Consider the following 60,948-nt stretch of genomic DNA (forward strand, 5'->3'; position numbering starts at 1 on the left):
CCAACCCTTACCATTCCGTGATTCTGTCATTCTGTGATTGTTGCACATAATCTCTAAGGGGGACAGAGCTAAAAAGACACTGAACAGAAGCAAACAGCATACCTGTTCCTTCATGCAGTGGTTGTAGGAGTTAATAAAATGATGTTTGCAGCTACAGTGGCTGGCTGTCCTCACGTTGCCTCAATTCTTAGGACGTTTTTCTTCCCATTTCTCATCTTAGTCAGCAACATCTGCATTGTTTTATTTCTCCATTATGCTCAGTAATGTAATTTTTGTACATCTGCTCTCATATTCTGGGTTTTAATAAACTGGTCTTCTCCTTGATCCTCTCATCATCTGTTTCTTCGTTCCCTGAACCTACCCTAAATCCTGCAATACCAAGCAATTTGCTTCTACAATCCTTCTCAGGCAGGTTTCATTAAAATCTCCGTCTGTGGAACTAATGTTACTAATGTAGAACTAAAACCCAAAATCTCCACACCTGGAGATCTTGCACTGGCCCTACTGGGAATCCCACCAAACTCAAGCCACTTAAGGAATTTGTACACAACCATAATTTTGACTTCAAACAACATCTTTGAAAGTCTCCATGACTGTATATTATCTTCTAGATTGATGCCAAAAATCACTGTTCATGCCTGGCTCCTTCACAACATAGTTCTACGAATGTCTAAGCACAGACTGTAGAAATGCCTTAATACAATTTTTAAAAACAAAATTCCACACTATCAATTTATGCATTTCTTCCTATAATTAACGGCCAGAGTTACTGGCACAATAAATCAGAAATGCTGTAAAAAGAGGTCTACTAAAATGCCGTAAGCATGGGCAACAGCCTAGCTCTTAAAAATCAGGCAGCCAGAACCTTTTTTTTCCCCTGGAGCCATTGCTCGTGTTAGTTAGGCTAAGATAAAAACTCCACGCAATACCCCTAAAACCTATTTGCACAGAACATTAGAAGAGAAGGCCATGACAAGAGCAGAATATGGAAACATCTGATTACTTTAAGTCTGAATTTTCCGTGAGATCTCACAAGAGCGTACACTACAGCCACCTTCAGCTTTCCTTCTGCATGGAGTTGAGTCAGCTACCTACGCAGCAGAGGTAGAGGAGAGCTAAGGGCACATTTGTGAGGTCTGAACAGTTCCAAGAACTAGATGTCCTACTGCTGCCAGAATATTTGACATTAAGTTCATGGTTTAAAAGAGCAAACATTGCTCATTCTCTGCTTTTAGAAAGCCCTATTTTCTCTGCACCCAGAATTGACCACCCAAAACCTCTGCAGAGCACCTGGGAGCCCCTTGAAAATTCCCCTGTACCCACGAAGGCCACAGCCACACACAAAAACCATGCTAGTGCCAAAAAGGGCCACCAAACTGCACTCCAACCCACTAAACTCAAGCACATTCCCGCTCTCACATGTGCTGTGAGTGAAGGCTCAGATCTGTCTCCATATCTTAGTCACAGTCTGTGTGGATGTAGATTCTGGATCCTACAGGCCCACTTTTCAGGAAAGGCCCATCCCTTCCCTTCAAATTTTCCCTCCCACCCCATATGCACTAAGCACACCACAGCAGATATAAGACCACCAGAAACAAATGGAAATAAAAGGCTGGAGGTGCAGGAGTCTGGGGAGTACTCCATGCTCGCTGGGTGCTTTCCAGCACCACGTATATCTGAGGAACAGCACCCCAGATGAAATGGGCTGGGGCAATATGGAAGCAATTCACTGCCTGCTTCCACTCCTTTTTCAGTCAGAAACGCGAAGATGGCTTTAAAAAGAAATTAAGGGAAGGGGGAGCCCCCCGCGCAGCCGCCCGAGCCTCGACAGAGCCCTCACAGCTCCCCACCCCCAACAGCCTCCTGGGGCTCGAGACGCAGCCCCTTCCCGCCACAGCGCCTCAGCCAATCAGCGCAAGCATGGCCGCCGCCGGCTTTTTTTTTTTTAAGCCCGCCTCTCCTTCGCTACTCACCAATCAGAATGCTCCTCTCGTGAAGCCGTAAGGAAGGCCCCTTGGCTTTGCACGCATGCGGCGCGCGGCAGCTTCCCATTGGGCGAAGGGAGGAACGAGCTCGGCCAATGAGGTGGGCCAGGTGGGCGGGGACAGTTCAAACCGGCGGCGGCAGGGGAGCGGCGCCATGGTGAAGCCGGTGAGGGCCGGGCTCGGGGCCGGGCTCTGGATCCCGGGGCCGCCTCAGGGCCGCCTCAGCCGAGGGGGCAGGGCGGGCCCCGGCCCCCAGGTGAGTTCTTCGCTCTCCTCCCGCCGCAGCCCTGCGCGATGGAAGCGGGCGACTTTGACTCCTCTGATGAAGACGCCGCTGAGGAGGACCTGAGGCCGCTCCCGATCTCCTGGTGAGACGCGCCCCGGCGTGGGTGTCTTCTCCCTCAGAAACTACGCGGGGGGTTGCATTAAATCCCTCTCCTGCGAAACGGGAGTTTTTTCCTGAAGGAAACCCGTGCCGGGCTCTGGTGGTCTTCCAGAGCGAGGACTGAGGTGGTGGTTGGCCTGAGGGTGCCCCTGGAAAGGGATTAAGTTGGTGCTGGTGAACTGTCAGGGGATGTGGGGCCAGGCTGGCTTTTGGAAGTGTTTACTGGTCACTATTGGTCCTGCTAGCCCAAGTGTCTCAGTGCCAAGGCGGGGATTTGTCAGTGCTTTCTCTCCTCCTCTTGGGCAGGGGTATGTGGTGAAGTACACTACCAAACGTGTGATTCCCTTGCCTGATGTCGTAGAAATAACACTGGAATACTTCCATTTTATTCTTAAAATTTAATTATAGGTATGTAACTCTTCTCATGGTCCCACAGAAAAGGCATGTATAGTAGTGAGTTATCTCTATTCAAATAATCAGAATGTTCTGATCTGCTTTTTTTTTTTTTTTTTTACTTTCTGATAGGTTGTCTTTGTCTCCTGTCTACTCTTCCGAGTTCCTGGGATTATGTTCTCTTCCAGGTAAGAAACATTCGTTGAAATTTGCAGGTATGTTTGAAGCTAAAGAGAGGTAATATCTTGTACCCCAAAATTCTGTGTCCCTTTTACTTGATGGGGTGACTTGTTTTGTAATCTAGCACTGGAATAATTGTTTCATTAATACCAAGACTAATCAAGAGAACATCTTAATGCAAGATCATCTGGCAGAGTGGTAAGAGAATAGTGGCTGTCTTCTAAATATTTGGCTTTTTAGCCTGACTCACTATAACAAGCAACAACATAAGTGAAACAAGACTGCTCTGAAAAATAATTCCTTTATAAGATATAGTGGGCTCAAATTACACTCACTCACTGTGCTAATAGTTCTGTACTGCTCTCCCTTAGCGTGTGGGTTGCACTACCAAGGCCATGATATAAAAATAAACATATAAGCTTTCACTGTATTTTTAACTACCAAAACTGCAGCCATCGTGAATCTCCTGTGGTCACAAAAGAGAGAGAACTGCTGATGGTGACAGTGTGAACTTTCCCTACTTCATTTAAAGCAGTTAATTAACTTTCATTAGCCAACTCTGAGAAATACAAGCTTGGTACTAATACCACACCAAAGAACTAGAAAACAAATGTTGAATTATATTTGAATTTAAGGTATCTTGAGGTGGGTAATGGCCAGTGCTGATGAAAATCCCACTAACACTTGAATGCCAGTTAACATATATACCAAAAAATAGCTGCGTTATGTTTTTTAGCTACCTGAGCTGTTCATGTAATAGCTGTTTAACCTTCAGATGCTAACCTCTAGCCGTAGCCCTGCTGATACAGCTCTTCGTTGGTAGGATTCTGCTCTCATGCTTTCAAAAGGTGTTTCGAGATATCCATCATCCCGACTGTTGTCAGGGCAGGTGTAAAGATTGTATGCCTATGGGGCTGTGAGAGAAGGAGGGAAGACAGAGGGAGGACACAGTGCAAATATTTTGAGCAATTACATCTCACAAACCAAACACTAGCTGTGAATATCACAATGCAGTATTCTGTAGGGGTTGCAAAAATGCCTTGGTAGCATCATCTGAGGGAAAAATGGAAGTGGCGATACACTGAAGATTGACTAGTGAGGAGGATTTTTAATGTGATTTGTGCTGCGTATTATGGAACAGGGAGATTATTTCCTACCAGTCAACCAGGCGACTCTTAAGTGATCTCTACCCAGCCCTTTTATTTATTTGGGTTTTTTGTTTTGTGGGTTTTTTGTGGTTTTTATTTAAGCTGTACCCTGGTATATAATATCCAAAACTTTTCATCTGGAAAATGCATAGCAGCTTAAAACCTTGGGCAGGTTTTTTTTTTTTAAATCCTATTACATTACAGTATTAAGCAGATAATAATGTTTAAACTGCCTTCTGTGCTAGTGATCTATTTGCATAAATAAGAACTGTGGTTTATTTGGGGTGTGGCTTTGTTTGCTTTGGGTTTGGCGGGAGGTTGTCTGTGCTCTACCATTCAGGTGTAGCAGCCATTCCATAAATGTCACTTACCTGGAGTGGTAATTGTCATTCATAATTTGTTTTAGGTTGCAGGTTTAAGGATGTTAGAAGAAATCTTCAGAAAGATATAGGTGAGTCTTCTGGCCAGTGTATAAGTGCCTCTCACTTCCATGTAACCGGCAAGAACAACATGCAGGTAAACCGAAAGCACAAGTTACTGAGAAGCTATAGGCTTACTTTGTCTCAGTCTGGAGACTGCTGGAGTTGCTGTTGGGCGTAAGGATCCAGACATTGAGTAGCTAAAACGGTGGTGTTTCATTCATACTTTCATACTTTTACAGTGGATGCTATAGTCGTCCGTGTACACACCACGATGTTAGAATGCAGGGCAGTTCTTTACAAAGTAAAGACATGGGTATGTCTGGCAGCGATGCCTATCTGAGTCTTGGTAACACTGTGCTTGAAGATGCAGCAAATATCTTAGCACAGTCACTGCTATGAGTACTAGAAATCACTTTCAAGTGTGCAGTGCCACTTTCTCTGTGGCTTCTTTACCAAATATTGGATAAGTAGTCAGGGTATTTCCAGGCTGGAGCTATGCAGGCGTCTGAGTATCCTTCACAGTAACTATGGGCTCTGCTAAGTCATGTGCAGAAGGCACTTTCAAAGCAGCTAGGACCAAGAAGAATTACAAACTTGTAATCTCCTTTTCCCAGAGGAAAGTGAGATTGGGATAGAAAAGATAAAATCACGTAAAGATTTGTGCCTAGTATTCATCTGTAAACAGAGCGGAGACTAATAGCAAAAACCCACAGTGTTTGGACATAGTCACAGCTGGAGATGGGACAGAATTGTGCTTAAGCTGGCAGCAGTTAACAGACTGTTCTGAGTGCTGACATGTTTTCTAGTGAGGCTTGTCTCGAGACTCACTCTGAACTGAGAAAATTCTTCTCATGGGTTACCTGCAGGCAAATGTAGGAGAGACTCAGAAGTAAATGCTGCTCAAAGCAAAATTGCTAACTCCTGTTGTCTTAACCTCAAAGATTAAACAAGAAACTCAGTACCAAGTAGCTTATCTGTTTATCCTTAAGCTTGATAGCCTTTTGTTTACTCGTAAGTGTCTTAATCTGTTGGCAGAAGAACTAAAGAACTATGGGACCCAGGATATATTTGTGCTTTGTACCAGAGGAGAGCTCTTAAAATACCGAGTCCCAAACCTTATAGACATGTACCAACAGCATGGGATCTGTGTGCACCACTATCCTATTCCTGATGGCGACGCTCCTGACATTGCCAAGTGCTGCAAAATTCTGGAAGAGCTCCAAAGCTGCCTGGAAAGTAACCGGAAAACAATCATACAGTAGGTTCTGCTTGCCTCCCTTTCACCCCACATTCCTGGAAAAGATACCAGCTTCCCTCCAGATGCGTGACCAGCTGAAAAGAGAATCCTGTCAAATGACAGTTGCATTCCTTAGGGTTAGCTTGAGCTGTGAAAAGCTGCTTATTTCTCCTCCTGCACCCTTTCAGAGCTAACTTGTCCTTTGTAAGCCTTGAATCTCCCATTTCCCCTTGCTCTCTCCAGCAAGCGCTTCAAAGTGTGTGTTGAACGGCACCATATGACTCCTTGCTGCTAGCCTAGTTGGATATTAGGTATACAATATGAGCTGTAAGCTAAAGCAGCTGTTGTCAGAGAATAACACGCCCCAGGGCTGTTTATCAGGGGCTCAGTGGGTTCCAGCAGCTCAAAATTCACTCTCGGATTGCATGAGACTGGTTTAAAGTAATTCCTTTAGACGCTTGTAGCTGAGCTCAGGGTAGAGGGGAAGAGCTTTCCAAGTTCCATGTTCCCTGAATGATCCTGCCAACAGCTCCCTGCACAGAGATCTGCTGAGTCCTTGGGCTTCCTGCTGATGCAGAACCCTGCTGCTATCGTTAGCTCACAACTATCATCGAAGCCTTAATCTGGAGTAGGATTTAAGAAAATTGAGATTGTCCATCATCATGCCATTTTCTGTCCTCCTGTGCCTTTGGGACTATTACCATGAACGAAGGGGAACTTTAAAATTGCAGTTTCTCTGGAAAGGAAGGTCTGAAGAATAAATGGGAGACAGCCTTGTAGGTATTTCTATAGAAATGTTAACTTTCTTGTACCACTGCTCCTCTTGATTATATTAAGGCAAGAATTGTGTCTGTACACTTACATATCAGGGGGGCTCTGGGTGTTGCAGTGCATTATAGCTTCTTACGACCAAATGTTCTCTTGTCTTTCAGCTGTTACGGTGGCGTCGGACGCTCATGTCTCAGTAAGCAGTTTTCTTTTCCCCTCTCAGTGCCTGACTAACTAACCCATCTTACAAGCCCATTCTCTTGAGATGGCACTGACTAAGGGAGCCAAATTCTGCTTGAAGCTTAACTGTGGTTACAATGCAAACTGCCGCTGCAGGTAGCAGGCTGGTTAATGTTTTTTGAGCCCGTTTCTTGGGAAAGGTGTTGTCAAATGGTAGTAGGATTCGCTGCCTGTATAGAAACTGTTTGTGGTGAGTGACGTAAGTATGTCATGGTATAGCTCTTAGTATGTAGGTGAGGGGATGGAGGGTCAGGCAGGGTCAGTCTTGCAGTGGGACTGACAGAAAGTTCTCTCTTGCTTTCTGACTCTTTCTCTGTTTTCACTGCAAATTTTAGTCTCCTCTGACTGATGGGATTGCACTTTCCCCTCTTCCCTGAACGTCTCTTCGAGAAAAGGAGATGAACCTTTTCCTCTGCATTTTTATTCAGCCCAGTGTTCCACCTTAAAGCTCGCAGGGGCATTAGTTACTGTGTGTGTCCCAGAAGGAAGGGGTTGTGATGTTGCCAAAAAAGCAAATGTGGTCAGAAAGCACGAAGGGGAATTAACGGGGTGTACTGGGACTTGTCATTAAAAGATTTTAAAATGTGCCTCCTGAATGCTGCTGGAAAGGCAGGGGGGAAAAAAGTGGGAGGGTTTTTGCCTGTCTCCAAAGCCTGCAGGCTTCGGCAGGAGCAGCAGGGAGATGGGGCCAGTGCCAACAAATAGTATTCTGCAAAATATCAGAAAGATCTGTGACCCCGATATGACAAGGCTGAGTTTTGCTAGAGTGGTTTTCATGGAACAAACCTATTACTGTGCAAAAGCGGTACTGCGTACAGCAAGAGCTGCTCAGTAGCATACATGTGCCTATACCTTTCCCTTACAGTAGCTGCATGTCTCCTGCTTCAGCTTTCGGATGCGCTAGCACCTCAGCAAGCGATAGACAGCCTCAGAAACTTGAGAGGATCTGGTGCGATACAGACCATCAAGGTAATGAGGCTACAACAGGTAATACATGTGGTGAAACAGGAGGGGGGAGCTCGGACAGTCCTCTCCTTCACTTCACAGAGGGATTCTTCTGTCTTTGAGATGCTCCACAGCTGCTGCCCCTGCTCCTCTCTTGGGTTTGAGCTGCTTGTAGCTTTCTGCTTTCATGCTGATTCTGTTTTGTTCTGCCTCTACTGAATTCAACAGCTGTTCTCCCTGTCTGCTCCTCACCATCATTAGTAACTTGTTGCTTTCTCCTCCTTATCCCTGCTCCTCACTCACTAAGCTATTGTCCCTTTTTCTGTTGCTCACATTCTCCTCGCAGATTAGACATCTGCTTGATTTTTCTGCCTTGGTTTTGCTCCATCTTCCTAACCCAGCTGGCCATGTTCATCTTCTGTAGCTATCACATCGATATACCGGCAGTTGTCTTTTAAGAAGTATCCCTAGCAATAGTGTTAAAACCTCTGTGGAGGGAGCCCTAAGTTGCTGAACATAATGGGTTTTTCTTCTTTTGGTGGCATTTTTAGCTACTCTGTGTACATATTTCTGTTGATAGGAGTCCTAGAGGTTATGCTTTTAAAACAGTTCTATGTACAGGGAAGAGGAGCTGACATTCAAAAAGTTTACAAGATAGTAGTTTTTGAGGAAAAGGAGTTGCCTAAAGACTGCCTCTTTGTTAGCGCTAAGCCTTTCTGGAAGGCAAATCTTGTTTCAACTACTTGTTGAAAATCAGTTTTTCACAAACCAAGGAGGCAGCTTGCATCCCTGGTCGAAGAGGCAGGGAAGTATATGAACAAATGTTGTCGTTTAAAGCCCTCACAGCCACTTGGGGTGGATGATCTGTCCTTTAGCTTCTGCTGACCAACATTTTTTTTATCTCATTTTGAATGCTTGCATATTAATACTCCACATGATGTATGAGTTGACCTAAGAACCCTTACTACAAACTGTTGTACATAACCATACTAGCTAAAGGCTGTGTTCTGCATCATGGACTCATTATGGAGGGAGTAATACTCTTGGTGATCCATATAAAGCAGCTTTGAGTTCTGACATGAAAATCCCACCTATGAGGACTATGTTTTGTGTTACCTTGAGCTCACGTGTGCCCTTCATGAGAAACCACAGGATCCAAACCGAGATCCATGTGGTCTGTGTCTGATGGTGAAAATTTCCAGAAGATTTGGAGTAAGCAAAAGAACAAATAAACAGACTAGAGGGTGCAGTTTTCATCCTCGGGTCTCAAACAGCTTTTTAAGATGGGTGGTGCCTCTTCGGAAAGTATAGAGCACTCATTACAAATCTGGTTGTACTTTTTCAGCAATACAATTATCTCCATGACTTTCGAGAGAACCTAGCTGCACATCTGGCAACAAAGGATACAGTATTAAGATCAGTATCGCGATAACTAATACTGGCGTGGTGTATTTTTTGTGTCTACGGGGCTGCAGCAGACATCTGGACAAGACACCTGACTCCTGACCTTTGCAGTTTCTCATCGCTGCTGCCTGTGTGACGTGGCTGCTCGCTTCCAAATCTGTGTGTAAAATGTTGGGGTGGGGGAAGGAAATCCTACAGGACATGCAGCAGCCTTTAATACTCACTGCTTTAAAAATCCATGGAAGTGTATTTGTGTTCGTTGCTGTTCTGCCAGTGGCCTGCATGCCTAATGAGCTTGTTTTCAATATAATAGTGACTCTTACACAATGTCTACCTCACATTTAACATCACGCATCTGCTGCTGTTGAACTGGTACACTTATGTTTTCATGATGACATCCTGCGGGCTGCTTCAGTGTACGTACCAAGTGGAAGGGGGGCCAGGCTGTCAAAGCAGTGACTGAATTTCATTTTGACTTCGTCTCTGTTCTATGTAGCATGAGAATTGGGACAGGCAATGGGATGTGAAGGCAGGATCTGCAAGGAAACAGAATAGTCTGTAACTCCTCACAGTGAAGTTCAGACTTCCAGTGCTCCAGTGTGCAGGGTAAGGAAAAGGGGGGAAGAGGTGAAGGGTAACTCGTTCTCTACTGCCCTTGTAAGAGAGTCCTGCTGGGACGAGGTAGGTAGATCAAAATTACATCACTGGAGCTGTTTAAAAAAACCCGTCAGCTCTAGCTTTAAAGCAAAGGAAAGTCAAGCATGAAAATTTTCCTGCTGGAGCACTTGCCCCTTAGGAACTGCTAAGAACTCATTCTAAAAATGACATGCCCTCTCTTAATGTGTTCAGTGATATTTAGGAAGACCCCCCCATTCCAACAGAAGGAGGCTTTATACTGAAGATCCGTGACAAACTGAGCGGGTGGGGTTTTATGCGAGTATGGTAGGGAGAGACACTGCTGTAGCTGCGTGGGTGAGTTTCTGGCACAGCGCTTCTGCGTGCTAAGGCTAGAGAAAGTAAATAAACAATCAGCTGTGGGCTGGAGAGAGTCTCACAGCAACATCCCTCCTCTTTAACTATATCCACTCATGAAGACCAGAAAAGATGAACAGACTCCTGAAGAAAACATTTAAACCAGTTCTGTCCTATTCTGAGGAAGCAATGATCATCTGCTTCAGTGTCCAGGTATCCCCTGACGCCCTGCGAGGCGAATTTCGGCTCTGGGAAGAAAGCCTGTGTCAGCCACACTGTGCCTGTCATGGTTAGACAAGCCAATGGAGTCAAGGAGCTGTTTCCTCTGGGCTGAAATAGCTGTGCAGTTGCTGTCAGCTGAGTGTCAGCATCTCGAGTGTCAGCATCCTGGCTGTCCTCCTGCCTTGTCACTGTCTCCTGTAACCTTTTAGTTAATTCTGTAAGTAAGCGCATGCTTTTATTCCCCCACCCCAAGTGCTTCAAGAAAGCAGCTGGTTACCTGTCCGTACCAGCACCACCAAGGCAGTGCTGCCATCCTGCTCAAAGCATTACCTTCCTGCACTCCTCAGTGCTGCGGCCTGCGCTTCCCTAGTGCCTACGGAAATGTGGGTGTTTATGGTGTATTTTGATAAAGTTTCAGTAACTTTTCAGGTCAGAAGTTGTGACATGAGACTCTACCACAGCACTGGTGGTTTTGAGTTGAGGTAGAACTCTCTGCTTTGCTAACTTTAAAATTTATAGCCTTCTCATAACATGTTTGAACCCAGACACTCAAATGCATGTTGAAAGGTGATTCCTACTGATTATATCTAATTAGGTCTCACACCCCTTCCCTTCTTCCCTCTTAAGGCAGGTAACAGGATTTACTTACAGAGAATATCTTGCTCAAAATGTGTATTGTTCTGTCCCTGACACTACTCCCCAACACTCAAACAGAAATCAGAAAATGAAAAGAAGTGTCTGTCTGTCCCTTCAGTGCTCAATCCTGGCAACTGAAGCTGTTCACATATTAAATATATGTCAGATGGCTTTTTAAGATGACTTAGCAAGAAACTTGCTGACAGGAGAGAGAAACGTTCTTTATTTTCTCAATCAACTTTTGCTTCCTGCAATTCCCAAAATCAATTCACACCAGGGCCCTATTCTGAACACAAAAGGGTACTCTAGCTCGGCATCATCCACGCTTCTCCCTGTGCCTCTGTGGCTTTGGTGAGGACTACTCCGATAAAACTCGGCTGCAAGGCTCATGACACTGGGTACAAGCGACGTTCACACAACTTAGCTGGGTGGGTGCTGGTAGACACTAACCTTTTTTTAAAAATAAAAGTGCTGAAACCAGTTTCTAAACAATGTTCTCTAAAGGACTCTGCTGGGTAGTCCTCACACTTCAATGCACTGGGTTCTCATAGGACTTTTTAACTTTTAACTTGCACTTCTGACCTATTTCTGTGATGTTTTGACAGTTTAAAGACCTTTGAAATGGGATTACCTAAATTCTTCACTTCTCATGTAGTTAACCACAGTGGGCAGGATGGACTCCAAACAAGCATTTTGTTCCTGGGGTTAGTGGCAAATTCAAGTTCACCAGCAGAACTGCACTGGTGAGCTACTGCGCTGTTTTCACCTCTGAATTCCTCTATTCAGGAACATGCACGTGCGCTTTTACGCTAAGAGGTGTAAAGCTAGTTGTCAACAGGGCATCCTGCAAACAGTCTGCTAAATATACCCAGCTAAAGCTGTTCCACGGCTGGAGGGCGTTTTCAGAGGAAGAGGTGGTTTTCAGAAGGGCTTTTTTCAGTTGAACTCAGTAAATCCTGCAGCGTTTATTCTGGTGTGTAACTTGGCTTAAATCAGGCCAAGTGTCAAGGGAATGCGAGATTATTTTTCTTAAAAGGCCATGGAGAGCCGGTGCTCATTTCCATAACAGATTAATAAATATCAAACATACAAAAGGGTTAATTACTTTTGCTTACACAGGCTGAAGTCGTATCTCTGAAGGCACTAAGCAGCAGAAAAATAAAGATGATCCAACAGGAACAATATTCTGGAGTTTCCAAAAAGCCTTTCAAGAATTCTTTTGCTAAAAGCCCAAAATTATTATTGCCTAAGGAAGAAAATCTTCTTCTCAACTAACAGCTGATCGAAAGGGACTGCAGAATGGGAAGAACGAGTTTTGGGTGAGGAGGGGGTCCTGGTGGAGCTCCAGCGGTGTGCAGGTTGGAACCCCTGCCTTTGCACAGGAAACAAGGGCCACGAGGTAACGCCTGCAACTGCTGCAAACGCCTTGCAATGGGCAGGAAAAATAAATACATTTTATGTGCTAAATGCCTGAGCAGTAATGGCATAGGAAGTGGAGTGTCAATAAGTGCAAAGAAGAAACACATGTGAGAAAAACTATTTTATATACATAGTAATAAGCTGTCAGGTATCTATTACTACTTGGGAAGGAGAATTTGAAGTTATCACAGCTTGAATTCTTGTAGCCCCAGTACATTATAAAAAAGAGGAGAGGAATTCAGAAGCAGAGAGCAGGGAACTGCCACTCTGAATCCCCCGGGCACCCAAATCTTGTGTGATGGCAATAGTTCTGGGCTCCTCCAGCTTAGAAAAGGAACATTTGCAGAGGAGAAAGGATAATCACAAAGCTACGGAAGGAATTTCAATGGAGAAGAGATAAATAGACTTCTCCGCTTTGACAGATGACATGATGAAGGTCTATTCAATCATGCCCAGCATAAATAAGGTGGAAAGGAGGAAATTTTCAGTATGTCTTAAAAAATAAGAGCTTAGAGGCACCAAATGAAGTCCAGCAGAACTTTTAAACGAGTATTTTTATTTTTTTTTACATACTGAGTAATTCCAGGGTATCTTCCATACTAGGCTATAAAAGTGCTCAAAAAGCAACAGCAAGGGCTGTTTAAGATGCCAGACCTCTAGCTCAGGACATCTGTAGCAGGTTTCCAAACACATCCTCCCACTATCCAGGCAGAGATACTCAATACCTGCCGTTTCATACTCTTCTTCCTCACTGGTTGCCACCGCCCACCGCACCCGTACTGGAGTATCTGGATTTCCAGTCGAAGCCAGTGCAGCCATTTGTACGACTTTTATCGCCTCTAACACCCAAGAGACCCAAAGTGAACAAATACACAGTTTATACAAAAAAGTTTTACTAGAACTGGGAAACCATTCTTCTCCAGCACAGGTAAATGAAAAAAGATTGCTAATTATGACTCCTAAATTAAGGAGCTGTTCGCAGTCACAATTTACAATGCAGTAATATCAGTTTAGCTGAAACATCTTCCCCCACCCCATCTACTATTTATCTGCAGACCCATGAAAGAAAGAAAAAAAGCAGGAAATCAGAGCTTCCCTTTTCCAGACATAACACAATTCAGTGTTCTATTTTTAAAAGGTAATGCAATTATCCATCATAAAACAAACAGATGAAGACAGCAAGGATCTGTTCAGTTTCAAAAACAAAACAAGGCACCAGGTAAAAATAAGTGTTTCTGAATTTGAGATTTTTTTTTTATTATTATTTATTGCACTAAGGAACAGCAGGGCAGTTTCACAATCTCACTTTCTGCTTTGAAAAGGTCTGTAGTATTACTCTTAAACTCAGAGTATTTTCATCATTGGACTTGATAAAGGTTGTTGGTTTGTCCATTTGTTAATAAGACAGCACAGACATTAAAAAAAAAAATTAATCCTCATTTAAATTCATTCCTTCATGGACAATTCAACTTCTCCTACCACAATGACAGAGGCTTGAGATTAAAGCAAGGCTAACTTTTGGAGAATATACAGAAGTCTCTGACACATGCATATACAGGGAAAGATTAACCAGATACAAAAAAAAAAAAAAAGGAAACAAAATAAACCAAAAGAACTCCTATTTTTGCACTTGTGTCCATGAATCCATCTCTTAAGACCAACGCAGGGCGCCTCCGGTCCTTCCCAAGCCCTCGGCAGCTACAGCTGATGTACAGTTAGAGTGGGATACGCAAGTCCAACCGAACCACTACGAAGCCCAGCCTAAAGAAAATCCCTAGTGGACTAAGGCTAGTCAGTAACGAATACCTACTTGAAGATTATGGCTGTTCCTTATGGAGTGCAAAGTCAAAACTTTTCAAAACCCAGTAATCTTTATATTAATTTACACGTAATTCTTTAATTTCAGTGTCCCAGTAAAATATAAGAAAACAGTCTTTCCACAAGTATAAAATGTGGAAATATTTTAAAAATAGGGGAGTCATTGTTTTCTAACGCAAATGCGATCATCAGGTTCCGTATTTGATCTTGGTAAGAGGTTCTCGTTGTAAAGAATCCATGTTTTGTGGCTTTTGCATGCACTTAACTGGAACAAAGCTTGCTGAATGTCTTCTTAAGAGCTCACCAGAACATAAATCATGCTGGAAAAGAAAATAAAAATATTAAGATGCACCACTTTGATTGATGTTATACACTTAGTACTACAGCTGTATATTCTAAGGAACAAATCTGTGTAAGGTACGTGGATTGTGACCGAAGATTTTACACAGAACACATCAGAAGGGCATTACGAAGTATGACAGGAACTGATGCAACAACCAGTTGTCCCTGGAACAAGCGACGTTGTTACAGGGGACCCTGTATAAACGCGATGCCTACACGCTGAAAGCGTGAACTATTCCAGCTGTGTGGTAAGAAGCGCAGCGTGGAATGACTCCTCTACCTTTGACTTCAACAAAAATCACTTATACATCAAAATACCAACTTTAAAAATATTCCTGTACCAGCTTCTTAATGAAAATAGTGGGTGGGGGGTTATGACATTATGCTCAAAAGAAGAAAAGCTTGGCGCTTTCAAGCCTCCAGTCATGGTATACACATTCCAATTAGTAATTCTGACCAAATTAAGACTTGCGTTTTAAAACAGAGTAAACCATGATTGTGGATTCTTTTTCAGGAAAGTCGGCACTATATTTTTTTATATATATATATATATACGCCTATGTACAAAATTTCTCTTGTGCACTGAGCCCAATCAAAAAAAACCCCAAAAAAACCAGACTGAAGATTACATGGGAGACAGAGGAAAAAAAAAGCTTACCCATATAGGTAGTAAAAAAATGATAGAAGGTAGAATGCTAATTTGCACCATCCTTCTTTCTGGCAATAGGCTAAAATATCTGCATTCATGATGGTTGTAGGATCATACAGACCAGGGCCACTCATCACGGGTCTGCTCATGTACCTGAAAGCGATGCACAGTTAGTTTTGCGGTGACGGCAATGGGAAACATCGATTCCTGCCCCGCACCCACCAAGTAATACCAGAACCAAGAGAAGGAATCACACCCCTTACAGCAAAGGCCGTCAGCTCCGTGGAGGAGATGGCAAACCACAAGAGCAATATGAAGCTCCACTCAAGGTGCCTGTGGAAGAGCTTTCACAGACGGTGCGGTGACAGCTTACCAGCTTGCCTTAAACCATGCTGAACGCTGGTACGCCAAAGGGAAATAGGACAAATTTATAAATGGGATTCCTTATGAAAGGGTTGGAAAAGCTGGGGAAGAGACCAACCTGTAACCCTATGTAACCCATAGCCTCTACTCGTTCATACAACGCATGCTGGCTACCGTGCTGAAGGAATACTCATATGGGTCAATACAAAATGACCCTGAAATGGTAGTTTAACACAGGCTACTGGCAAAAGGAACAGTCCTACCTCCACCCCTCCGATTCCTTCTCACACCAGAACTAGCACAGGTACAGCCAGGCAGTGAAAGCTGCTTTGCTGGGTTACGTTTCAAGCCAGACCAGCTCCCTGCACAGGACTAATAGCAGCACCAGGAGAGGTGGTGCCCATCTCTTAGTGGTAGGAGGAAAGCAGGATTGCCACCGCTACCAGCAACCCGCACCGTGAATCTGCGGTATTAGCACAGCTTTGACACGTCAGCTACCTTCAACGCGCACAACGCAACTCGATTCTTGCATAGCACAAGAGAATAACAAATAAAAAGGACAGAGAAAGCAAAGTGATGGTTCTTGTTTTACAGCCATGACACAAACTTTCTCGATGTCGTATCAGAAAGCATCTTTATTTGCCAAAGACACAGGACACTTAACGGAAAGCCCTGCAACGGGAGAATGAGTGACAATTAACGTGACTACAGACATACCAGACTCATCAATATTACCTCCAAATATGATAAGCCAACAAAGGCATATTGAGACCCAGCGTAAGCCACTCTGCTGCACAGAGAAACATAACACAGAAGAATGCATGGATGAGGTACTCTGGAAGTACAAGCTGGAAAAGAAAAAGATGAGTTAGAAGTTTCAATTACTCAAAGCAAAATGTGTGGTGTTTAATCTATTTTGGAGGTAAGCTATTGTTGAAAAAATATTATTAAAAAACAACACTAACAAGAACAAGACTGCAGAAAGTGAAAACAGCAACCAGTAGTACGTGCCTTGCTGTTTTCACATGATATTCATGAACCAAGAAGAAGAATTTCTAAAATTAAATGCTCAGATCAGTATTTTTTTATTGCTGCTATTAAATTACGTGCACTGTTAACAGATTCCACGCTTTATACATGACCTTTGTAACAGAAGAAAGACTACTGAGATATTTCTGCTCATGCAACAGAGAAATATCAGTAGGAAACATGCTCCATAAAATGGGTTATAGGCAAAAAGATGTTTTGTGTTTTCCTGTTTCACAGCTTTGTTTTGGTATTTACCCATTCACACAAATTCAAACTATTGCCAAAACGCAATACCCTAGGCGGAGCTTTATCGAACCAAACCAGCAGCAACGTTGTTCCGCACACCGGGATGCACAGAGACGAGCGCCGTGCTGCCTGCAGCGCAGGAGGCACGACAGCAGCTACGCACGTACCGGCAGGGCCTATTAGCCAGCTTTGTTCTCCTTCACAAGTACCTACGATGCATGCTTTACAGCATCATGCTTTCCAGCAGAAGCCCACAGAGCTAATTATCAGTTTCCTATGAAACCACAGAAAGCGTGAAATGCCAGGTAATATTAGTGTTATTAATAGGAATAATATGGAGAGATACATAGATTAAATGCATGCAAAGAGCCAGCAAAATCTCACACCCAGCACAAGAGTAAGATTTTCTAAAACAAGTGACCCCAAAGTGATATCATTTACTCCCTTATCACACAATTCAGAAAGAAGCACATCTGTAAGCTTTTCACTTCTCAACTCAGGACCACTGAAACGTCTCCTCATGAAAAATACTCCATTTCTACCTAAAGATTTAAGCTGCCAATGTATATGTGCATGTTTGTGCGTGCATGCATATACACATCCACACGCCACACTCTGCCCCTCTTTTTTTGTGGTATGACTAATGTTGCATAGGATGACTGCACTGAAGTTTCAGTGTTTTATAATTTCTGTCATTCTCTGTAAGCAGACACTTCTTTTAAATCCCAAGAATATCTTCCTAGAGATCTAAAAACTACCAACAAGCAGACATTCTCACCACCTACTTTGCTATAACATTCTGCTTCTCTAAATAAAGAATACCAAACAAAGCAAACTTGCATCAACATCGACAAAAACAAGCTGTCATACATGAAATGCTTCAAGTAAATATTTTTGTCCAGATCCTTCTTTGTATACTTACCATTTACAAATTGGCAATTATTTATTGTAGAACAACAACAAAAAAACCTATCCAAAACACAACGCACTTGGCAGCCTGCTGAGACAGATTTACCAGGTCTGAAAATCTGTAGTTTATTTAACTACACATCTCAAAACACATTTTTCTTTATTCTGTTTATTATACCCTACTCCCACACCAGAATACCTGCCTCTTTCAAACTCACATTTCATCTTCCCTGACTGTCCTAGAGAAAAACTAACTACATCGTATTCTACCATGATATTTATCAGAGAGGCGAGGAAGAAATCTCGTTGCCGAGAAGAGATACGACTATAATAGGAGGAAGGAAGAGAGGGCATCAACAGTGTACTAAGCAGTTACTATTTTGGGTTAATCTTTCTACAGAGGTGTCTCAATTCCTACCAGGTTTTTTGATTCTTTGTACAGGAAAACAACACTTCAGTGCATTTCTCCAGCATCATTTACCAGATCCCCTCAAGAGTCTGGATCTTAACTTCACTTTTAGTGACTGATCTACTTTCAGAAGAACAGCAAATATTGTTATTTAGTATTTTCAATTCACAAAGCTATCACGTAAATAAACACTACATGCATGTGGGTTAACAGAAGGTTAATATTTGCGTTAAACATGCGCATTATAATACTTCAAAGGTTGCGATAAGATCATAATGCATAAATGTAATGAGAATTTGCCTTCCCCGTACCGTAGCAGAAATGACTGTAGAACAGACCAAGCAAGGGAAACTGTTAGATGCGCAGATATCTGAGCAGCAAACCTCGCTCTCGAGCTGCAATCCTCTGCCTATCACCTCTCCTTCCCACCCGTTCTCATGCTGTAATGCTCACTGTCAATGTATGTGCCGTACGTCTAACATGCATTTCCCATCCCCCCAACTACTGTAAATTAATTTTTCATTTGCTAAATGTACTTAACTCTTCAAAACACAATAAAGTTACAGTCCAGGCTGCACTGCTGTGCTGCCCCTGCATTCTACCTCAGCCTGGGCACACCAAGCCAAAGTAAAAACCATGAGAAATGCACAAAAAACCTGCTGTATCAAACTATACGCTCTTTAACAACTATCCCTTTTATTATTGGCCTGTTACAGATGCAAGCAAATAGTTTGCCTCAAATTCTTTTCACAAACCAAGGAGTGTCAGAGTTGCATCCAAGAGAGGACACCAAGATACACCCTGATCCTGGAACATAAAACAAAGAAGTGAAGATAACGCCTGTCGCATTATGCCCACCTAAATCCTGAAGCAAGATCGGAATTTACTTGTTCAGTGCTTAAACAACTACTAGTCTCCTATAATCTCGGAGTTAAACAGTACTTTTCAAGCAAGATTTATTGATTTCTATCTGAACTTATTTCAGCTAATCAAGGACATATAACAGGCATGTAACAGTTTTCCCCACTTCATTGGGTAAGCAAGCAGAATCGTTTTGCACAAAATATGGAAATCCATGAAGTTGTTATAAACCCCAACAAACAAATAACGAGCAGATGAACAGGCACACTAAACAAAACAGCTTAATAGTATTACAAATGTTCCTGACAAAATGAAAGGGAAGAGGCATTAAAAACATTAAACTGAAAAGCAGTACACACCTTTAATGCAATTTTGACTCTTTTAATCTTTTTGACCTTTTCAACTGTCTTTGTGCCGAAAACGTAGAAAGCAGATTGAAAGAATGTTAGTATGACAGCTGACAAGATCACCAGCAGATTAATAACAGTCAGAATATTCAACTTGAAAGTAAAGAATCAGACAAAGAATCTTCCCTAGAATTTCGATGAACAGCTAGGTTTTGACCACCCAGGTGCAATTCTATTGCCTAGCTTGAGTATATCAAGATAACACCAAAAATAAGCACTTTACATACATTTATTTTAAAAAAATGTTTAGCACGCAACTTACAGGATTGAGTGTATTACATTGGTCTATGGGATTCTTGTAATCTGTCTTGAGTTCATCAAATGCTATAATCTAGAAAAAAAATTGAAACAGCTGTGATTCTTCAGTCCAGGAGCAATAAAGTATTTTATCCATGAAAAGTAACATTTTGGTACAGAGCCATAAGGTTCAAGTGCTGCCACCCTATTCAGGAACGTAATTTCTCCTGAATAAGTTCTCATGTCATAAACCCACAGGTAGGAGACGTTTGAAACAGGTTACACAAACAGGAAAGCAGAAGATACTTCGGGCATTCAGAGACCTCTGCCCACACTCTGCCTTTTTACCTCCCCAGAAACAATGAATTTCCAACATCCCTTTCAGCAGTTTTTAACCCCACTCGCTGTGCGCCGACCCCAGTCATCGCAAGTGACTCTCAGTTGCCAGCGGGAACCTGACACAGGGTTTTTGTTAATGAAGAAAAAGCAACAGCAATCTTAAAAGCAGCCAAATGTTTTTGTCTCATTACTCTCAAAGTAAGTGCTGACCCTGCATATATGTCCAAAAGGTGCATCCATACAAAAAAAACAAACCATGTATACTAAACCTTTTCATGCCATAAAAATCAAAGATGCAGCATGAAATACAACAAAAGCCATGTCTTAGAACAAATGTCATACCAAACATTAAAAACATCTGAAGACAGACCAAGTTATTATCACTACGAGATTCATTTATATTCAGTATAAGCCCCAACAGGTTTACAGGACAGGGTTTATATTACAACAGAACAGTTTTTGTTAAGGATAACTACAAAGCTTGAAATAGTGCCAAGAACAACATCCTCCTCATGTCCTCTCCTAGAGCAGTACCTCACAGCTGATTGAAGGCAGGTTCCTGGCTCTCCCTGTGTCAGGTTCAAGATAGAAAACTCTCCAAAAATAACAATGATTTTAAAAAATCTCAAAAATTAAGTCTTAATATAAAGCACGAAAAGAATGCAGCACTTAACTCGTTATTTCTGTTAAATAAGCAGCCAAACTGACTTCAGACTAAACCATTTTCAACCCCTACTTTAAAAAGACTGCACTCATTTAAAATACCGTTTAATAAAATGGATGTATCTTACACCAGCGCTTGAAAATTCATTTTATCCACAGGCAAACACTGCCAGATTTCCAGACACCTCTTCCAGATACCGACGAGAGGTGTGACACCCCAGCTTCCACCCCAGCTCTGCGAGGCCGGCGTGTGCCCTGGGCAAGCGGCACAGCGCTTCACCGGGGAGCCGCTCCACAGGGCACCCCCCGGCCCCCAGGCAGAGGGGGAGGTCTCCAGGAGCCTCCGGGCCTCACGCTGCGGCTCTGCGGGAAACCCTTCGGGGGTTTCTCAGGGGAGACCCCTGCAACGCGTTTTGGCTGAGCCGGGCGGCCTGGCTGCGCTTTCCCCTTCGGTTTCAGCCCACCTCGGCACCCGCCGCTTCCGAAGGCGGCCTCGGCTGAGGCTCTTCGCCCCCCCCAAGAAAAGGGCTTCTGCTGTCGTCCCGCCAACCGCGGCCCGGCGGCGGCACGGCGTGAGGGACAGCCGCGGCCCGGCAACGGCGGTCGGTCTTCAGACTGCGCCGGCACCGGCACGAAGAGCGGGAAAACACGTCCCGCCTCAAGAGCGGACACCGGGGCCGCCCCTTCTGGCGGCGGACGGACGGACACCTCCCCGGCCCGGCCCCCGCGGCCTGCGCCGGCCTCCGCGGGAGAGCGGGCCGGGGAGCGCCCAGGGCCTCCAGCCGGGGAGCGGCGGCTCGACGGGAAAGGGCGGCACCGCCAGGAGCCGGTCCCGGCCCGGCGGCCGTCCCCTCAGCCCGGGTGGCGGGACGGGACGCGGGACACCCGCTCCTCAGGCCGCGCGGGAGGGACGGCGCTGACCCCCCCTCCTCCTCCCCTCACACTCACATGCCAGATGGCGAAGAAGATGAGGGCGGCGGTGAGCAGCAGCGCCAGCATGTAGCAGAAGGCGGCGAACGTGAAGGCCATGGCGGCGGGGCCGGGCGAGCCGCGGCGGGCCGGGAGCGGCGCGGGGGATGCCGGGTGCGATCATTCACCGCCGGGACGGGCCCGCCGCCGCGCAGCCGCAGCACCCCCCGCCCCGCCCTGCGGCGGGCGCCCCCTGCCGGGGCCCGCCGGCACCGCCGCCAGGGCGCCGGGCGCCATTTCCTCGTGAGGGAGCGGGGTTGTTTCTCCCCTCCCGCGTTGAGTCCCACAGCGAACGACGCCGCAGTCCCCGTGGGGAGAAATGGGGGCGTGCGAATAGACATCTGCAACCCCACGGAAGCAAAGAGCAAGGAAGCGGGAGTAAAAATCAAGTCGAAAGTGGAATTTGACCTAAAGCTAGATAAGAAGACGTTTTTCAGGGGAAAAGGTGTGAGACGGGCCTGCGACCACAACAGCCGGCGCCGGAGGGGATTCCCTGGCGGGTGCGAGCTGTGGCTGGAGAAAAGGGAGACGGCAAAGGTCCCTCAGGAAGAAATAGTGGAGAAGGGTGCGCTGTGGGTGCCCCGGAGGAGGCGGGCAATGAGTTTGTACAATCCCAAATCCATACAACTGGGGGCTTGCTCAAAAGAAACAGCAAGGAGACAAGTATTTTGAGGAGAACATCACATACTTCCCTTCCGCAGGGTCATATAAAAGTCGTTTCAGTTTTAAGCAACGATATCTTGTAATAAAGGAAACTCTGGGTGGTATTTCTGCAATCATTTCCTCCAGGCGAACAGCGGAAGTAATGATTTCCATAAAAATAACAACTGCCAAATAGTAAATAGTATTTTCCGGTGGTATCTGCCAGAAAACTACACACAATTAATTGAGTGTCACAATGAGAGGTGAGCAAACCCTTTATCTCCCTCACCAAAATAAGAGGGAAAACAGTAGCAAGTGAGCTGTCTTCAGGAAATCAGTTGTTGCGAACAAAAAGTTGATCTTTCGGTATAAAATCACTCGCCTTGTCCACAAACCACTCCCATAAAACCGCTGCGGTGTCATTATGACCAATGAAACTTGGGTGTGAAACCCAGATAACAGATTTAAAGATGAACCTCAGTGAGTATTAATTAAAAGGTAAGAAAAGGAAAGAAGGAGTTAGCGTGGGGCGGGTACCGCCACCCCGACAGCCACCCGGATCCAGCCCCTGCTCCATCCCAGGAGCACTCCCGTCCCCTTCCAAGGGGGCCAGACGAGATGGCCACTGGGCAATGCGAACACCAGGAAGGGCTGAGCCCCTTGTGGTTGCCGTCCGTCTCGGTGGTGACAGGACGGATTAGGAAGAGAGCACCCACCACGTTCATGGTTTGCAGAAGGAAACGCGTAGAGTGGGGGACGGACCTCGGGTAATGGGGGGTCGCTTGCGCCAGCGGCTGGTGCTGACAGTTCAGGCAGATGCGGCTCTTGAGCCCTTGACCGTGCAGCACAGCCACCTCCCGACCACTCCTCATCCCTCGCTCCCGAGGAGTAAGTTAGAAACAACCAGGGAGCAGAGTCTTCCTCTGCAACCACTTTTCTAAATAGAACTTCTTTGGTGCTTCATTAGGCCTTATTTATTAGCATACTGTTTATTTCGTACTTCGAGTAGCCTCAAGCCGCACAGATATATTCACTCCCAAGGCCATTTGACTGGACTTTGCTGGAAGACCTGATGTTCAGCATTCAAACTCCCCATTTCAGGCTCTTCCTAAGCCACCCAGGAGGGTCATTTACATCAGAAAGGCTGTGGGAGGTAAAGAAACAGAGGATGTGTGCAGAGATGCTGTTGTATCTTGAGACTGGGGAATGCTGGTTTCTGACCGCAATATGGAAAACAGCAGTTTGATCAATTCGAGGTAGATACTTACTTAAAAAGGCACCCAGATATAGTGACCATCACTGGCCGCTGCTTTAACTGTAATCCTAGAGTGTCCCTGGTGAGAAAGGCCTGCAGAATTACAGATGCTTTGGCACTAAGTCTACTAACATTGTTGAAGAAGGAGATCTGGCTCCCCACAAGACCGGCTACAAGCCACCAGGCTCACCTGTAACACAGGAATTTGTACTTCAAGACACACAAATATGCACTAAGGACTCTATAGAGGATTATGCCAAGCGGCTGTTCATGTAGCACCGGGGCTGGCCACCACAACGCTGTCAGCAGCATCACGGCTGTTTGAATACACACGTCACTGCAGTGGTAAGATTTCCTTCCCAGCACTCCAGCTGTTACAGATGCTGATGGGTTTGGATTGGGATGTACAATCCGTGTCAGCTGAAACATGGGGAAAGAAAAGGGAAACAAACGATCTGTTCTACACCCCAATAAGCAGCGGTGTTGCTATGTTGCTAATGACATTCAGTGTTCTTGTACAACAGAACGTTGTACAACAGGGATGCGTAGTACCAGAAATGAAAAGGTGTGTCAGCCGTGTACTTGCATTTGCAATTAATACTGGTTCTGCCTCAAGGAATGCAACGTTTTATTGCCTCTGATGCTTGCATACCATTCAACTGCAATTACGCTGTTAGGAAAAGTGGAAGGCAGCTGTAATCTTGTACAACAAAGATTTGTTCATGGAAGGATTTCTTGTATTATAGATTGTCTTTTTAAGATAATACAAAAGGAAATTAAAAGCGAATTCTGGAGAGAAGGGTATAATCAATTCTCATTTCATTAATTTATTTGGGATCTCAAATCAAACAACAAGTGAGCATCTTCTCAGAACTGTGTTCGATTAAACTTTGTAAGCAACGTAAGGAAGACACAGTGGAGACCTGGAGATGGCCTACAGCTTTTAGTGCACTTTCCTTTTAGCCTGGACTCACTGAGTTTAATCCTGATTGGAATCCCAAGGGAAAATGTCAGTGTCTGTTCACTTCATATTAAATCCCTCTCAAGTATTTGTCCTTATCAGAAAACAGTCATATAATCAGTCATAATTCAGCGTGTTACAGTCTGTTCATAAGGAAGATTTAGCTGCAGAAAGAAGACTCTGCCAGGTTGTGGCAACAGTGCTTTGGCAGAGAGCTGTGAGGGAAGAAGATTACAGAGCAATTTCTCCGAAACATCATGGTAGAAATGAAAGGGTTTACCACATTCTTCAACATTAAAAATAATATCCCTGGAAAAATAGTCATTTCAGTTATAGACATCAGGGAAAAATCCAATACTAGTGAACTCTAATAAAAATCCTGCTGACTTCAATAAAGACTTCACTTACTAGGTTTTCATGAGAGGAAAATCTGAATATTTAGCTACAATTTAGAAGAGACACTCCAAGTACCTCTGACGTAGCCTAGCAGAAGTCACCCTTCTACACACCTTTTAAATACACATCAGAAGCAGCAAAAGCACACCATCTCTGCACCCACTTACCTCACTTATGTGCTAAAAGACGTCAGGGTGGAGGATGTTGGTTCACTGCTCAATCTTTGATCAGGAGGATGAAAAGATCCCTGGACTTGCAAGTGCACCAACTTCCTTCCAAACCGGCAAATAGCCTTTCCTGTTGCGCTAATTAACTTATCTTTAGAATCCCTGTTTAGATTCTATCATTACGTATGTGACCACATAAACAAATTAACATTATAAATTCCTTTGCACATGAAAGAAAGTCTCAAGAGAAACAAGAATCACATTTAAAGCTCAATTTCAAAACATAGACGCTGCCAGGCATCTCACCACATCTCATTACGGAATCCACTCCTGGCCTCAATCCCTCCAACATTTACTGTCAGATGGCAACAGTTTTCTTTTAATAGGCTAAATACTGAATACTCAACCTGTCCTTTTCATAACAGGGTTTGTTTTTCTCTTGCTGTGTAGAGCTCCTATTAATGGCTATCCGTACAATTCTGAGCCCACGGCAGAATACCAGTGTGTGATCAGGCAAAGGGACCAATAATTGTTTTTTCAAGAACTCTTTTATAATGTGTTTCAGGATTTTGCCGCTCATTAACAAACTAAGAGGGGATTTTTCCAAAACATTCTGCGTTAGCCTAACTGTAGCAGTGATGAGTCCAAAAATGTCACCCTTAGTCCTTAGCTCTTCAAAGAATAACTTTAAATTCTGATCCAAATATAAACCAGTGCAGCGATACCAGCCTGAATAAACAGAGGCTGAAACTATAGTAGTAGCAATTTAAGATGGCGTTACAGGTGGTACCGAATGACAATGCCTAAAAAAGTCTCCCTTGTTAATTATTTCACTGCTAATCTTTTTAGCAGAAACCCCAGTCACTGCTGGATATCATGGGAAGATTGCATCAAGGTAGAGTCAGGGCAGCTACTCACTGGGACAAATGAAGCATTCACTTTTCCACCAGCTGTAACATCATTATTGTTTCTGCCCAAAAGGAGGGAAGATACATGAAACTTCTGCTTTGTATCAAAAAAACTAAGCTGTTCAGGGCTCGGTGTCTTGTCAACAGCCAGAAGACACAGCCCAGTTACCACAACCTCCTGCTTCCCCAAGCAGCTCTTGCAGTCCCAGCAGATCTGCAGCATGCTTGAAAATTTGCAAGGGAGAATAAAGAGTCAGCATGGGACTTTGGTCTCCCGCTTCTCCCACAGACATCCCATGTGGCCTTGAGTATGGCACCTTCAGGCCCAACGCGTATTTATACGCTTCACTCACACTAAGCAGATTTCAAAAGCCGTCTATATCTAAATTCCTTTACAAATCTTGCTTTTGATCTCTCCAGCTATATCCGTATTATCAAATCAGCTCAAGGCTCTACCAGTGCTAGAAATCCACCCCCCTGGTCGTTCTTAAGATTTAAGTCCTGCCCTGCACTGGCTCTAGATGAGGACCAGTTCTCCCAGCAGTAACCTCGGGCACAGGGAGCCGGGTGGCAGGGCTGGCTCACACTCCACGTCTGCCTCTCCAGGCCATGTGGACGAGATCGCAGAGCCGGTAGCTCCAAGATCTTAGGACTAAACTGCAGCAAGTAGAGCAACAGCAGCATCAGTGCAGGGAATAAAGATGCAGAAGCTCTCTGTAAAAGGAGAAGAGCTCTGCTTCACCTCACAGACAGGGAAAACAGGATGATGTTAGACTGTACCTACAGATCTTGGAATGGGGCCATCTAAGGAAAAAAGGGCTGTTGAGCTGATGCATCTATTTTTCCATTCTTCTAGTAATACAGCTATACAATTTGTTTTGTACTTCTGAACCAAACAATTGCACATTCACAGTTGGAGGTAGGGTATAAATATTGTCTCTCACTGATCCCTTGATCCAGTCGTCCTAGCTGAATTAATCACATTCGCAAATCAAGCCAGGATTTGTTGCTGTCAGAGCAGATGGCCAGGCAGACCGCGTTTCTGAGCAAGGCGGGCATGTTCTCCTTCCAATTATCCGCCAGCATTTTCCAACGGCAGATATTTAAAATTAGACATTATTTTGAAGAAATGCTACATCTCTCCTGTTCCTTATTCAGCTCAAAAGGGCACTGACCCCTAACTTTCTGCTCTACTTCTGTCCTCTAAGGCCGTACTGAAAGTGTAGCATGCCTGGTGCCCCTTTCCCATTCAACTGAACATTTTCTGCCCCATTTTCTTCTGCTGTCTTCCTATTTTCTGCAGAAAAGAGGTGACAACAACAGATGCTGTTTGGCGTGAGGATTTCAAGGGTGCATTATATTCATTGTCAAGCTCAGTACTGCAGAGAAGGGAAGAGAAGCTGCATTCATGCTACTAGCTGCCTTCCATGGCACATAACAGCAGGAACGGTTAACAGTGCGCCTTTCAAAAAGCCTTGATGGGACTTCCCCATCACAGCAGTAAATTTGCCGTGAAAGACAGTCATGCTGTTTTCCCAGTGTTCACATCTGTTCTGCATTCAGAGTCTTTCTGGCTGATAATTGCTCTCTTCTCCCCTCTGTCTCCTGCTGAGGAACTGCTAGAGCTGTCAGGGGAGTTTCAGCTGAGCTCAATCAAGTTCTGTATGAGATGTCTCACTTATCACCAAAGGTGAACAAGGTTAAGCGAGAGTATGTTTGCAGTCCCTGAAAGAAAGAAACATGACAAAACAGTCCAGAGGAGACAATCCCCCTGGGGTGTGACAAAATGGACCACGGTGATTAACTACATCTATGCAAATGTATTGAAATCATCTCCATCACTTTATGGGCGCGTTAGAGAAAAGACACAGAGCCTAATCAGACCAAGGCGAGGCTGTACAAGATACTGCATATACACACTGCAGCAGATCAGCCTGTTATCCCACAGAATCCCATAATCTCAGTATCACCCAAAAGGAACAGAAGATGTGGAAGAAAGCCTATGAGAACCGGGAGGAGAACGGTGGCCAAGTTTACACAGATGTGAATACAATTTTACATGCCAGTAGTGTCCTAACCGCTACCAGAGAATATTCACTGTTTAGTATTTCACCATTTTCCTTACTGTTTTCCACAAAATGAAAATTGAGTGTTAATATAAAAATTGAGGTATGTAATTGCTCAGCCTTACGCTCAACCTTTCATTACAGAGTCCTGGAAGATACAAATGTGTATTAATTGGAGAAATCAAAAGCTAATGCCAGGGCTCGTGTACTTCAGAACTGTTGTGTTCATTGAAACACGGCTGGAAATGAAGCTCCCAACACCTTGAAAACAGCACAAATCAAGCCAGTCCACTGCCTTACACAACAGCTCAGAGAGAGGCTGCCAACTCCCCAAGATCGACTGTTGACCCCAGAGATTTATTTTGAGAACGACAACCCCTTTTCCTTGTGGAACCTATATGCCTGCGTATCTGGCAGTTTGAGACTGCTCTTTAGGAACACCAGGGCTTCCTCTTAGATCCCAGAAAAATCCTCTCTTCCCCAGCAGTTACAATTTAAGCTGTGTACCCAGCCCAGCCTGGAGGCCAGCTCATTACCCATCTGGAATAGAAGGGGAAGAAGCAGTTACTCCACAAACTTCGTACCATCTCCACAGCTCTTCCTTCGCTGTTAGAGGCAGTTGCCTGCCCTAAGGGAAGACCCTGCAGAGAATGACTGTTACCAAACTAGAGTCATATGTGTAGAAGCAAAATCCAAGAACTCCAGCACTGAGATCTATAAACCCCTCTGCGCAGGCTTTCCTACATGAAGTTGAGCATATTTTTTTTTCTAACCAGCCACAACTTAGGAGATTAACAAGTCTTGCTCTATTTTCTACTGTAACACAGGAACAATCCAACTAGACCAGGCCAAAGCTTTGTCAGGTCTCTACAGCAGTGAGTGTGCCCTAGCCAACACCCTCAACATCCCCATGCAGGCAAGGTCTTCCCTGCTGCTGCCGAAGGCCCTGGGGGGCATCACCAAAACTGCAGCAGATGTGACTGTGCAAACTAACAAATGCAGGGGGTGGCCCACCTACCACACATCCTCCTTTTTGTTCCAAGGGGTAAGGACCACCTTAAATCATCACCATCGTGTATGGTAATACACGAGCCTAGCAGAATAAACCCCAACCACTCTCACACCCACAGAGTGCCTCAGGTCTCCGTCCCACAGCCTCCCTGCCAGCACTCCCCTGAAAGCTGCTCAACATCCAACCACACTGCCTCTCAATGGCACCATATAAATAACTCACCTGCTTGTGCTTGACTTCCCCACCCTCACAAGCACCCAAACACAACATGGCAGCACCTTCACCTGTGAGGAGCAGGTAGGGAGCTCAGGGACCCAGCTTGTACTCCAACCAATTCCACAACCCATGGAGGACATGAAACAATACGCACAGGCACACTCACAAGACCCTTTGGCTGGTGTCCCTTTTGCTGGCAGAGACTGGCACATACGGGTAGCAATTGTCCCAGCTCCTCCAGAACCAACCGCATTCCTCCCCTTTTCTACATTATCCCCAAAGGCCCTGCCAAGTCAAGGGATCTCCTTAGCAAACTCCTCCTTGCCCTGGGCAAGCCATGTGTTCACACACCTGGAAGAGAAAGCACCAGCTGTGTGCAACTCTCAGGCTATGTGTACATTGCATATCTGTACTGCTGCACAGAGGCTTTCTCTTTTGCTCCCTACTCCCTTCCCTAGCTTTGACTTTAATCACTACTCAACTGCCCTTTTCATGTAACTATTACAAGTCAACGACCTTTCCTGAATGAAAGCAGCTGCCCTTCACTTCATATCCATAGATCTCCCTAAATTCTCTTTAGTCAGCTTTTGTTTTTACTGTCTTAATGATCTAGTAGTAGTACCAGTAAACTATCACCTCATTTTCTAGTTAAGCATACTCAATGAACAACAGAGAATGGCACAGGACTCCACAGGTGACCCCCCCCCGCCTCTGATGTGAGAGCTGTTTATTCCTATTTTCCCTCCTTCCCTTTAATCAGCTGTTCTTGAGAACCACTATTCTCCCACAGCAGCTTAGCTGGTTTTTTCAGAGCTTTTGGCAACAGATTTTCTTGCAGCATACTTAGGTGACCAAGATGCCATTCAAGAGCCAGATGTGCTGAAGCAGCTGTGCATTTTCTCCTTCACAGAGCTCTCTCACCTGAGAGAGAAGGTGTTTACTTCTATCGTGTTTCATCTGTGGCCCACTAATGCTATTCTTCAGCACTGGATATGTCAGCTACCGAAACTGAATTCCTTGGATTATCTGTAATAGTTTTTTCAATAATATAGGAAAAAAAACCCCACACTCCAAAGATCAGGGAAGGAAGAAACAGTCAGCAAGAATAAGGAAAAGGAGTGCTTCGATCAAATTAATCTAGGGGTCTCTTGGGTAAGAAAGAGAAGAGCCAATGACTGTGGTACAGTGAAGTTCCTTTGACTCCTTCAAGCTTTGGGGTCTCACTGAAAACTCCTCTAACATTGTTCAGTTGACACCTGCACTCTATACTGTATTTCACAGCTCCAGCTTATGCCAAGAGCCTTGACCTTGTGGGAGAGGAGCAACACAGAAGCCCAAGTGGCATTTCAGAATGAAATCTAAACCCCATGCTGTCTTGCAGCTCACACAAGTAATACACGGCACGTTTTGTGACACCATGGTGCAAAGCAGTGGAGGAGGACAGCAGTTATCCCACAGGACTCCATCAGCTGCTGTCCTCTCCTCTCCCTCGCTGTCACCCTTCACAACAGATGGAAAGAGGAATTATTTTAGGTAGAAGAGCGAGTGAGGTAGCACATTCAAGACTGAAGACCATGCTACAAGTCCAAAGCAAACTCCAGGAAGCTGAGAAAGGAGGAAGGTCATACCTCATATTAATAGCCTTTCCCCTGTCCGACACCCATGCTAGACATACTACTTTGCAATTAAAACAGGGCAACAGAACCTCTTAATTAAACATTTTATTTAAACCAATACAAGCACCATGCTTAGCAAAAAAGATTTGGTTTAAAGGAAACATGCAATGTGAACTAGCAGACACTAAATGGCATATGGAAGTTGTACTGGTTTCTGATATTTGCATGGAATTGCCAAATTCTCAAAACTGGCTGTGAACCTCTCGCACCTTTTACCACCCGCAGCACCGGAGCCCACCCCGACGTGTCACAGTATGCAAGTCAGAGTCTGGATCATGTAACAAAAGCAAGAGTTTTACTGCACCTCTTCTCATGTCCCATCACATCTCCATGTCACAGTTACTAGAGGTATGTATCAAAAAATATGTTGCATGACACTTCTTTTTTGAGCGCACTGAAGTGAGGAATTGAACTCCCTTGCTTTTGCATGATTCAGACCCCTGTTACCAGTTTAACATTGTTTCTGGACTAGCTATTTTACAGTAAAAGATACAAAAATGGAATCCTGGCACAAATGCATAAGATGCTCCTTTGGAGAAGTGAAAAGGTGTCAACACCCACATTATTGCCTCCCTTGATAGATCAAAACAGCATTCATGATACTAGAAACACACTTAAACCATCAAATACCAGCATTTAATTTTTTTTGTTAAAAATATTCAAACAATACAAGTCCATTTTATGGGCTGACATGCAAACTCATGCTTTAATTCAGCTTACCATTAATTAATAGGATTACAAGAGCTGTATCCCAGCCATCTACTCAATATTTAAAGCAAACCAAATTAATTGTGGCAGAAGTCTCCCTTTGAGAGACCTTTAACTCCAGGCCAAGGATTTTATGGCCAACTTAACTAACTCCTGAAAAATAGGAGCTCACGATGGAAAATGCTGACTCTCAGACCTTTAGCTACAAAGGCTCCCATAGGCGGCATTAGTTAATTTATGTTGTCCTTTAGTTTGAACCCTCTTTAGAGACCTGAAAATTCAAGACAAATGTATGATTACAGATGGACGACTCGCTCATAAAGCACAGTCAGAACATACTGGCCTTCTGAACACGGACACATCTGCCTCCCACTGATCTTGAGGGGGAAGCAGTACAGAAAATACAGTTCTAAAGATAAGGTGGGGAAAGTATGTCATCAAAACAAATATTATTCGTGCAGGAAAAATTTTGACATAATTAACATCTTTGTTTAATCAAGTATTAGCACTACCTGTATCTCAAGAGCCTAGGACAGTAAGCAGCAGACAGTTGTGTCAAAACCCTGCATTAAAAACAAGGAAACCACAAACAAGCCTAGAACAGCAGACATCCTCTGCACACTTATTCTCCAAGTACCTGCAGCTGCTTCCTCACTTCCACAGCTCAGAGAGGGGAAGGAGGCCCAGCTACCAAGCAAGGCTGAAGAATAATACTACTGGTGGGCTGAGCAGCATCAACATCACCTTTCACAAGAAAGCGGGCTTCAACACTCTCATCAGGATTTATTTGCTTTCTACAAGACTTGAGGGGCAGCACCCAAGGCAGAAAATCCTTAATTGGAGGCAAGAAGAACATCTGAAGTGAAAAGAACTGAGACTGCAGCAGCTCCTCCCTTCTCCTCTCGAGAGAGACAGGCCCCTTTTACAGTTATTTTTGTCAAGACCTGCACAAGCAGCAGTTGGATGCTGGCAGCCCACCAGTGTACAAAGTACAATGACAAAGATTATTAATCCAGTTTTCCCCACTGCAAATCAAGCTGAATGTTACAAGTGGCAGCTTCCCTCTCACCCACGCTGTACTTTGACATGCCTTACCTTTAGCACAATGCCAACAAAACAAGATTCTTGCCATTTCACACCTTAGAATGACACCATTCTTTAAGCCAAAGTCTTATTTATACAATGTTTGTCACAAAAGACATTGTTTTTATTGATCTGTAGTACAGAATGATCAAGCAACAGTTTCATAATCAACATTTTTTTGTCCAGGGAAATGAAATTGTTTTTCCAGTTCACTACGTTAACACAGAAATTTAATTACAAGCATTTCTTTCCCGCACTGACAGATCAATTTAATTGGATCGTTCTAACACATATTTTGAAAAGCTCAAGTCAGATTCGTATACAAATAAATGAGCAGTAACATCAAACTAAGAAGAGATTTACCAACACTGAGGACCTTTGCAAATTAATTCCTTGCAATCTTAGAGGAATTAGTGTTTTAACACTAACACAACATATGTTTGCAAATGAAAAATAAACTTTCTTTCAGCAAAGGTTTCACAGCATGAAATACTGGCCTCCAAATTTAACACTGCATTCCTCCTCAAACAGATTTGTTAGGGCAGCTGTATTTTAAGGTATGTTATCAACAGGAAGCTGCTCTTACGCAGATATTTATTCAGTAGCACAACAAACACTCATGAGCAAGAGAGTGAGATACTGTCACATGCGTACTCCTTTTGCCACTGCATGGGCTGAACACATCCCATATCAGACAACTACTCTATTGAATATAAAACAGACCTGTAAAAAGACTGGTCATTTATAAAAGTTAAATACTCTTTTCACATTAGAATATTTGCTGTTTCAAAGAGATGAACCATAAGTAAATGAAAATCAAATTATCACTTATGCAAAAGCTTTATCTGGAATGTAATTTTGACCAACGAGCAGTTAAGAAAGTTAGAGACTGTAATTAAAGTACTCAAAAGCTATGTGTGGCCAACTTTTATAACAAAAGAGATATAAATAATTCATTACCATGAAAAGCTTTAACCTCCTGACTCCTACAAATGGAGTAGATGACTAGAATTTCAAAGACAGTGAGGTTAGCTTTTTTTTTTTTACAGATGTCAACTGCAACACTAGGCACTAGGAAAATATGTTACTTGGATTCTTTAACAAAATTTTTACCAAATTTGTAATAAGTGGCAGTGTAAAATTCTCAAGTCATTTTAAAGCTAACAAATTAAAGGCACACAGTATTAACAGGTGTTCATACAACAGGAAAGGAGCAAAGAGGTAAATTTCTTAACAGTGTAGTAAGTTATATATGCAAGACATCTGGTACGAGAGTAACCAGAGTTGTAATTCAGCCCTTAGTTATCACCTAGTTCCTGTAAGACTGTATTAGCATGAGAACTGGACAGTCAAAGCTCTGCCCTGAAATTTAGCGAGATTGACTCAGTCAACTGAGGAATTAACTGGAATGACAAAAATTAGTTCCAAGGATTTGAGAAAGTTCACATGGACTCGATGGAAAGATAAATGGATGGATTTGCTGTACAAGGATTTTGTCTTTTTAATACTAAATGCTTCCAGGGAGTAGTTTTCAAACTTGAGAAGACATTAAGTCAAAGAGTCTGAAAAGTGACAGTACACAATTTTTGCATGTAAATGGCTAGTATATGTCATAAGGATGCATTTGTAGCTCAGAAAAAGTTAGCGTCAGCTTCCAAATTACATTTGTAGATAGTTATAAATCCAGAACTGAACAATTTTAGTTATAGAAATATTAGTCACAAGAGTGCAAAAGGAGTCCCTGCAGAGGAGTATTCCCTTTTAACAGGTACAACTAAGGAAACACCTGCAAAGATTTGTTACTTCAAGGAGACAGACCTGTTATTCTTTGCACAAACTCTGCACAAGAGATATACTGCAGGAGACAGATGTAAATACAGTGCATTTTTTTAGATGTAAGTATTCATGTCTGGTTCCAGTATTATCAGGATGGTACATAAATACTTATTACAGACGTTTTCTTAATGGAAGAAGCCCAGTTTCTCACGCAGCCATTCTTCAGTTAGGTCTTCTGTATTTCTTATTTCAAATACCTAAACAAAATTGCATTGCATAAATTCTTGAGGTGGTGGTACTTCAAAAGGATACACATACAATGCAATCAATAGCTTTCCACACAAGTTGTTTGAGCTGTAATAAACCCGTAACCAACCTAGAGTTTTCACGTGCTTTCTTAAAAGGATCAGTTAATATTCTAAAGAAACATCAGTGGAAGATACACAAGACTACATGGCAAGGAATATTACTAACTTGAACAAGAATTCCTATTTCCAGACTTCCTTCTTCTTTACGAACATGTGAGAACAGCACATGTACTACATTTTAAAGTTACTCTGAAATGGCACCATCTTACACACATTATCTCAGCACGAAGACTGTCTATTTGAATACAAATGAATTTAACCTCTGGGCTGAATTAAGTCCAAAGTTCAGGAAGTTTGCTCAGGCTACAACACAGTTATTCCTTCTTTGAACCGAAATAAACCCACAGTATCCAGTAGCATACTGCTGTCCCTGTAAGAAACAAGCCTGGGATACCTCAGAACAGAAAACTGGCAAAAAAGCCCCCAAAATCACCAACCCAAAGTCTTAAACCAACCTTTAACATAACCTTGAAGCAGAAAACAAGACCAAAGACACCAATATACTCTTTATATTCCATATGGGCAAGTAACTGGGGTTTTTTAGGTGTGTTTGAGTTTGGTTTGTTTTAATACCCTTGAAGAGAGGCTAAGTTAATTCTGTATTGCTAACTGGAGTCTTTGAGATGCCCACAAATCGATCATCTTTTCAGAAGAGTCAGGTAAGTAAATTTTACAAATCCACAGACCTTCAAGTGTGTTCTTCTAGGCAATGAAAACAAGAAAAATATTTTAACTGTTACTATTCTGACAACACTGAAAATAAAGCTATGTCAGCACTAAATCAGTTATCTGCCCTTCTAATGGTATGGAGTACGTAGCTGCAAAAAGCATGCTCAGGCCAACAGAATGGATAGGGTTTTGTAAGACTCACAAAACAGCTTCTCAGTGAACCTGCTGTTCAGAATGAACTTCCTATTTAGTCCTGCCCTCAGCTGTTTCACCATTTTAATCTTCTTCAGGAAACAGTTCAAGTTTTGTATCTTTTCTTTCTCATTTCTCATCTCTGCTGGAGTGGGCTCTGGACACTGCTTCTTGTATTCAGACAGCAATCCACTACTATCAACTAATACTGCTTTTTTTTTTTTTAAAGTAAAAGATGGGGGGAAATCCCAAAATTCAGTGTTATAAGAACAGAACAGCTTAACAGAAGCCAAGCTAATATGCAAGCCACTGAAAAAATAAGAGGACTCAGTTAAGTCACATGCAGAAATCACACCAGGAGGAAGTCACAGCATGAGCTAAAATGAAACATGGCTCACTGAGTGGCAAGACTAAAGCACATTTGAAGAGCAAGCAACCTACCCAAACTGGAGACAGGCTATCTTCTCCAGCTTCAGAAGGAAGATGATCATGGACCCCTATATCCACTCCTAGGCTTTCATTCAAAAAGCCTTTCAGACTGAATTTCTCCCACTTGACAGGCAATAGTAACTCCAATACAGCTAGTCCCCAGCCTTTCACCTTCTTCTCATCAACTCTTCCTTCTCACTCACTGAAAACTGCCTTCCTCCTCAAGGAATTCTTTCTTTCTATCAAAGATGCTAGAGTTCTCAGGCCTCTAAGATGCAGTTTCAACAGACCTGTACTGATTGCTTCCACCATCTTACCTGCTGCTACGTACTCCTGTCAACTTGACATCTGATTAAAAACACAGAGGTCCTTTCTTACAAGGTACAGCCAGAAGAGGTAGAAGTTCACATTTCTCTTGTTGGCCCAATATACATTTTTACTGGGATGTTAAAGTACTCAGTCAGGATAAGGAAGACCAAAAGGGAACGGTGCTGTTGGGGAATGGTGAAGTCATTTCACATTGTATGAAAAACCTGAAGTGACCACTGACTCTATTTAGCTTTACCGGTTGAAACTCAAACTTTAAGAAATCTAGGTGCCAATTAAGCAGAAATTTCAAAGATCTCCAAAATGACAATTAGGTGGCTTTTTTTTTTTTAAAGTATGTATATATACCTAGGCCTACTGAATGCAGTGATTTCTTCTGGTCTCAGTACTGGAGGAGGCAAATGCTCAGCATACGTATGTTCGGCACTTGGCACATATGCTCCTTATTCTGAAGGCTATGTTCTGCAAGCATACAACCCCCTAAACCATGCAGCAAAACTAGTCAGCACCACACCATACTGAGACTTCAGTCTGTTCTTCCCATCAATAAATTAATTCCCCAAAGTAAAGACATCCATCCTACCGATGGATATTTTAGTTTGAGAACACTGTTCTTCCTGTACCCTAGAACTCCAGAAATCCCCACATATACCCTTCTCTTCAGTCTTCCTAAACCAGAATCTGTTCACTGTAATTACAAAGTCTCATAACACCCTTCTTGCGATAGGTGCAAGCAAGACAAAATAGCTCCTGCAACGTGCATTTAAGGGGGAGACAGTTTTTTCAACTAGTCCATTATACCTTAGTGAGTTCAGCTGTCTGTACAAGCTTATTCTTGCTTCCAGCATACATCATCTGCTGCTCAGGCTTGCATCCTGCAGTTGTGTGGAAAAAAAAAAAGAGGTTTTGTTTAGTCATTTTGACTGCAACACTTTAAAAAAAATAAAAATCTTATTTTTGAAGAAGCCAAACTGAAAGCTGAAGCCTCCATTCAGAAAACTGACCTATTTCTTTATATACATTATCATCCTTGCTCTTACTTTCATATCTGGTACTTGAAAGCATTTCCAGAAGCAATAGTTGTGCAGGTTGAATTGGTGGTCTCAACGTGCACCTGCATTTCTGCTTAGAGCTAACATCAAATATTGCAGCAGTCAAACTTGAATATCAACAGCCAAAGCAGCAGTACCTCCCGCCAGTACAGTAGTGTGCTGATTACACCACATTCAATTCTTTGCCTGCTTGCTATTTCTGGAAGATTCCCATGTCTTTGCTAGTTACACTTCGACAGATCTTTATAGCATACGTCTTTGAGCTGGAGTCAAACTGAGAATAAACCAAGTCAGTTTGAATTTGTTGTTCTTTCTCCTAATCTCTCCCCAAATCCCCCAACTGAATTGATAGCTCTAAATGTCTCCTCCCCACCCCGCCTGAACACAAAGCAACTTCAGTCACAGTTGAAGTTAACTGCTGTTTAGAGTCCCAGCTAATGGTTCATTGTTTCTGACTCCAGTATCAGTCTAACCACTAACTTCTGTTTGCAGAAAATATTATTGAAACTGAAAACCTCAAGAAAAAAAGGCTTTTCTTTAGAAGTTTCTCAATACAAGTGTACTTTTAAACCTTGCTGCCCATAAAGAACATTGTCTAAGCTCTCTTTCCCTCTGAAGTACTACAAGTCTGCCTGCTTTGGTATTTCAAGGTCTCCCAAGAAGTTTCTTACCACTCTTCTAACTCTCAAAATATCTATCCTTGTGAAGAGAAGTAACACCCAGAACATTCAAAGATTCTCAGGTAACTACAGAAGAATATGCTCACTAGTTGCTAAACTCTTTTACCTACCTAGTTATTCTAGTTCTGAGTAATGAAGGGTAAAACAATGCAATCAGTTTATCTTCTTCTAGAGGATAACAAGGATAATCCAGTAATACCAGCAAGCTACCCTATTACAATTCAGAACACAGATGGAAGCCACAGGAGCAATTCAGCTCTAAGTCACAGGTCATTTGGCTTCTATTAAAATTACACAGTTCCCTGCACAGGTAAGTTTATGTTGAGGGCTGCTGCAATGCAAGCAGAGGAAGCTACCACTCTGTATAAACTTGGGATGACCTAAGATTAGAGACTCTCTCATTGAACATAGTCTTTCACCTGCCCAAATCTGTGTTATGGAGCCCTCTTTTTCTCCTTTCCACCCATAGCTGTAACAGCCCTTTAGACCTCCACGTCACAGCACTGTTTGGAGGCATCCTCTGTTGCTGCCCATGACATATAGGCCCCCTCGAAAACCCTCCTCTCTAATCCCTTCCCAACCCTTTTACAGAGTCCTGTTCATTTCACAGGTAGACAAGGGTTCCCATGCCCTTCTGAGAAGGAGAGGAATTTCTTCCCACCCAGTCACTAACATCCGAATAGCAAGAAAGACAGAGGTGAACAGAAACCCACAGGAACTGAGGTGGTATCTCCCAGCCCTCTCCTCACTCATTTCCTGAGCCTTCACTGGTCATATTTTGAGGATTCCCCAAGATCTGAAGAGAGGGTGACAGGAAACACACTAGGTTAAATCTACATGAATAGATGCAGAGTGCTCCAGGCTCCTTTCCTTCACAGAAGTGTGTTGCTGAGCTCACCACTGAGAACACAGTGGGCAGGCCCATTTAGAAAGACACACCTTTTGGCCAGCTATGCAGGAAACTAACATTTCTGTTGAGCCTTCAGAAATGCAAAAGAGAATCTCTTCTACATACTTCTTAAGTGCCCTAAATGTAAACCCCAGAGGCAGCAAAAACCTCCAGCATCTAGGGAGATCTGGGCAGACGTAAGTGTCTACACTTGTCATGAGCTAATACACTAGAGATTCCTCTCTGCCAAAGAAGGTCTCCAGATAATGCCACAGCTTTATAGTGCCTTGCTGCCAGCAGTGGCATAAGCAAATCTAGCCTTAAGTATCTGAACCACTATTTGAGCACAAGCACTCATTTTATCTTCCATAGCAAAGAATATTCCCATATTTACAGCCCACAGTAGCTGCCATTCACAGTGTTCACTCACCAACTGGACTGGAGAAGATAAAGCACAATGGATAAGAAACTCTTCCATCATCATGCTGATACTTGTAACTATACACAATAAATGTTTTTTCTGAGGTTAAAGAAATTAAGAAATCAATTATTTTATCAGGATATAATCCTCAGTTATCACAGCTCCATGCAGGCACAAATAAGTCTTGCATTCTAGAAGATGCTTTAAATTTGGCAAGTAGTCTCACTGTTCTCCTGTTTTCACTTCCATATTTGACCTTCAGAACTGACCCCGCCTGTCTTTACCAACCTCTGCCACAGCTGGGTGTGAGGCTGTCTCTGTATTACTGTTTGACATCAGAGCGCTAAAAATCACCCCTTCATCGCAAATATTCCTCTCCCAGCTTTGTAAAAAAGACTTCCCACACCCATCAATGTGTTTCTGCCTTAATGAAAGCCAAATTCTTTCTTTGCAGACTAAGCGCTTCATTGTTTCAGGTGCTTTGCTGAATTTGAACTGAAGTTTTAGCTAGGACTCCTGCTTTAAAGCCTCCTACTGCACTATGGTCATGAAAGGAAAGATTGAGAATGGCACGTGGAATAGTGCCAGCCAGCTTCTGACGATAACAGAGGCAGATATTTTCTTCACTTGTAAGTGAAGTACCCCTCTTATTTCATCTAGTTAAAGAATAATTTACTTATCCCTCTTTTTTTCCTTTTTTTTTTTTAATATAGGGATTCTTCCCTAGATCACATGCCTACAGCAGTCCCTGAATCAGTAACTGCAGCAGAACAGCAAGGGCGATATTGCTGAAAAAGTACCAAAACAGATCCTAAGTCACACAGGCAGTTTTCTGTATTTAGAAGTAGCCACATACAAAACTGGTGCATTTTACTCCCTTCTTTACATTAACAGCAGCGTGGCTTCGCTTTACTTCCCCAAACATTATATAGTCTAAAAGGAAATAAAATCTCAGGAAAAGCTTAAACATGTCAGTCATTGTTTCAACAAGCAGGACAACTGCTCAGTGCATCATGAGAACTGATCCCTAGGTTATCTCATAAATAAAGTATCTGTAAAGTCGCACTACAGGCAAGTATTGGCCTAAGAAGGTGAAGTCCAACTCTGAACATTTTGAACAGCTTCCAGGAGTGAGTAAGAGCAAATGTCAGCAGCACAAGAAGGATATCGAGGTTGTCTCTCAGGCAGCTCATCTTTTAGCTCATCAGGAGAAATACCCTGGTAACATTAAACACAAGCAATATTTGAACAAATGATCTTGCACTTGAAGGTATACTACGAAGGCTTTAAGCAGAATAATGGAATAGTGAAACAGCTGTAAGTTAGATGTACATTTACAGTTGAACTGATAATGATCTCTCCCACAAATTACTAGAGCAGTTTAGGAAAACTCGTGTGCTAATAGATTCCTATGACTAAACATAGAATTAATGCTAGCATGAATAATCACCCCTATTTTAGGCATAACGAGTTTAGAAAACATTTTTTGCTCTAGTTGGATATGCTGGCAGCTACCATGCTTTTCTAACTCCAGTGCTACACAGAAGTAAGCGAGTACACAACAAAAAGTATCTGTGAAAATCAGCTACATAAATGGTGCTTTTGAAAAATTCAGTCCTTCCTCCTCGAGCAAGAAAAAAGAGAGTCCCCATTCTGTTCAAATATTACATTAACTTCTATGTTCTAGGGAATAAGAGCTGCGGTTAATGCTCAAATCCCTGGGAAGGATTTAATTTTGCCCTATGTACCATTAAGAAACACTACACGCTAGGCTGACCTTATTATGCCTGCCACCTATCAAATTTAGAGTCTGTAGAGGATTAACGATCCTAGCTTCTAATTGATGGCAGATCAGCTCAGAGTCAAATATGCAGATCTATGTGGAAACACAGCAGAAATCTCTTCAAAAAGCTAGCAAGTGCCAAAGATGCTTTTTACAGTTTTATCATAAAAGCTTTAAAATAACTTTTTTGTGGCATTAATTAGTCAACTCAATTGCTCCTGCATATTTCCACTATTAATAGTGCTGTGCTTTACATGCAGAGTGACCATGCATTTAAATAAGCTCACGACCCAAATTAGATTAAGAGTTTGATAACAATTTGAAACTAAGGCAGTACCTTAGAGACAACAATACATGGCAGGCTGAAGATACTCTTATTTACAATTCATTTAACAAACCTCATGCTCCTCATCCAGTACCACCAACTGCTTATCCTTGTCGATTTTCACTATAAAGCAAAATAAAACATAGGTCAATGTTTTTTCAATAGATTTATGCAATGTATGCATGAAGCTTTCTCACATTCCCCCAAAAGTATATCCCTTGTGCTTCCATTCTGCTTCTTCAGTCTATCCCATGACTTCACAAAATCACAGAAGTCAAGAGAAGTGAACAGTCTAAGTGCTGTCCATTGCAATACACTCTTCTCAAATTTCAAAGACAGAAATGTCAAACTTCCCTACTTAAAGGCTACAAAATTTACAAACTCAAAGTGACTGTGCCTTGACATTTTTTACTATCATTTTACAAAGAGTGGTAGCCTCTGAGATGCAATTAAGTATAAATACTCTACTAAGAGCAGATGCTGTCTTGTATCACAAGTACAGTGTTGCTTGACTGTTAAAGTTATAGGCAGAATTGGAAGTACTGAAGTTCATACAAGAAACAGCCTCTTAGCTCACGTTTACTTGTTAGAGCGGCAGCATTACACAGGAAGGAAAAGAGGAGATAGGATTTTCTGCAAGACCTAGTAATTTTCATCAGACATGTTTTTAACTTACTTATAATGGCAGCATTGTTGGTTTCTTTACGAAACCGGAATTTTCTCAGTTTCTCCACCAGGTCTTCAGCAACATCACAAACCACCAGAGATTCACTCTAAAAAAAGGAAATGGCAGAGGGGAGGGAAAGATAAATCTTTCTAGTAAACCAGAAAAAAACCCCATGTCACGCATGTGTGTGTATAAGCCCTACTAAAGCGGAACTGCATGCAACCTGCCCAAAGTTCCAGAACATATACATAAACCAGAAAAAACATGGATGAAAGTAGTTTTTAAAAACACAATAGCAGAACACTTATCTGTTTTAATATCCCTCCTCAAAGCCACACGGTTAACTAGAAATATTTTATTAGCTATTCCTGAAGTGGGATTATTCTCATAGCTCTTAGAAGTAAGCAAATTTTACAGTTCATTTACCAAGACAAGTCCTGAAAAAAGGAAGCCCCTCAGAGTGGCAGTAAACTGGCTAAAGTCATTTAAGCATTTAAAATAGTAGGAGCTACTATTAGTAATCCAGAAGAACACAGATAGTAATCAAGGGTCACTGCTTATTTTTACCTACAAAAATATTAACCGAACTTTTGAGATTTACACACAGAGAGAGCATTTAAGACATTTTAATCAAAAGCATGCATACTTTCCCCCATGTGCTTGTATATTACTAACTCCAAGTTTTCAGAAGATATGTCCAGATAACGTATTAGTCATCATGCTGAAGATGGGGAAGGAAATTATTATTTCACAAGCAACCATGCAGGTTATCTTCCATTACACATGCAATTTTTTAACTGTACCAAGCCAACCACTGCCATTTCCTGAGCAACATTTTATACACACAACCTCTATTGCCACAATTAAGAGATTCATGCCACCTAGATGAAGAAAAGTTATTTAACATCTCCAACTTATTCATATTATTGCATTTGTAAATTCCTAAGGCATCAAGGCTTTTGTGCCAAAACAACTGTTACTTCAAGACATCTTTAAAAGAACTGCTCAAATAAAAAAATAGTTGCAAGATTACCTACCACAAGCTCTACTAAAGAGCTACTTCATGGAGACAAATCACAGTTTACAAATCAGAAGAAAGGTACCCTTTAAACACTGAGTTCCATCTCCTTGCTTTCAACATTGGCGTGTTTGTGAGATTTTCCTCAAAAAGCAGAGCAGTGTCTCTCCTTCCCCACTTCCAAAATCACCTTGCAAATATCCTATGTTTGTTGTTACTCCTAAAAAGACTTCCACCTTGACAACATTCTGGCACAGCCTTGTGCCTCTGCTTCCTTTTAACAGCTGGAGAGGAAATCAGGTTCTGCTGTGCCAGGACAGGTCTGGTGGCACTGTGTGTGTGCAGCCTTCTTTATTTTGCTTGTTTCCCCTAAAGATTATTCTTGGCTCCCTCTGATCCACAAACATCATTAACACACACTCTCACTATTTCAGGAGATCCCTATTAAAAAAAACAGAATTCAGGGCCGCATTTCAAAGCTAAATTTATATTGCGTATCAAATGCTCTTTTCTGAAGGAAGCATTTCTCCCAGTCCTCTGGGCTCAGCAGTTTCCTAACATCTTCCAGCAGACACTGCAGGGTAGGCAGTGCTTTTGCTTATACCTGTGCAACCACACAAATAGAAATCCTTAAAAGAAGCTGAATGCTGAGCCTGCAAAACACATGGTGACATCAAGACTCAGATCATCTGTCGGAGCTAAGCTGGAGCTAACCCCAGTACCTCGTTTAATAAAAACTAAAGAAAAGTCAAGGCAAGAGACAGCAGGACTGCACAGACAGCGGGCACACCTGCCAAACAGGGCAGCGGGGGGGGCTACTGTTGGTTAACCCCAGCCATCACTCACGCCAGCTTTACGCTCCAAGATTTTTAGAAACCCATTTAGCCGTCTGCCGAACAGCCGCTGGCAAGGCAAGTCACGACTTCCTTTTTAAACAGCTCTTTCTTCACTCTCCCCCCGCGGGCTGCCAGCACCCAGCGGAAAAGCAACCGAGGAGGTCTTTCTGCCGGCGGGGCGGCAGGTGAGCACGGCACGACCCGGGGGTCGGGCAGGGCAGGGCCGGAGAAGCTTCTCACGGCGGCACCTTCCCGGGCAGCACCCCAGACCGAAAGGCACCGGCTCGCCCTCAGGAGAACGGTGCCCGCCCCCGCCCGCCCGCAGGCACCTGCTCTCCCCTCAGACCTTCCTCCCCAGCCCGCCGAGCCCCACCGCGCGGGGACACCGGCCTGACGGCGCCCCTCCCGCCTCAGCGGGGGAACCCCCGCGCCCGCGGAGGCGGCCGGATCCTCCCCGCGCCCGCGGAGGCGGCTGGGCTGCCCCCGGCCCGGCCCCCCTCTCAGGCAGCGCGGGCTCCTCTCACCATCTTGCGCGCGCGCAACCGCCCAACCGCCGCCGCTCGCGCGCCAACAACGGAAGCCGCCGCGCCGCCGCTGCCGCCGCCTCCTCCTCCTGCCTGGGATGCGCACCCCCACTGCGCCTGCGCGGCGGAGACCCCGTCTCCCCCTCCCCTCTGGCCAATCAGCACCGCTGCCCCAGCTGGGCGGGCAGCGTCACCCGCCTACGGGTAGCGGGAAGGTTCAAGACCCGCGGGGAGCGGCCCGTTGCCGGGCGCGGTCCACGTGCCGCGGCGCCGCAGGGGAGAGAGAGGGAAGGGGCGCGGGCGCGTGCCGCTGCCCCACGTGACGCCCGGGTCTCGCACTCCGCTGTGCCCCGCCCCGTTGCCATGGCGCCTCGGCCCCGCCCTCCCGCGGAGTCATGGCAACGGGGCGGGGCCGTGTGCAAGCGGCGGGCGGGTGTTCCCTCACGCACGGTCGGTCGGCCCTGGAGGCGGCGGGGCTGCGCCCGGGGGGCCGGAGGGACGGGCTCGGAATGGGGCCTTCTGTTCCTCAGCGGTTAACGTGCCCTAAGGGTGACAATATTTAAATATTAAAGAATAATATTTAAACCCTGATGCGCAGAGGATCCTCCTCGTGCCGAGGCCGGGCTGGGTTATCAGCCCACAGGCCGGGTCAGGAGCAGGCCTGGGGCCGGTGACCACGCTTAGACGAGGCCATTAAGGCCTATTAGTAACTTCACATCCTTTACCAAAACACCAGAGAATACACATAGAAAAATGGCTGTTAAAAAGGCCTCAGCTGGGATGTCTGTCTCATTAAACGTGAGAAAACGCAAGCATGAGACAGAAGTTCTGCTGCTCGTGGTACTTCTGGTTTATACAAGTTGAGCGTAATTCTGGAAGTAAACCAGGATTTACACGAGCAGCGAGTGCGAGGCGGACGCTTCTCTTCCATAATAGGCTGTTGGTGGAGGGCTGCCTTGGTGCTGGAGGAAATATCTGGCCTTTTTTGTGCTGCTGGGAATTTAAGCTGCCCTAACAGAAAAGAAAATGCTTTCTCGGTGATCCCGTAACAGGGAGAATTAAGAATATCATCGCTTTGCTTGCTCAAAGAGAATGGAAGTATAGACGAAGACTTCACATCTCAGATACGACCTCTTGCGAATTATATTGATGACTTAAATGTGGGATCTGTAAGATAAAACGGCAGATTTTCAGCGCGAGCTTCAGTAAACACCATGGAAGTGCAGGATTGCTGAGCAGCTGTTGAAGCATCGCTTGATCTCTGTACGCTCTTAAATACAGCTGTTTCCTCGTGCGGTATTGTGTGGGTAAGTTGCTTATTCATTTCAGTATACAAAAAATACTCGAGTAGTGCTCTATTTAGAATTAAAGGTCACGGGAGGAATTTGGCAGCGTCCCATCTTTACTCGAGGTCAGTTTTCTAAGGGCCAGGCTTGCCCCAGCTGAGGCGGGGAGGTGTTTGAAGGCGGGTTGTGCCGGTTGCGCACATACCCGATTTTTATTACTTCAATGCTTTGTGCTAATCCCGGCAGCCGGGGAACCCTCGGGCCGTCACTAGGCAACGCAGCCCCGCCCTCCGGACCCGCCCACCTCCGGGCAAGCTGAGGGCAATGGCTTCACACAGCTACCGCGCATGCGCCCGGCCGTGGGAGCCGGTGGGGTCTGTGGCGAGGCGGGCGGCGCGGCCTGGCTCTGCCCCGCCGTGGGGCGGCTCGGCCCTATGGCAGCCGTGTTCCTCGTCACGCTCTACGAGTACTCGCCGCTCTTCTACATCACCGTGGTGTTCGTCTGCTTCCTCGTCACCAGCGGCCTGGTGCTGGGCTGGTGAGTGCGGCGGGGCGGCCGGCGCCGGCTGTGGGGGCAGCGTGTGGGGCCGACACCGACCCTGTGGGGCTGGCCCTGCCTGTGGAGGCCGGTCTGGGGCGATGGGCCTTAGCTGCGGAGGGCTGGCGGTATAATGAGGTGGCGTGGCTTGGGAGGGGGGTAATGGGAGCTGGAACCCCTTGGGGAATGAGCTCCGGGGGTGTGGGGTGGCCCTGGGGTGGGACAGCGCCGGGGCTGGCGGTGGGGATGGGTGTGTGGGGCCTGGCAGTGGTCGGGGAAGTGGGGTGAGGGGGGCTAGCACTGACCATAGGGGAAGAGGGGCTGCTCTAGCAGGAGAAGCTGAGGATGAAAGCTGTGGAGAAAACAGGGTGGCTGGGAGAGGACTTGACCCAAGTGGGGGGGTGGGTGTCAGGGAGGGCTGCTCCAAGGGGAAAGTTTGGTACCTTTGGAGATGGACATCTCCAATCTTGGTGGTAGATAAAATGAGCAGATACTGAGTAAGGTGCCTGGCATTAGGCTGGGTAGCAGCTAAATCTGCCAGGCTTTAAAGCAGAGTTGTTACTGAGGTGTGAGACTACCCAGGACTGCTGATGGGGCACCAGTCTGTTCCACTGCTGAAGCTCAGAGGAGAAGGGAGTGTTTCAGGTGAACCGAACAGGGTGCTGGGACTGGGATGGGGACAAGCCTTAAATAGCTGACCTGCTAAAGAGTCTAGAGGGGTGATGACTGCAGACCCTCCCCTACTCTCTTTTGAGAGGGTTCAGCGAAGATGTCACTGTTGCCTTTTTCAGAAATAGGTCCCTGAATGTCTGTCTGTAGCACCGTTCTGTTTGTTTTCCTGCCAACTCAGGAGTGTCCATAAATGTAAACATGGATACTTGCCAAGTGGAGAGCATTGATTAGCAATCAAAATAATTTATGTAGGAATTGTGGATACACCACACTTCTGGAGAGAATAAAATCGAGTTACTGCATTTCTGCCATTGGCTTCACATTAGTATCTGTAGCACTGTGCTTCAGTTTTTTCCTTCCTTTGACTCTCTTTGAATTACAGACGTTTTAGCTGTAGCTGTTTGTTCTCTTGGCAGCTTATAAATACTCTGCCTGACTTTTCCTTTAGTGCAAGGTCTTCCCCTTTTTACATCACTTTGTTAGCTGCCATTGGCTCAAACATATGCCATCTATTACTTTCAATGTGAATGAAGCATATCTTTTCATCTTTCAGATATGCTTTGTGGAAAGTTTTTGTTCTTGTTTTGCATTGCCTCCCCTAGTGCTGGGTAGGTGGTAGTGAAGGCAAGACTGGGGTTTTTGTTATCTTTCTGCTGGATGAAGCTCCACCTCATTATTTACTTGGAGAGAGAGGTGCTAGAAATCCTTTTCATAATTCTCTTTGTCCCACTGCACACTGACGGTATTATATTGCCATCCACTTCTCTCCACTTTCCCTTTTTTGCTTTATCTGTTCTTAAAATTATCATCTTAAAAAAAAAAAAAGATACTGAGTCACGACTCAAATAAATTTCCTGCATGTATATCTCAAACCAGTGATCCTTTATCAGTTTAATCATTGTTTATCTGCTTATAATAGATGCTTTGCAATCCCCTGCTGTAAAATGTCTGAAATAAGTGTGCCAGAAGATCCTTACATCTGCACACGTGTCCGCTGATGCTTTTTGGGCTACAGGCTGTGCAGAGGACCGTTCAGATGCATTTTTATTTCAGAATCAGAGATTCTAGGTGCATCTGCACTAGATATTATAGCAGTTTATGTAAATATATACAAACTGTCTTCAAACTAGTTTGTTAAGGAACTGTTAGGCAAGTAGAAGCAGTAGCCAGGAGCTCAGCACATACAGATATGTGAGTATGTGGCCAGCTGCTCAGAGATATTTGCTGCTACCTTTGAACTCTGCCGTACCGTGGCCGTACGATCAAGAGCCTCCAAGCAACTTCAGTGTGTCTGCAGTTGCAGTTACAGTTTAAGGGCTCGTGAACTTACTCATGAAAACAACTTGATCCTTTATTTGCTACACAGAGTACTATAAATGCATATGGTGTCGTATGAGTACATAATATTTCATATATTGCTGTAACGACGTTTTGTTTCCCCCATCATTTTCAGCATCAATCATAATCTTGTTTTATGGATGTGTTCATGATAGTGTCAGTCAGCCTGAAAAACACCAACTGGTTAGGAATGTTAATGTTTTCATTTGCAAAACCATGTACTGATTTGATGAGCGTCTGTTTTTATGGCCAACCCTGGATACCTGTGGCTCTGATCAGAGAGTCTAAGTAGGTTACTGCACAGGTAGCTTTCTAGAGCCAGCCCATTAGATGCTCTGGGCGTAGGAATGAAGTGGAATTTAGATTAGCTGAATATGGTCCTGTGTGTCGTCTTTATAGCTGGAGATGAATGCTCATATTAGGACATGCTGTAGGCTCAGCACCTGTTTGAGGTCCAGACTGCTCTTTGGAGAAATTACCTCATGAACAAAACCATTGGAAACTCCTGCCTTTTCTAAACTAGCATTGTTCTGAAGAAATTAATTTTCCCCTATATCAGCTAATGATCTAGGCTGATAGAATATTAGATCACAAAATAAAAACTACATCTTTATTCATCCTTCATACGCTGAATTCTACCTTAAAATTTACAGAAGCACTGTACCTTATTGCTGAACAGAAAGGCCTTTTTGCCTTCAGCTGCTGCTAAAACTGTACTAGAGGGTTTTTTCTATGGCTGCTTTCCATGGTGATTATCCTGTTGCTTTTGACCAGCGAAGAAAGTTTCCAAAGAACAGGGTTTTTACTTCGGAATCAGCCAGATGGTATAAAACGGGAGGCATCTTTATGTGCGGCTGGAGAGATTAGCTCCATTGAGTTTTGGATATTGAATAAGTGAAACAGCTGCTGCACCTGGTTTCTTTGTGAGTAAGATGTTTTAACTGGTGTACTTCATTACAGCCCCAGTGAAGTCAGTGTGGCTGTTTTTACTTGCATCAGAGAGAGATTTGACCCTCCATGTGCACAAACTTAAGTGTGGCTGAGCGCCCTATATTATATCATCGAAGAAATGCGAATGTTTCCATCAAAGTCTAGCAAACCAAAGGAATTTATCAAAGATGGAGTAATGAGTATAGAGTATTTTCCGCCAGCTCAATCTCTTTCCTCTTTGGGGTATCTGTGACACTTGGGCACGCAAGACATTAAGTGGTAAAGGCAAATATTTGTTAGACTGCCAGGAACAGGTTGTTGCTATTGAGAATGGATTTGAGAATTTTTTTCTGAAGTAGTTTCCTCAATTTGAAAATCACTTTTGACTGACGTTTTTCCCTGTTAGTCTTACAAAGGGTGCCCCTCCAACATGAATCAATAGAAAGGAGCCCAATGTCAGTAAAAGCTCTGCTTTTCTTTTTCGCAGGAGTTGGAAAAGATTTTAAACCCAGGAGAAAGTAGCAGTTAAGCCACAAAATTGTCTGTTTGGCTCAGAGCTGTGTTGTACGTGAAATTACTTTTGCAATTTTCAAACTGATTACATTGCAGTTGGTAGTGCCCTTTTCAGCTTGAGTTATTGACATGAGACCCACCTTACTGTAACAGCAGCTATTTCAGTATACTAAATGGAAACAATTGATGCAGGGAAGAGCCGATGCTTCGTGCCATTCAGAGTTTTCCAGCACCCAATATGCTCATGACTGCATAAACCAAAATTCGAAGCCATTAAACAGGCCATCACGCCAACAGTACAGGTGGCAGCGACAAAAGCACAAATTCAGGAAAGTGCAGCCTGAGCTAATTAATAACTGTTTTCTAAAATGCATTAGCAAAAGACTCCCTCAGTCTCTCCCTGTTGCCTTACTAATGAGGCAGGAGTGGATTAATGCAGTTAAGAAAATCTCTTCAGTCTTCGAACTAGTCTTTTGATTGCATATCTGGGACCGTTTCTCTAATCAGCTTTTGGTTATTGAAAGTTATTGCTGTCGCCTTAAAAAGTGAATTATTTTTAGCCTAGTGTAAAAGGAAGTCTGTTGTGGAGCTTGTTTTGTAGATCCTGACCTTCTGTAGTGGTTCTTTTAAAAGCTCCAGGCAATATGAAAATCTTGGGGTTTTTAATTGATGTCAGAAATCATCCCAAAATATTCTTCCTCACTTTCTTTGATTTTTATTTTGATTCATAGGGTGTTTAAACTTTTAAACCATTGCTTCGTTATCCTTTTAGGGTCAGAATATCACTTGGGCTAGTGTGCTAGTTTTGGCTTTGAAGGGGTCTTAGAGTCTGAGCTTTGACTCAGTCTTGACTATTTAGCACTTGGTTTCTGGCTTGAAGCAGAGGCTTTACAGCCTGATTTAATATCAGCATATTACTGTAATTGAGGCTTACATGGGAAATTGGGATCTTATTCTCCCATAAAAATATCTTGCTGGCTGTAGTTACAGCTAGAAATATCTTAGGGCTGAATGATTTACTCTGAGGTCTTCCTTTTGAGCACTCAATCCATTAAGGCTGTTCCATCTTTGCAAGCAGCGATTTTTTTTTTGGGTCCTGTGTCGGGATGTGCAGAATGTCAATTGGGAGAAGGCTCCAGCGAAGTGTTTACCACTAGAGGGCATTGACCATTCTTGTTAATTTTATTCTCTTTCTGGAAACACAGGAGTGAAGTATTCTCCCCTTACAGATTTTCTGTATCACTGTGCAGACTCCTACCTTCTGCCACAAAAAGCTGGAGTCAGATTGGCAGGCTGTATTATGCATGCATCCTAGCAGATATTCTGCAAAGCCAAGCTAGCGCTATTTGTTGTGCTGCTTGCTATTTAGAGCTGAAGAAAAACTCAAATGTGTCAATGCTAGCACTTAACCCACTTGTTCTTCTTGTTTCATGTCTCATAGGTTTGGGTTGGGTGTTCCTGTTATTCTGAGAAACTCAGAAGAAACAGAATCCAGCACAAGAGTTTTGAAAAAGCAGATGAGACAAGTGAAGAATCCTTTTGGGTTAGAAATCCCTCATCCTGCTACAGCTTCAGTAACAAGTCAGTGGATTTCTGATGTGCTTGATTTTTGTCAGTTTGGGTTCCTGAGCTTAGTACTATGTTTTCTTGCTCTCACCTTTTTCCTTTATCAGAATTCCTCCAGAACATGCTTCCTCCCATCTTTACAACAGAAATAATTTTTACACAGCTTATAAATGTGGTGCTTTTAAAAGTTAAATGTTTGGATATTTAAGTGCAGTTTGATTCTTATTAATGAAACATTTCCTGCTGTAACAGATTTTTAAGTAACAAAAACATTTGCAGATTACCAGCTGCTGTGGGTGTTTTTGTAAACTTTACAGAATTGTAGAATTCTATAGAATTCATTATAGAATATATGCTGCCCACTTAAATCTAAGTCCAGACCTCCAGCAGTGTTTGGAAGTGCACTATGTTTAAAAAAAAAATTTAAAAAATCTCCCTCTCTCTCTATCTGTGCTTCAGTGGAAACTGAATTTAAATGTCTCTTTGGGTCAGAGTTCAAGTGGTTCCTAACATCCTTGAAATCACCCATGTAGGAAGTGAAATTCATGCCTTTCTGCATCACTGGAAAGTAGTAAGCAAGGCTGAGCATCTTCCACCAACACACATGTGGAGCCTTCCTATGAATGAGATAAGGGCTGCCTTCCTATGAATGAGAAAAGGGCTGCAGCAGTTTTACCCCTTCCTCAACATAAAAAAAAACCAACCCCAAAACCAACAAACCCAACAGTTTAGTCTTCGGGTAACTTGGATTTTTCAGGAGGTTTGAGCACTTGAATTTGGTGGGACTTTTCAAGAGTTCTGCTCCTGTTTGTGCAGTAAGTGTTCAGAAGTTAATGAGTTGGGTGCTTGATTTTTAGAAAAGAAATGGAGTGCAAAGATCCTCTTGTTGTCCTCCCTCTGCATGATCAAGAGGGCCTATTCTTTGAGACCAGAGAGGGTGTTGTAGGCCAGTGATCCAATTAATACCATTATCTAAGAAGGGAACGGACTTTGGGCTAGGGGTTGTGCTCTTGGGTCTGCCAGCGAGTGTGTAAAATGTTACCAGAAGTTAAAATTTACCCTTCATAAAATGCACATTACTTTTGTTAGCTTAATCAGCCATTTTATCTCCTCGCACCCACTTCCTCATGTCCACGGACTTTCATAAGCACTAAACCTAGTCTAAATGCTTAGAAGATTAGATTATAATGATAAAAATCTGGGACACTGAAATTGTTTTCTGCCTGTTGCCCTTTAAGAACCTACACTTAGCAGTTCCAGAATTCCTGCACTTTGGTGAGTTAATTAAATCCTTATCTTCTTTCTACAAGAGGGTATAACACTGACACCTGATTGTCTGGAAGACTGTATTCTTACATGCTACTGGGGCTGCAGTGTTCAAAAACTCCACGAAGCGTTGCAGAAACATGTCTACTGCTTCAGAATAAAGACTCCTCAGGCATTAGAGGATGCTCTGTACAGTGAATACCTCTATCGACAACAGTACTTGTATCCTTTTTTAAATTGTTTTGACAAAATATGCTAATTTCTTGGCAGAGGGGGTGTTGAGACTTGTGAACACTCGGCAGTTCTTGGCACAATATATTTATGAACAAATATGATGAAAAATATTCTTTATGCAAACGTCACATTTGTCTACAATTGCACCGACACTGGTTGTTTTCCTTGACACATATAAAGCATTAAAAAAAATGACAAGGAGGAAAAATATTGTCAGTTACCAGAAGATGCTCAAGTTGTCGATTTTGGCCCAGTGCCTAGATCTCGCTATCCGTTGATAGCATTGTTGACGTTAGCTGATGAAGATGACAGAGAAATATATGATATTGTAAGTAAGACAAGACTATATTTTAGGGTCGCTATATTTAAGGTCCGAATGTTTCAGGAGACAGGCTTGAATAAAACAGCTTCCTTTCCCTGTCCCCCATAATTTGGTCCCTAATTTTATCACTGATGAGTCCAGGGGAGCATGGCAAGAGCGCAAGGATCATTGTTATATAAAAACTATGTATGCCATTCAAAAGACGCTTATGATTTTCACAAAGCTCATATCTGCAAAGGTCTTTATGGTAAGCTCTGTGGTCAGACAAACTAGGGTTGTGGTAGGTTAGTAAGCTATTACTCTGATTTTTCTGATCACATAATCCTGTGGTGGAGCTCTTGCACTGATACGGTCATTTGGATTGCTGTTGGCAAGGTAGGAGGATATTTTTTTTTTTAGTGTCTGGCACAGATGCTTGAGCTGATTGCTGACTTGGCTGTTAGGAACATAGAAATTACCTTTCTGCGACAGGCCCAAGTCTATGTAATGCAGTACATTACGTCTCCCAGTAGCCACCTCCAGGTCATTTACAGGAAGGTGTTGAAGGTCTTGCAGTAGACTGATAAGAGATACTCAGCTCCCCAAAAAGGTTTCCTCCTAAGCTCTTACAGTTAAAGCAGCTTCAGCCTTGTCACATGCAGTTCAATATCCCTTCTAGACTCTAACTCATACTCGAAATGGGCTGATTCTTTTTGGAACGATTTGGGACACCCTTTTCTCTCCCATTTTTTCATTTGGTTGATAATCTGATAGCACTAACTGCTTGAACAATAATACAAATGAGCTCGGAAGAAAATTGCCTAAATCCACTGAACATTTTTCCATATGTTCATTTGGAAATTGTTTGTGATCACACCAGTGCCTAAGAAATCTGTTCCCTTTCCAAGTGATGCCTGTCCTTGGCTTCTTGTCACTTGACCTTAGGACTGTCTTCCTCCCTGCCATCTCCACTTGAGATTTCACCCCTTGCCCCCAGCTGTTTCCCAGATTAGTACATCTATATCTGTTTAGAGCTCAGATTAGTTTAATATAAAGAGACTGTAAATTTCATATTTGAATGTGTTTGACATTAGCATGGACATGAATTAGTAACACCTCTCTTTTGTTCCTTCTCATGAAAGAAAGGGATGGGAGGAGAGCGGGGGAAGTATTTTTCCCCTGGTTTTGGAGAAAAGGAACACAACTCGGATGTGTTAAAATGGTCAAATGAGTAACTCCACCTCAACTCCTTGCTAGGCAAATGTCAGAATTGCATCTGTTGCTGTTGAAACAAACTTGTAAAATATAAATGCAGTGTGGAAGGGGATCTTTGCCACTGTGGCCAGTATGGTATTAGCGCATTACTCTCACATCAGTGCATCAAGCTCCATCTTGAATTATTTGTGCGTGTGTGTGTCCATCACACCATCACATGGTGTTCCAGTATCTCTTTTTTTGGGGGTCTGATTTCCATCCTAACTGTCTTATGGCCAGATCATACCTATTTGGTTTTGTGCCATAATTTTCCTCTAGCTCCAGAAAATTAGCAGGACCATATGTAAGAGTTACAGAAATTATTTGAAGCCTGGCAGGGCTAAGATAGAAGAAGACTTAGATCTTAGGCCTGTGTATAAAACAGAAGATTGAGAAGTAACTTGGTTATGGCGTACAAGCATTTACAAAGAGAGAAAATACCTGGTGCTCGAGGGGAGGGGGTCCTATAATCAAACAGCATAGCATTTCTACTAGATCATAGTATCACTGTATATGTTTCTATACTACGGGAGAGCACAACAGAGGAGACAATAGCTTGAAGATCGAGATGCTAGCATTAGTAACTGGTCCCACTCACAGTTAAAAAGTTGCCTAGGTGTCTGAACAAACTATGAATTGAGGATGTGTGTCATCATTAAGAAAGCACTTATGTTCTGGTGGGATGACATAACACGAATACACTGAGAACTGTTAGCTTTTAAACTCTTACTATCAAAACACAAAATCAGTCATTTTAATGGAGATTTAATGGCTTTCAGGTTCCAAAACAAAGCTAATAGTGGTGTAGAGGATTTTATTTTTTTGAGGCATTGTGATTTAGAAAAAAAGACCTTATTGCCAAAGAATAGTAAATTCAGTTAGTATAAATACTTATGTATAGGTACGTATATATTTAAACTCTGCATGTCATTAGCCATGTGTGGATTTTGAAGTGCAAGTCCAATTTGCCTTTAAATTTTTTTTTTTTAAACAAAACAGCTTTCTTCTATATTTCATTTCTCTTTTGACAGCTTCTGGAAACTACATTAGTACTGAATTTCACTTTCTTTTTTCCCCTGCTTTTTAGAGGCTATTACATAATTTGGGCAGGGTGAGGGGTATTAGGCACAGCATGCAAGCTTAGAGTGCTTTTATTTTCAGAAAAGTGACTCTAAAGTCAGCCCTTGGGGTCCTTTCATAGTACTTTCCAGTGAAATTTGTCTTTTGCGTACTTGGTTTACAAGCCAGTCGGTGATACTTCTAAATGCTTTTTGAAGTCTAAAAACTCCACGGAGAACCAGGGCAGAAAGCTGAAGTGCCACAAAGCGCAGTGTTGTGCCACGTCCTGTTTTTACCTTGCCCAGCATATTTTTTTTGATCCGTGCTTGCAGTCAACATTGTTGAAGTCCTGATTAAGCAAGTCAGAGGTTGTAACAAAGTATGCAATCTTTCAAGCAAACTGCTCTATATGAATCATATAATGAAAAGGAAAGTTATTAAACCTAGCTTTTTTTTGGTAGATTTCAATGGTGGCTGTAATTCACATTCCTGATGAGAGCTACAGACTTTCCTGCAGAATATTGTATCAGTATCTACTTCTAGCTCAAGGTCAATACCATGATCTGAAGGTAAGCCACCTACTGAGTCTTATTTCATTTGGGCGACAGTGTTAACTTTAGTTTGTGTAGGCTTTCAGGAGCCTAAATTAGTGTAAGATTTTTATTGTCATGCAAAGAACTAGATAATAGCTAAAATTAAGTAGTACAGAAATATTTTATATTAAAATATTCAAGATTTCATGGAGAAATTACTTGATTCTAGTCTAGGAGGCCTAGGTCGTGTCCACTTATTAAAGCAGTAGTAAAAAATTAACTAGTTGTTGAGTGCTTCCTCTTTACAGAACATTTGTCACCTCCTTGCTAGTCTCTCAAACCAGCACTCTCTCCTGTACTGCCCTTCAGTTGGGAAAGCCTAAGAAGAAATTTTTTTTTTAAATTTCTTTTTACCGCAGTACATGCACAAAGGTTAGGAATCTGCCTAGCACATACCATGATAAGTGAAACCAACGTTCTCATTGTTCCATTCCAGTTTCCCTTATCTATGCATGTTGTGGGACCATCTTTGTCCTGTGTCTGCCAGGCAGTTGATGATGTGATTCTATCCTATTCGCTTTTATATTATTGTGATAATAAAACTAACATATGATATTGATAAGTTAGAAATTGGGGCAAATTAATTCTGTTGACTCAATTAGCATTGATTTAGAAGTAGATTTGTCCAAAGAGATGTTTGTCCTGACATAGCTGATCCAGGTAAACTTCCCTGTTGATCCCCTTAAGCTTTCTTTTCACATATGATTGCCATTGTAAAAACACTGCTGAAACTGAACAGAAATAACTGTGCAGCTGCATTTTGTGTAGTTGTATAGAGTGTTCTCTGTGGACACCTTTGGCTGCATGGTAGTTTACTGGCTTTATTAAGAGATCGTGCCCAGAAGAATTTGCACGTCATGTAAAATAAGACAAAAAGGAGTAGGGGATTATAGTATGACCAAGAGCGGAATGGCTTGAGTGAAGTAGATTTGACAGCTTGGCGGATATATATTTTGGTAGGAAGGGATAGAAGCATCCCTCTAAGCATAGAGAATGATAAACCAGAAACAGAAATTTGAGCTGCTCAAAACCTGGGCAGTTCTGTTAAAGTTCATGCATGTACATTGATTTGATTCAGCTAAGATTTGATGACTTATCCATAATATTTTCCCAGAGTTCTATGTAATTTTATGCTTCTGAAATACATTTAACTGAAGGCCAGGCAACTGTCAGGACTCGTGCACAGAGTGACTCTGGCACTGTTTGACCCAGTGGAAACCAGTGAATCTGACCCAGCAGAACTTGAATTGCATGCGAGTGTTCAGGTATCTGGGGAGAGTTTGTTGACTTCTAAATGTTTGTGTATATGTGTATTTTAGCAGCTTTTCATGTCTGCAAATAGTACTGCACTGTCTTCAAGCGATACGTCCCCTGGTGAGAGAAGCACTGACAGAAGCTTGCTAGAAAAGGCCGGACTGGCTGAAGATGAACCAGAATTGCATGAAGAGAACAGTAAAGACTGTGTTGTTTGCCAGAATGGCACAGTGAACTGGGTACTCCTACCCTGCAGGCACGCGTGCTTGTGTGATGGCTGCATTAAGTATTTTCAGCAGTGTCCAATGTGTAGGCAGTTTGTTCAAGAATCTTTTCCGCTTTCCAGTAAAAAGGAGCAAGATGAAGATGAATCAACCCGTATCTTGCAAGATGTTCTTCCTGGAAGAGTTTTTTAATGGGGGGGGGGAAAATAGAAGTGGGTTGTATGCACCAAGATTAAATGTAGAAAACAGACTGTTCATGGGAGGATATGTAGCATTAACTAGTACGGTTTTGCTTTTTATTGTTAGGTAATTTTCAACTTCCTTACTTGTCTTTGCTCCGTATGCTCGCAGGAACACTACGTTTATCCATGCAATGTGGACAGAAGAAGCGTGTAGGATATCTTTGAAGGATGTGATTTTATTTATAACTTCGTACTAGTTTTTCATGGAGTACTATTGGAGCTTATTTTGATTACTAAATTTAGTATATCTACTAAAAAAAGAATAAAACTTGCAAGTGAAGTTGCACACAGCTCATTCTATATTTATTGTATTTAAAATACTAGAGCAATATATAATTTTAACTCAGTATAATTTAGAAACATAGCACTTTACAGAATGTATCAAATGAAGGAAAGTAAATATTCTTCCCTGTTAAACCCGTGTATATTTATTTTGAAGATGAAGGCTGGACTGTGGCAGGAGCTGGGTATTCAGGATACTGTTTCTGGCTCTTTTGAAAGATTTGTGTGTGTGCGTGCATGCATGTGTGTGTGAGGGACCTTAGCCAGAGCCTGTCGGAATGAGTGGAAAGACTTTTGTTGATTATTGTTGGCTTCAACTGAACGTTGCTGACACTTTCAAGCCTAAGCCTCTGCTATGTCATCTTGAGACACAGACTTTCAGTCTTGTTAGCAATGGCTGTAAGAACTTGTTCTCCATGCAAATGTTCGTTAATTACTCCATAGAGTGGTTACTTGGGCAGTTTTATGGTGCTATTCTTATACGAGTCGCCTGCTTTGGGGAATTTCCAACTCTTTTTACTTGCATTGTCAGCTTGGATGCAGTTAACCGTTTACCTTTTATCAGCAGTCCCAGGGAATTTACTTTAATAAAGAAGCTAAAGAATAGCAGAAATTTATTTCTTTTTCCCTCCAATGGTGTATTGTCAAAAGCAATAAAAATGGCTGTTGAGAAGAGAAAGTGTTGGTTTGCTTCTTAAGAGAGCCGAATTCTCCTAAAGACAGACGGGCTGGATTTCACATCTGCTCGGGCTGGGTTTCACATCTGCTCGTGTAAGACAAAAGCACAAACGCTCGTTAGAACCTCTAGAAAATGGGGAGTAGCTGCTTTCTGTCCTCCCTCTTGTTCCCTTGCAGCTTTGCCCCACATCCAATTCCAGGACAGCAGCTCAGTCTCAGGGAGAGAAAGCCATGCTCCAAGCTATTCAGCTGCAGTCTCCTGCAGTTCCTTTAACAGTGCTGCCATTACAAGGTATATGCAAGGTGCTGCACATCTCCAAAACGGGGTAGGAAGCTTCCCCCACTCAAAGGTATTCCGTCATTCTTTTTTTTTGTGTGTGGTTTTTTTTCGGCCATGACCCTGCTTCCAAACTCCTGGCAGTTGCCTCTGAGGAAAAGATTTAGGTTGTTGGTGGTGGAAAGAGTAATGCTTAGTTGTAAAGACAGAGTTTGGGAATTGATGCATGTAGCCACAGATTTCCAGCCAGTGATCAGTAGGCTGTTTGTAAGACAATTTATCTGCTCTACGTAAAGTGACCTTCCTTGCCAGGGACAACTCGGGAATAAACTGCTGGCCAAATCAGCCTTTTGTTTGCACTGTATATCAAACAGGAATTAAATACCTAGGCATCTGTGGGGACTGATAGTGCTTGCAGGGAACTTTGGAAGACAGATGGTTCTGTGTGGAAATCATCACGGCAAAGCATGGTGTATATGCTGCAATTCAGGAAGTTGAGAACAGCGAGAGGAGAGCAGAGAAGAATGTAATAGCAGAAGGAATGAGTGCTGGTGGCAGCAAGGCCGTACCTCAGATAAGAACACAATGCAGATGTGGAGCAACAACAGCGTGATGCAACTCGAGCAGATGCAGAGCTGCCTGTATTAAGAGAGAGTACAAAGGCTGTAAATATCGTACGGTGTCTTCACCACTCAGGGTGAATCACAGAGGCATGATGAGGGCTTGTCCTCTGTGTCACTATAGATAGTCCTCACCAGACCGCTTAGACACGTGTGTCTTAGTGCTAGTGAGAATGTGAACGTGCAAGAATGAGTGGGTGAAACAGTCTTAAAAATAACAATCACCTTCCCTTTCTATGTGGTCTCGCATTGAGCTGTGCTAGCTTGGTTGCAGCATGGGGGTAGTTGCTGAGTTTAGCCTCCTTATCTGTGTCATTAGCCTTGTTCTGCCATTAAAGGGGAGCAGCTAATGTGATGATGATGGAAATAATTACTCTTCAGACTTCCCTTCATATCCATGTGTCACTGTTGTGAAATGGAGAGCTGGTGTGAATTGTTCTAGGCCTCCGTGGGCTCTCAGAAAAATTAATATAAAGACCAAAGAGCCTGAGCCAATAGCTGTTTCCATACGAACAGCTTGTACTACCAGCATGTGGGATAGTGGCTGTACAGGTTGTTGTTCCAGAGGGGCAGGTTAACGTTGTGGTGGTTCTAACCCGGAGCTGGGCGCTGCTTAATAGTTTGCAGGGACTTGGTTTGTCCACATAGATGATCGAAGAGGTGGTGTTTACTGCTTGACCACAGTAGTCCCCGACATTAAATCAATTAATTAATATTTCCCAACAAGACAGCGTGATCCGAGCTTGTGGGCTTGTTTAATCTCAAAGTGAAATGGTATTCAAGTAACCCCACAGAGAATTGCCTGGTCTGTCTCATCCTTCAACCAATCGATGCCAGTATTAAATAATAATGGCAAACAGGATGTAGCCGTGCTGAACTGCCAGGTCATGTATTTACCATTAAGTCTGTCCCAGCTTTTCATTTGTTTCATGTTCTTTTAATAGCGTTTTCCAGAGATGCTTAGTTGCTTTATCAGATCTAACAAGCTTCCTTGCTGGCCCAAATCAAAGATCTGACTGAGAGTTATAAAAAGTGCAGTATCTGGCTTATTACATTTGCCCTTCTTCTAAGAAGCCATCTCACAATATAGATCAGGTGAGAAGTAAAAGGAGCAGCTCTAAAGCTGCCTTGTGTGTCCCCTGGTTGTCTTAAAATGGGGATTCAAGGCTCTAAGAGAG

At 43.3% G+C, this 60,948-nt stretch overlaps 4 protein-coding genes across 4 annotated transcripts; 2 read left to right on the forward strand and 2 right to left on the reverse strand.

The window, feature by feature from the left end:
* The first annotated feature begins 2,139 nt into the window (after positions 1-2,139).
* Positions 2,140-9,135, forward strand: CDKN3 (cyclin dependent kinase inhibitor 3). Its single transcript, XM_059819462.1, has 8 exons — positions 2,140-2,151; positions 2,271-2,353; positions 2,896-2,951; positions 4,498-4,542; positions 5,549-5,771; positions 6,683-6,714; positions 7,624-7,727; positions 9,049-9,135. The coding sequence occupies exons 1-8, from the start codon at positions 2,140-2,142 to the stop codon at positions 9,133-9,135; spliced, it is 642 nt and encodes a 213-aa protein (XP_059675445.1).
* Positions 9,136-13,273: 4,138 nt separating this feature from the next.
* On the reverse strand, positions 13,274-21,673 carry CNIH1 (cornichon family AMPA receptor auxiliary protein 1). Its single transcript, XM_059819618.1, has 5 exons — positions 21,577-21,673; positions 19,652-19,720; positions 16,264-16,376; positions 15,175-15,318; positions 13,274-14,494 (listed from the first exon to the last, which is right to left on the reverse strand). The coding sequence occupies exons 1-5, from the start codon at positions 21,655-21,657 to the stop codon at positions 14,467-14,469; spliced, it is 435 nt and encodes a 144-aa protein (XP_059675601.1). The 5' UTR covers positions 21,658-21,673; the 3' UTR covers positions 13,274-14,466.
* A 9,253-nt stretch (positions 21,674-30,926) lies between these two features.
* Positions 30,927-44,696, reverse strand: GMFB (glia maturation factor beta). The gene is made up of 7 exons (XM_059819342.1): positions 44,644-44,696; positions 42,275-42,371; positions 41,672-41,721; positions 40,659-40,708; positions 39,500-39,582; positions 37,250-37,323; positions 30,927-34,720 (listed from the first exon to the last, which is right to left on the reverse strand). Exons 1-7 carry the CDS (start codon positions 44,644-44,646, stop codon positions 34,649-34,651), a joined length of 429 nt encoding a protein of 142 aa, XP_059675325.1. The 5' UTR covers positions 44,647-44,696; the 3' UTR covers positions 30,927-34,648.
* Positions 44,697-46,334: 1,638 nt separating this feature from the next.
* CGRRF1 (cell growth regulator with ring finger domain 1) lies at positions 46,335-58,751 on the forward strand. Its single transcript, XM_059819772.1, has 6 exons — positions 46,335-46,467; positions 51,362-51,501; positions 52,797-52,974; positions 53,167-53,314; positions 56,062-56,169; positions 57,513-58,751. The coding sequence occupies exons 1-6, from the start codon at positions 46,364-46,366 to the stop codon at positions 57,861-57,863; spliced, it is 1,029 nt and encodes a 342-aa protein (XP_059675755.1). The 5' UTR covers positions 46,335-46,363; the 3' UTR covers positions 57,864-58,751.
* Positions 58,752-60,948: the final 2,197 nt, after the last annotated feature.

Source organism: Gavia stellata, chromosome 7 (genome assembly GCF_030936135.1).
Source record: "Gavia stellata isolate bGavSte3 chromosome 7, bGavSte3.hap2, whole genome shotgun sequence".
NCBI classification, from domain to species: domain Eukaryota; kingdom Metazoa; phylum Chordata; class Aves; order Gaviiformes; family Gaviidae; genus Gavia; species Gavia stellata.

Excerpts from the sequence above, each read along its gene's own strand:
- CNIH1 (XM_059819618.1), bottom strand. The coding sequence starts at position 21,657 with ATGGCCTTCACGTTCGCCGCCTTCTGCTACATGCTGGCGCTGCTGCTC. Across the intron at positions 19,721-21,576 it reads TCTTCTTCGCCATCTGGCAT|ATTATAGCATTTGATGAACT; the intron begins GTGAGTGTGAGG and ends TTTTTTTTCTAG. Across the intron at positions 16,377-19,651 it reads AATGTAATACACTCAATCCT|CTTGTACTTCCAGAGTACCT; the intron begins GTAAGTTGCGTG and ends TTTCTTTTCCAG.
- CDKN3 (XM_059819462.1), top strand. Across the intron at positions 2,354-2,895 it reads AGGCCGCTCCCGATCTCCTG|GTTGTCTTTGTCTCCTGTCT; the intron begins GTGAGACGCGCC and ends ACTTTCTGATAG. Across the intron at positions 6,715-7,623 it reads CGTCGGACGCTCATGTCTCA|TAGCTGCATGTCTCCTGCTT; the intron begins GTAAGCAGTTTT and ends TTTCCCTTACAG.
- GMFB (XM_059819342.1), bottom strand. Across the intron at positions 39,583-40,658 it reads CTGCCTGAGAGACAACCTCG|ATTTATTGTGTATAGTTACA; the intron begins ATATCCTTCTTG and ends CTCAGAAAAAAC. Across the intron at positions 37,324-39,499 it reads TATCTTCTCCAGTCCAGTTG|GATGCAAGCCTGAGCAGCAG; the intron begins GTGAGTGAACAC and ends ACACAACTGCAG.
- CGRRF1 (XM_059819772.1), top strand. The coding sequence starts at position 46,364 with ATGGCAGCCGTGTTCCTCGTCACGCTCTACGAGTACTCGCCGCTCTTC. Across the intron at positions 51,502-52,796 it reads TGCTACAGCTTCAGTAACAA|AGGGTATAACACTGACACCT; the intron begins GTCAGTGGATTT and ends TCTTTCTACAAG. Across the intron at positions 56,170-57,512 it reads GTCAATACCATGATCTGAAG|CAGCTTTTCATGTCTGCAAA; the intron begins GTAAGCCACCTA and ends TGTGTATTTTAG.